The 71574-nt window shown below is 46.0% G+C and overlaps 1 protein-coding gene and 1 long non-coding RNA gene across 3 annotated transcripts; one reads left to right on the top strand and one right to left on the bottom strand.

Annotated features, from left to right (window-relative positions):
- The first annotated feature begins 22546 nt into the window (after positions 1-22546).
- Positions 22547-64984, top strand: KCNA6 (potassium voltage-gated channel subfamily A member 6). 2 transcript variants are annotated; one of them, XM_030804874.1, is made up of 2 exons: positions 22547-28137; positions 63808-64984. In XM_030804874.1, exon 1 carries the CDS (start codon positions 23407-23409, stop codon positions 24994-24996), a length of 1590 nt encoding a protein of 529 aa, XP_030660734.1. In that variant the 5' UTR covers positions 22547-23406; the 3' UTR covers positions 24997-28137; positions 63808-64984. The 2 variants fall into 2 exon arrangements, with proteins under 2 accessions (XP_030660734.1, XP_030660733.1); XM_030804873.1 differs by having other exon boundaries at positions 22547-28142.
- LOC115832928 lies at positions 30028-34453 on the bottom strand. Its single transcript, XR_004028340.1, has 2 exons — positions 34397-34453; positions 30028-30886 (listed from the first exon to the last, which is right to left on the bottom strand). It is a non-coding gene; the product is annotated as an uncharacterized LOC115832928 (long non-coding RNA).
- Positions 64985-71574: the final 6590 nt, after the last annotated feature.

Here is a 71574-nt window from a genome sequence, read left to right as displayed (position 1 = left end):
GTGGTATGGTGGCAAAAGCAATGGTTTTATCCAGAAAATCTGGCTGTGAATCCCAGCTCTGCCATTTAATAGCTATTTGACCTTAGGGGCAGTCATAGAAATTCTTTGAGTCTCAATTTCATAGTCTATAGAATGGGGGTTGTAAAAGTCAAGGTAGGCTGACTACTGTAACCAAAATTTTAGGAGTTTAACAAAATAAAAATGTATGTCTTGCTGATGTGACAATCCAAGGTGGGTGTCCTTGGTCAGGTGGCTCTTCTGCATAGCTCTTCTCCAACTATGGCTCAGAGACTCGGGATCCCTCCACCTGTGGCTCTCTCAAGCCCTCACCCGACGCAGTCCCCAGAGCCCTCCTCGTTTGGCCAAATGATGAGGAATGGAGAGAAAATATTAAAGTTTGTGTAGTTTTATGGGCCAGCTCAAGAATGACCCACATCCCTTTTGCTCTCAATCCACTGTGCAGAACTCACTCACATGACTGCACCTAATTAATTGCAAGGGCAGCTGGGAAATGTAGTCCAGCTATGTGTCCAGGAAGAAAAGGAAATGGTTTACAGAAAAACTGGTCAGTCTGGCCAACTCTCCAACTATAAAAATAAAATTGTTTTTAGAATTAAATTAGATAAGTTGGTGCTAACTGAGAGCAGCACCTAGTATGCCGTAAGTATTCCATGTGTTGTGTGTGTGCGCTTTGCAAAGAGTGCCTCAGAGAACAACAAATGCTTCAGGGAGGAAACGGAAATTGTGGGTTGTGAGAGCAGTTCTCTTCAATGTTTTCTTTTAGAGTGTATCAGGAAAAAGTACTCAGTAAGAAATAGCCCATTAGTATCAGTAAAAAATACTTCAAAAGAAAATATAGTCCATTAGCCCTTGGCACCCTTGGAAAAAGCTCTGTCTGACAGATGCATCGCGGCCTCCCAGCTCTGCCGGCGGGTCCTCTGCCTTGCTTATCCTCCTCTGCTGCTGCTTTTCCTAATTGCTTCCCTCCTCCCTCTGCCATCCCCAACTTGTGCACACTAATTCCCCCTTGCATTGAGGATTATAATGGGAGTGGAATCAGGACTGATAAAAGGAGAAGAGGGGTGAATTAAATCAGACAAGATAATTTAGAGAAATAAGTAGGGCGAGATAGGTCCCCTAAAAGAGCATTAAGTAGAATTTGGCCTTAGAGAAAGGCCCAGACTAATTCACATGCTTGTGTAACTGAGTATGCAAATCAATAGAACAGAGAGTAGGGGGACTGCTAATGCCAATGTTTTATAATCAAGTAAGTTTTTGCCTACCCCAAATGTTTGGGTCCTCAGGCTTCTCAATCTACTTGGCCTTCCCTGTCCCCATCCATACCCCAGGTGATGAGATCATAAATAGGAATGGAGAAAATTCCGCCTCCCTTCCTGCGTGTTCCAGGGATGATGATTTTATTTTATTTGAACAAGTATTTACTTTCCAAAGACATATTAAGGAGATGATTTCTTTTCCCTTTCACCAGTTCAATCCCTGCCTTGGAAAAAACAGCAGGAAGAAACTATTAACTGATGTGTGCTGCTTTTAGAGTCATCCCGGGGGACAGATCCATCTCCATTAAGTGCCCAGTTGTTGAGAGCTGCAATAGGCTTTGTAATGAACTCTGCGATTAGAAGGCTGGGGGCTGGCGGGGAGGGGGCTCTAATGGTGGCCTAGGAGGCAGGTCCTTCTCTGAAGATGTCCAAGAATGGTTCAGAGGAGAGCCGCTCCCACATGTGTGCAGGCTGAGGGGCAGGCTGCGGAGAGTGATGAATAGGGATCATTTGGAAGAAGGGACATGACAAGTTAAAGTAAAATAATGACTGCGGCTCACGACTCAGAGCTTTTATCCAGCCACAGGCTAGTCTGGCTCTACTTGGGGAAGGGAAGGCTGCAGATTTTCTCTGATTCAGAAAGAGAACATAAAAACAAAAAGGGGCCTGGTCTTGGGGTGGGTGGGAGGGGAAGGGGAGGTTGGAGATTGGGGCCTGGTGCAGGAGCTAGAGGAAAGCGGGAGGAGGAATAGGTTGAAGAAGGGAGGCATGCAGGTGAGTGCAGAAGACTCAGGACTCAGGACTCAGTACCTGGAGCTGCTTAGGGTCCCTGTTTCAGAAACGAGGAGGATAAGGACCAGTGCAGAGCCATCTTCACCATTAGGGGCAAAGAAGAACTCTGTAGATGTTTTTTTCTTTTACCTAGTTTTGCTTTTCCTTGTGTAAAATGGAACCTATTAAGGTGAATCTCCTTATGGGAGGGAGTTGTAATGTTTGGTTGTTAAAAACCTGGGCTTGAATTCCAACTTTGCCATTTGCTAGCTGCATGACTTTTTAGAAGTTCATTAGCTTCTCTGAACTTCGGAGATCAGTGAGGATTAGAAGAATAATGTATGTAAAACAGCACAGGATCCGGCACACAGCAATCATTTGTTAAAAGTTAACTGGTGTTGTAAAAAAAAAAAATGCTTATTTTGACCAAGGAGATGACTAGAAATTTGGGAAGGCATTTCAGAGAGTCTGGTAGAGTTGTCCTCATGCAAGCAAAAATCCCTTTGCTCATAGGAGTTGTCCTGATCTGGAGTCAGAAGACCTGGGTCCTAGGCATAATGCTACCTCTAACAAACTGTGGGACCTGCAAGAAGCCTGAGCAAGCCCTTCGGGACTCAGGCTCTCATTTGTAAGATAGGGAGAACACTGACTGCTTGATTGCCTCATAGGGGTCTCACAGGGCTCTCTAAGGCAAACCTGAGAACACCTTGTGGAAGTGAGACTCTAGGCAAACACTAAGGGCTTACTAAGAAGAGTGACTGTTCATTGAGCAGGATGGGTGGTCCCTGGAGGGCAGAGGCTAGAATGGCTAGGGGGTGAGAAGCTCCAGAAAGAGAAGAGGAAACTGGGAGGGAACAGAGAGCTTGGAAGGCTCACATAGGAGGTGGGAGGACTGAGTGGACCTTTTGGTTGGTTGGAGGATCAGAGTTAGAACCAGAAAGAACCAAACGCCAGGACCAAGGGTGGCAGTAGGAGGCATTGGAGAGAATGGTTAGTCCTAGGAATTTTTTTTTTTTTTTTTTTTGAGATAGAGTCTCGCTCTGTTGCCCAGGCTGCAATGCAGTGGCATGATCTTGGCTCACTGCAACCTTTGCCTCCTGGGTTCAAGCGATTCTCCTGCCTCAGCCTCCCGAGTAGCCACCACACTTGGCTAATTTTTTTGTATTTTTAGTAGAGATGGAGTTTCACCATGTTGACCAGGCTACTCTTGAACTCCTGACCTCAGGTGATCAGCCTGCTTCGGCCTCCCAAATTGCTGGGATTATAGGCGTGAGCCACTGCACCAGGCCTAGTCATAGGAATTGTAAGCTGCAGGGTTGAAGCCCAGAGGGGTTGGAAGAATAAAATAATGAGCCGGGCATGGTGGCTCATGCCTATAGTAATCCCAGCATTTTGAGAGGCCGAGGTGGGAGAATCACTTGAGCCCAGAGTGCAAGACCAGCCTGGGCAACACGGCGAAACTCCGTCTCTACAAAAAAATGCAAAAATTAGCCAGATGTGTTGTGCACGCCTGTAGTCCCAGCTACTCAGGAGGATTGCCTGAGCCTGGGAGGCTGAGGCTGCAGTGATCTGAGATTGCACCACTGCACTCCAGCCTGGACAACAGATAGAGACTCTGTCTCAAAAAAAAGAAAGAAAGAAAGAAAGAAAAGAAAGCAAGGGTAAACTAATGATAATCATAATAAATAACATTTATTGAGTTAATTATTCCTCCTTCATTCAACAAATATGGAGTGCCCCCATGTGCCGATGTTTTAGGTGCTAAGGATAGATACGTCAGTGAATAAAACAGAAAAGAATTTCTGTCCTCATGGAGCTTACAGCCTAAGCAGGAAAATATGTACATTAAAAAATAAATACATATGCTGGGGCAACAGGATATCCACAGTTAGACCCATACATCATACCATATATAAAAATAAACTCAAGCTAAACCAAGACCTAGATGTAAAGGCTGAAACTATAAAACTCTTAAAAGAAACATAGGCATGACTGGGCAAGGTTGCTCATGCCTGTAATCCCAGCACTTTGGGAGGCCTAGGCAGGTGGATCACTTGAGGTCAGGAGCTCAAGAGCAGCCTGGCCAACATGATGAAACCCCATCTCTACTAAAAAAAATACAAAAATTAGCCAGGTGTAGTGGCACATGCCTGTAGTCCCAGCTACTTGGGAGGCTGAGGCAGGGGAATCACTTGAATCTAGGAGGTGGAGATTGCCATGAGATGAGATTGTGCCACTACACTCCAGCATGGGCAACAGAGTGAGACTCCATCTCAAAAACAAAACAAAACAAAACAAAACAATACAACAAACAAAAACAAACAAACGAAATAAACATAGGCATTATCTTTGGGACCTTGGACTTGGCAATGGATTCTTATCTATGACACCAGAAAAAATAGATAAATTAGACTTCATCAAATTAAAAACTTTTGTGCTTCAAATGACACTATCAAGAAAGTAAAAAGACAACTCACAATTTTTCTGTAAACCCAAAATTGCTCTAAAAAATAAAGTCTATTAATTAAAAAAAAAAAAAACCACAAATGGGAGAAAATACAGCAAATCATATACCTGATTAGGGACTCATATCTAGAATGTATAAATAACTCTTTAAAAATGAGCAAAGGATCTCAATAGACATTTTTCAAAAGAAGATATCCAAATGGCCAACAGACATATGAAAAAATGCTCAACATTCATTAATCATCAGGGAAATGCAAGTCAAAACCACAATAGGATACTACTTCATACTCACTAGGATGGCTATGTAGTAATTTTTTTGAAAAGTAAAATAACAATTATTGGTGAGGATTTAGAGAAATTAGAATCCTAATACATTGCTGGTGGGAATGTAAAAACAGTTCTTCAGAAAGTTAAAGACAGGGTTACCATACGACTGAGAAATTCCACTCCTAGGTAGATACCCAAGAGATATAAGAACATGTCCACACAAAAACTTGTACGTGAATGCTCATAGCAACATTATTCATAAAGGCCAAATGGTAGAAACAATTCAACTTTCTATCAAGTGATGAAAAGGTAAATAAAATGTGGCATATCCATACAATGGAATATTATTTGACAGTGAAAAGGAATGAAATATTGATACATGCTATAGTAGGCACGACACTTGAAAACATCATAGTAAGTGAAAAAAGCCAGTCACAAAAGACCACATGTGGTGTAATTCCATTTATATGAAACATCCAGAATAGGCAAATCTATAGAGACAGAAAGTAGTTATTGCTTAGAGCTGGTGGGAAATGGGGAGGGTGGTTTGGGGGAGCATTTGGGGGTGAGGGCTAAAGGGATTTCTTTTGGAGGTGATGAAAATGTTCTAAGACTGTGATGGTGGTTGCACAACTCTTCACATACATTGAAAAACATTGAACTTCATACTTTAAATGGGCAAATTGTATGGTATGTGAATTGCATCTCAGTAAAGTTGTTAGCAAATAAATATACATTATAGCATGGTGATAAGTGCTGGGAGGAAGAATAAAACAGCAGCAGAGGATAGGTGGGGTATGCTATTTAGATAGAGTGATCAGGGAGGGTTTCTCCAAAGACACGACATGTAAGTGGAGACCAGAAAGAAGTGAGGGAGCAAGTGATGCAAGTATATTGGGGGAAGAGTGCTCCAGGCTGAAGACACAAGTATAAAAGGGGTTGAAGCCATAGAGAGCTTTTCATGTCCAGGAACTCCCCAAAGGTCAGCATGGTTGAAGCTGAGGAGGGGAGAGAAGTGTCAGCCAATGAGGACTCAGAGGGAGGTACTAGCCCAATTCCATGGGGCTGGTATGGACCCAGGCTGGGAGTTTAGACTTGATACTTAGTACAATGAGGTGTCTTTGACGCAGGCAAATGACACACGTGGATTTGTGTGGTTTTTTTTGTTGTTGTTGTTGTTTAAATCACTCTGCCTGTGCATGAAGAATTGTCTGCTGGGGGCAAAGTGAGTGGTATGCAGGTAAACCAGCTCTCTAGGTGGGGAAAAAGGCCTTGGTTTGTAACGCCTGCTAGTTCCTGTGGTGTAAATGCTCCCACTATGGCCAATTTCAAACTACCAACAATTCGACAATGGACTCTTCAAAGCCCTGAAAATATAAGCAGTCAGCTCTTGTGAGCCACCATGAGTCAGCTGCAGCACGCTGCTGGCAGGAGACTAATCAAGAGACTTCCAGAGCGGCAGTAACGTGGTGAGAAAAAGTAATCAGATTTGGGGTATATTTTTAAAACTTCCTCCTATTATGCATGAGGATAAGTGATGTTCTTGCTTTATCCCACTTCATTCTCATACTATTCCAGAGCCACCTTTTGCCTATAGAATACCTTCATGCAAATCAGAACAAAGCACCCCTTCCTCCGGGAGCAAAGAGCCTTGAACTGGGACACAACGGTGTAGGGTGTGCAGCATGGGCCCCATTGCAGCCTCATGCTCACCAGCTGCCCTATGCAGGGCACAGCCTGGCAGATCCTAAGTTGGCAGCCCTGCAATAATGGTGGTGAAGATGCTACTGTAACTCCCTTTTTTAATGGATGAGAAATTGGAAGCCCGTATTAGTTAAGTAACCTGTCTATAGTGAAGGAGATATGATTTAAATCCAAGCTGCTCTATCTCAAAGTCATTGATAGTTTTCCTTACAACCCCTTTGAGGTATTTCTGGTCAGTACCTCAGATGCACTCCAGTGGAGGCTCAGGTCCCAAAGTATATCTGCAAGCCTGAGCCGTCAAGTATGCCAGACTGCAAGGGCAAGAGGGTGGAAAGGAAGAGAAGGACCGGAGAGATGTAGAGTCAAAGACTTTTATACCTGGAGAGGCGGCAAGCCAAGATGAAGAGAAAGGAACAAAACACTTTTGAAGTACATGCTTAGTGAGAAATATTTCAAATATTTTCACGTTAATTTGGAAAAAAATTAACTTCATTGTAAAATGAGGCTCAGAGAGGTTAAGGAGCATGCTCAGGGTAACGCGCTGATAGGTGGCATCTGGGGCAATAGCCTATGCTCTTTCCACGTAATCTTCCAGCAGCTTGAGCTCTACCTATGGGCAAGGGAGCCCCACTCTTTTAGTGTCCACTCTTCCTCAGAAGATCGTGGTCATGATTCTGGGAGCAATCCGGCCACTTCCTGAAGTATTTCAGGAACTTGACATCGAGGTGGTTGTATGGGGGTAATTTTTTTCATTAATTCAACAAACGTAGATCATCTATTATCTACCAGGCACCCCAGTTAGGTAATGGGGCTGTTGTGATGAATATGACATTGTCTCTGACCTAATAAATTACTCAACATTCCTCTTTATGTTTCCTTTTACAATCTGGGGCTCAAGTCCCCTTTGCTCGCTCCCAGTCTATCCATGGCTTGAAGGGAATCCAGGATGCTCACGTGGTTTGACCTTTCCCTAAGCAGCTGTGGGAAATGGAATCTGAACACACAGAAGGGGTTAAAAATGGCAACTTCCCTTTCCTGTGCCCAAAATGTGGCTTTGCTCCTTCTTCTGCCTGTCTCTGAGCTGACAAACTTGGGACTGCCAACTGCAGAATTTCTGGACAGCACTGGGTCAGCCCTCCACTTGCACTCACTTATCCATTCCTGGTCTCCCTGTTTCTGACCAGAGAGTAAGCACCCGTCTTACTGGGATGTGAGCGCTTCCGTAGAGCAGGGCCCCGTCTTGGCTTTGGGAAGGACCAGAGGATTAGGCTGGAAGTTTTTTTGTCATGGAAATGGAATTCGAATTGGAACCTTATGTTTGTTCTCTGGGCGTCAGAGCACGGCTATAGCATGACCTACATGCACCAGACCTGGCCTCTTGAAGGTCTGCTGACCCTTTGAGTTGACAAGCACATGCTTTCTCCCCCAAGGGAGAGGCTGCATGCACATCCTTTTCCTGTGAGGACGCCCATCGGGTGAGGAGATAGTGTAATACAATGCCCATGTACATCTGCATGAATATGCATGCACATGTATGTGTGTACGCATGTATGTGTGTGTACATTTGTGTGTGTGTGTCTGTGTGTGTGTGTGTGTGTGTGTGTGTGTGTGTGTTTAAAGAAAAAGGAAGCCACAGAAGGTTAGTTCTGCATTCAGGAAAGCAGATGGATAGGATGAGCATTGGGCTGCTCTGAGCTCTCACATTGTATTCACTCCCTGGGAGGCTGCTCGTTATAGCTGCTCGGCTGGGTTTGAATCTCCACTCCGTAACTTATTATTTGAATGACTTTCTGCAAGTTGTTGACTTCTCTGAGGGGACCAGTTATCTATTGCCGCATAACAAGATACCCAACACATAGTGGCTTAAAACAACAATTTATTATTATTATATTCACAAATCTGTGATTCAGGAATTAAGTCATAGTGGGAACGTTCTGTATCACTTTATGATGTCTGAAGCCTCAGCTGGGATGGCTTGAATGGCTGAACACTGAAACAGCTGGGGGCTGTTTGGGGACTCTCTCTCTCTCTCTCTCTCCCCATATATATATGTACCTGTATATCAGTTAGAGTTCTCTAGAGGGACAGAAATAATAGTATATATATATATATATATATATGGGAGTTTATTAAGTAGTATTAACTCACATGATCACAAGGTCCCACAATAGGCTGTCTGCAAGCTGAGGAACAAGGAAGCCAGTCCGAATCCCAAAGCTAAAGAACCTGGAGTCCAATATTCGAGGGCAGGAAGCATCCAGCATGGAAGAAAGATGTAGGCTGGGAGGCTAAGCCACTCTAGTCTTTTCACATTTTTTTCTGCCTGCTTTATATTCTAGCTGCGCTGGCAGCTGATTGGATGGTGCCCACCCAGGTTGAGGGTGGGTCTGCCTTTCCCAGTTTACTGACTCAAATGTTAATCCCCTTTGGCAACATCCTCACAGACACACCCAGGATCAATACTTTGCATCCTTCAGTCCAATCAAGTTGACACTTGGTATTAACCATCACAACGTGGAAGGAGTGATAGGAATGTGTGTGTGTGTGTGTGTGTGTGTGTGTGTGTGTGTGTGTGTGTGTACATATGACTAGATAGACAATCCTTGAGGGCAGAGGCCATGACTCTTTTGTTCCCCACTCTATACCCAGTGCCTAACGCTGTACCTGGTACACAGAAGATGCTTAATACATATTTATCAAATAAATGAACAGGTTGTTCTCAAGTCTGCCACATGTATGGTCAAAAGAAAGAAGGCAATTATGACAAGAAAGAGTGAGGGTAGGAGAGGCAGTCCTCTCAAGGAGCCTTCTTTTTATTCTCTCCACATGCGTAAATATTGCTCAAGTCGTCTCTGAAATGGGCAGAGAATTCTGTGTATTTTGCAGTTAATAAAGCCTGAGGTGCTCAGGGCTCCCAGATTCTTACCTGCATACTAGGATAATATAAAAGGCCTGCATGAATTGATACAGGCTTTTCTGATTAATAGGTTCCGGGAATAAATGGTAGATACAGAGTACTTTGAGATTTTTCGATGACAAATCAGTTGGAAATGTCCTCACTGTAATTTTTACCTCTCCATATTTTGGCTGTTAGTATAAGATCCTTCAGCTTCTGCCATCCTTCATCTTATCCTCAGAAATGGCACTTCCCAATATAGAATGGTACAGGAATACTTTAGAATAGAGGGAAATGAGGGGAAATAGCACCGAAATGATGAGTGTGTTTGCGTCCTCCCTCTCTATGCCTCTGTGCTGTGTAGAATGCAGCTGGTAGCACTTTTCCTCCCCCGCGTCCCCTCTGAGAATCAGGCCCGGCTCAGCGGGGAGGGGTGCATAAAGCCCACTCCTGCCCGGAGGAAGAGCCTGGTTGTGAGGTCTGCTGTTGCAGTATCAGGCCAGACAGGAATTAGGGGAAAACTGCTGTCATCAGGGAGTTGCTGCCACTGTTGTCCTTCGTAAAATGTGGTTCTTTCTACCAATCAGTAGGCAGATGCCCAGAGACCTTCAGAAATGGTATAAGCCTAGAATTTGCAGCACACATCCAGGCTCTGAGGCTTATAGAACTAGGATTAAAACTTACATTGGACCTCAGTCCTCTGGTCTAAGCCCCTCTCTGTGCAAGAGGGGAAACTGAGGCCCAGGAAAACAAGGTGACATAGGTGAATCAGCAGCCTGGCCAGGCCTGCAAGTCAGGCTTTTGACTCCAACGTTAGTGTTCAAGGCTCCAGATGTGGACATTCCTTGTAAACTGTAAAACACCCAAAAAGGAAGATCATTATTCATGTGTCCCTTGGTCATTTGGATGGGAAATGTAAATGAACAGGAAGTGGGAGTACACTTGAGAATCTCCCTTCTCTTCAGAACAGCCATCACCTCATCCTCTTCTCCCTGAAACCTCTCCCACTCCACCCTCCACAAACTGATCCTCCCCTTCCCTGGACTCTGGCTACTGCGCTGTTGCCTAAACCTGGGTTTGGCTGGAAGCAACACCCAAATATCAGAGAGGAGGATGCATGGGAGAAGGTGGACTGTGAAGAGCTTGGGCCAGGCTTTCACCTGCAAGAAGAAATGGATGAAATGGACATGCTCCAAAAAAGGGCAAGACAGGTCCCCTTCACTTGCTTACTTGCCTCGCATCGCTCCTGGCCCCGATCCCCAAACGTCCCGGGAGGTCTATGCGGAGTCCTTGCTCTCAGCCTATTGCAGCAGCATCACCCCTCTCTGTTATCAGGAGCCTGGCAGCCTCTGTAAATTGTGTCTGCGAGGAAATGAGATCCTCCCTACACAGGGCCATTTCCAGGCTTCCTGAACCACTGAGAATGCTGGAAGAGGAGGGGATGAATATTTTATAAAAGGCCATAAAACATAATTTGTTCCTTTGAGTGAATTAGAGACTGTAGTTAAAAAAAGAGAGAAGTTACCATGAGTGGACCAGGAGTTTTGCATTATTTAGCTCCAGCTATTTCATTACATCTGTAAAGCAGGAGAACCAGAACATTAAAATCACACCCTTTGCTCCTCAGGAAGGGAAACAGAATCTTAGAGGCCCAAATACATACAACATAGACTCACTAGGCAAGGAGCAGCGGCTCCCTGCCTGGAATGTGCTCACAGGGGTGACGCGAATGCTTTGGATGAAAACAGGCAACCAGCCTGTCCAGCTCACCACACTGCTCCCATCTAATTGCATCAAAGGGGGAACGGTGAGCCAGTAGACCTAGCGGGGTCTTCTTTTTCTGTTAGGATCTTCCCTAACCTCCCCTTTCCTCCTTTCCTGAAGCAATTTCCTTTCCTTCTCCCAGACTGGAAGGGGAATTTGAGCCCAGAATAGAGAACAGCCTAAAAGTGGACATCAGACATCCCTGTTCCAGTCTCTGCATCCCACCAGGAATAGTGCCTTACAAGTAATGTCTTTGAGACCTTGCCTTCCCATCTTCTTTTGGGGACCTGTCCTATTCAACAGATATTTAGTCTTCTCTAATTTCTTCTCTTTTTCAACCATAGGCTTTTCCAAATTTCTGACTCTGGGAGAAAACTGAGAATCTTTTTTTTGATGCAAAACAATTTAACTTCCTTTGCCTTAAGGTCTCCATCACAAACCATATCCTAGTCTTGACCATTCTTCACCATAAAGTCCTTTAGTTTGTTTTCAGAACTAAAAATACCTTTTTACCCCATGGATTCCACATCTACCAAAATAAGCAATAGATATGAACTTTAAAACTATAATTTCGTTAACTGTGCCAAAGGTTTAAGATCAATCTCTTGGGGATCATATTCAAAGAACTTATGCTTCCTTCTAGTGGTAGAAGAGGCAGGAAAATATTTTCCCCATTTTTACAGAACATGCCCTGAAAGTCATGGCTTTTTAATTCTTCCATGGACTGGCATTTGGTATTCCTTCCCTTTGTGCCTGCTATTTGGGGCAATTCCTGCAATTGAACGTGGCTTTGTGTGTCTTGTCCAGCTCTCCTTCCGTTACCCCACTCCTCCCCTTTACACACATACACACACACACATTCTCTCTCTCTCTTTCTTCCTCTCGCTTTCCCCTCTCTCTCTCTCATGCACACATGCGCAGCTGCATAGAATTTGCTTTTACTCCACCAGTGCCTTGAGAGGGATGGTGTCGCAGCTGAAGAGAGATCCTTTTGGACCTGTGTCATTCCTTATATCACCTGCTTATTAACAAGTGCTCTCTGCGCATAAGCCGCCTGGTCCTTTGCCTCTTCTTCTTGGTTGCTTGATCCTCCTTCTGTCCCTCATTGTTACTCATTAACTTACATTTATGGAGCACCTGCTTCGTGAAGGACATTGTGCTAGGCCAGGGGGAGAAGGTAAAATAACAGGGTCTTTGTCCTCAGAATCCTTGGAGTCTATGAGAAACTTGCGATTCTCTCTGACCTGCCGCTTTGTCCTGGGAGAATTTGCTATTTATAACCTTTTGGGGTAGAGTAATCCTGCTGAATAGAGAATTAAGAGGTCTAGATTTCAGTCATTGTAGCCATTAAGACTATGGAAAAGTCATTTGCTCACTTTATACTCTGATTCTGGCATCAGCAAAATCATGCAGTTGTTTGAGATGATGTTCACCATCCCTCCTAGTGCTTGATTTCTATGATTTTATGTTCTTATGTTCTATAATACACAAGTGCCTCCCAATGTGAGGCTTCGTGAGAAATAGGGTTTTGTGGTTAAATACATTTGGGAAACATCGGGTTATGTAATGTTAAGGGATGTATCAGAGGCTTTACTATTCTAATGTCTATTGTGAGGCTCTCTGAGACAAAGTGTAAGATTCCTAAACTCCTTTAATTGGGGTGGGTGTTTATAAATATCAAATCAATTTTTTATCAGACTAATTTCTTTTTCTTCTGAGTTAAAGAATTTACATCTCTAGGTGGCTGGTTCTTTGATCGGGAGTGGAACCCAGATCGTGGCAGTTTGGTATCCTAACCACAAGGCTACAGGGTTGAGTGCCTTGTCTGTGTAAATATCTATTAACATGGTGAGAACTAGAATTATGTAGAACACAGTTTGGGAACATGAAGAAAGAGAGCTCCCCACATGGGCTCTGGACTCAAGACTGAGCGCATTTTTTGAAGGGTCTTACTGTATCACCCAGGCTAGAGTATAGTGGCATGATCATAGCCCCACTGCAGCTTCCAACTTCTCTGTTCAAGTCATCCTCCTGCCTCAGTTTCCCAGGGTGGGACTACAGGCATGTGCCACCATGCCTGGATAACTTAAAACAATTTTTTTTTTTTTTTTGTAGAATGGCTGCATTTGAAGCCTCCTCAGGTACCCCCTGGCTCTGTGAGCTGGTAAATTAAACTTCCTGTCCTTCTGTTTTTTCATTTTTAAAAGGAGGCTAGGAAAAGCTTCTACCTCATACCTCTTAGCAAAGTGCTTGGAATGCAGTATGCATTCACAAAATGCTTATCATTAGCTATTACTATCTTTAGTCAATATTTATTGAAAAGTTAGTAAACAGAAGAAAGTTACAACATTTTATCATAAAGACTTAGCCACTGTCCATGACCCCATTGGAGATGCAGATAGGACACCAGAGTTAGACAACAGGTTGCTGTCATTTCAGTGGTAGAGTTAGGTCAGAAAATGGACAAGGAAGAGCAAAAATTCAGAACAGTTTAATATAAACAAAGTGATGATCTCTGTAGAAAGCTGTGGTAGGAGGAGAAGTAAGCAGTAGTAAGAATGAAAAAGTTGGCCAAAGTTAGGCTTTTGAAATTAATTTCATGACCCATGTTCAATTCTCTTCTTATAGGCATAGAAAATAGAATATTAATGATCTCTGTATTGTATTTATCTTCCAAGCAGGAATGCAAGTAGGCATGTTGGTCAGGAGAGACAGGGTTATGCTGCAGTAACAAACAGCCCACAAAGCTTAGTGGGTTACAGCAAAGGACTATTTATTGCTCAGACTACATAGCCATCCCTGGCATTCCTAGGGTTCTGCTCTGTCTTTCAGTCTGGGTTGTAGGCTGATAGGGTTGCTACCTTCTCAAGTGCTATGGATCATTATGGCAGAGGAAGAGAGCATTGGCAAGTAAGTGCTGCAGGCCAGGTGTGACACATGGCACAACTCATCAGCTAGAACTAGTCACGTGACTCTCACCTAACCACATGAAAACCAAGAAAGACACAATCTTACCATGTACCCAGGAGGTGAACAAGCTGGAAATGTTTGTCAAAAAGCAGCAATGACTACCATTGCCTGCCATTAGGGTCACAAAATGTTTGTCTCCCCCAGGCAAAATACACTTACTTACTACCTAAGGAAGACAGCCTCAAAGTCCTACCCAGTCCTGGTATCAAGCTGAGATGCTAGGCTCTCTTGTGGTGTGTAACAGGGCAGTTTTCACATTAGGGAGTGGCATGTTCTAGTCTCCACATCAGTTGTGAATGTGGATCCTTTCCTTTCTGAGACTTAGGCTCCAAAAAGATAAGTAATCGTTTCTTTCCCACAAGACAAGCAATGATTCATTTGAAGTAGGATAACTGCAGTCGATATTCCCATTCAGAAAGGGGGAAGACTGGGGAAGCACAGCAGTCACTGGTCCATAACAACTCTGAAATCCTGTGAAACAGAATTCGACCCTCACTTAGCTGCCTGGGAGGAGATCCCAGCCCACTGTTCTCTGCCTATGGATTCTCCCTCTGGAGGGTCTTCTTTCTGTTGCCCTCCTTGCTCCTATCAGAGATGGGAATTGCAGATGATATTGAGCAGCTTTCTTGGCCGGCTTCTTGTCCATGATAATTTAGGAGCCCAACGGTACTTTACATTTTGAAGAGTCATGAATGGTTTTGTTCAGGTCATGGTTCCTTTGGCAGGATGACTGTCTGAAAATCTTCTTAGGCTTTTTCCTATGTGTTTCAGGCAAATCTAGGTACCAAGAGCCACTAACCACACCTATGGTTACAGTTGTTATCCTATTCTAAATGAGACATTGTATGTCGTGCTATGGGATAGAGGCAGATAATTTGTCTTTTGGGTTTCTAAGTCTCCGAATTGCAGAAATCCATATTCAAAACTGATGTAGGGACTAGGACATGTCACTCCTTAATGTAAAAACTACGACGCACTGCTAGAGAACCTAGCATTTCAGCTTGATACCAGGACTGGGTAGGACTTTGGGGTTATCTTCCTTAGGGAATAGGTAAGTGTATTTTGCCTGCGGAAGCCATGGTTCTTCTCAGCGTGAACCTAACAGCAATAATTTGGGTATATATATTATTTGTGGGATGTCACAGCTTTAGTCTTGTTTTTCCTCTCGCTCTTACCTGAGCCAGTTTGCCCAGTTTGAATGATTTTTTGAAGCCATAACTTCAGTTAAACTTTTGCCCTAAAATGACTTATTCCATTCAGAGGAACTGACAATGGACATGACTGCCCTGTGCTTGATTTGTTCCATGGCACGAGCTGAAGTACTCGTCAGTCTTTCTTGTATAAAGGTCTTTTAAGTTTTGTTTACTTCTTTGGGGAATGAGAAGCAGCTGTCTCTGTCTACACTGAAAATCCCCACATTTCTGGACTCTCTCCTGTCCATTTCATCTCTGCTCACTAACTGGCCAAATCTTTTCTGAACTCATCAATATCTTGCACTACATTGTCAGACACAGCCAACAGTGGCCACCATACAATATAACAAGCTGTTTTTCAACCATCTTCCTAGATACACGGGTTTTTATGGATATAATCTGCTTTCTAAGTTATCACAGGTGACAGTTTTCAGAATATTTTTCCATTTGTAACATGGATTGCCTGCAATGGCCTCCTATAAAGTTTCTTCAATACCTGTCATCCGGCCACAGAACCAATGTCACAAATTTATTTTTTAATTTTTAAAATTTTATTTATTTATTTTTTTGAGACGGAGTCTCACTCTGTTGCTAGGCTGGAGTGCAGTGGTACAATCTCAGCTCACTGCAACCTCCGCCTCCCAGGTTCAAGCGATTCTCCTGCCTCAGCCTCCTGAGTAGCTGGGACTACAAGTGTGTACCACCACACCCAGCTCATTTTTGTATTTTTAGAAATGGGGTTTCACCATGTTGGCTGGGATGGTCTTGATCTCTTGACCTTGTGATCCGCCCACCACGGCCTCCCAAAGTGCTGGGATTACAGGTGTGAGCCACCACGCCTGGCCATGCCACAGGTTTTAACTTTTTACTTTTGGCAGCTTCTTACTTCAGTTTGGATAGACTTGATTCTGTTATGGGAACAAATCAATCCCTGAATACCAGAGGATTAGAGCAATAAGGGTTTATTTCTCACTCATGCTACTATTGCTTCAGCTGGGGGCCAAGCTTCCTGCCACCTCACCCTGTAATGCAGCTCACTCTGACAGAGCAGCCACCATCTTGAACAAAGCTGGTCATTGTGGCTGGCATGAAGAAAGCTCTGGGGGCTTTCCCATGAGGAATTAAATATTTTGGTTCAGAAGTGACACACATCACTTCTGCTTATAACGCACTGTCCAAAACTACTTGCCTGGTACCACACAGCCACAAGTGAGTGAGACAGTAAAATTCTCCATGTTCCTGAAAAGTGGAGAGCTGGAGACATTTGGAAAAGAGCATTAATGACTATCACAGGCGGAGAATCGGATGAAGATGCAGGCTGCAAACTTAGGATACTAACAAGCTCTCTTGGGATCCTCCCCGAAGGATAAGGAGTTCATTATAGATTTATTTCTTGCATGGACAGTAATTTCCTGAGGCTGTTGATTGGTGTGGCACAGATGTCTAATGCATTTCTTTTCTAATATACAGCTTCACTCAAGTGAAAGCTGTTAGATTTTTCTCTACTGAATTATGGAACATCATCATCACCATCACCACTTTGTAATTGACATCATCATCCTCATTAAAAATTGGACTAAGCAGCTAATTATAAATAGTGCTTTTGTATAGCACATGTGTTTTCATTTGTCCCCCTGACTCCATCCACTTGGCCACAGGGGAAGCCCAGGAGGAGGGAAATGGCCACAGTGCATCCAGAGACTAAATGAATAGAAGGGAACTTCAGGTCAAAGCATCGTGCTATCAAGTGTTGGCAGGGCACATCAATTAGTTTGTGGAACCAGTGGGTGCTACTGCAGGAAATTAACCCTCGAAGTTCAAGATATCTGACTTCTTTTTAATGTAACTCTCAGATGACCAAATTTTTGGTGCGTGTGTGTGTGTGTGTGTGTGTGTGTGTAGAAGGAGGGGAATAAAAGGAAAATAGCAAAAATTGACTGCAAAGTATCGAATTACCCAGTCATCCATTTTTCTCCCTTTCTTCCCCAGGATTTAATGCTGTCTTCTCTTTCCAGCAGAAAAAGTAGGAGAAGGTTAAGAGAAGGAGTAAACATGACCCAGGCCCTGGGGAAAGGGGTGAACGAGGGAACCAGAAGAAGGGGGTTAGGCCAGGCAGAACGCTGTGTTTGGACAGAGGGGCTTCCACTTGGAACACCCTGAAGAACCGAAGCTTGAGGGCAGAGCCTTGCCCAGAGTGAGATGGTGAGACGAGGGACACGGGCTCAGACTCATCACCCCTGCTTCTTGCTGGCTCTGAGTGGTTTGGATTCCGCAGTGGAAAGCTCAAGAGTGGGGTGGGTCATTCTAGGGAGGGTGTGTCTGTGCTTGTGCACAAGTGTTGTGTTCTCTCAGTAAGAGGTAAGGGAGCTGATGACTCGTCACCCTGTCCTCACAGCAGGGGCCTGTGGGTGACAGGACCATGAGGAGAACCATTCTCAGAGGTTACACAGAGAAAGAGGAAAACTTCAGGGATCCTATTACCAGAGTGATGACAAGTGCACACACACACACACACACAGCAAAATAAAAATGTAAGGAAGCCTGGAAGACAGATCATTTATGTCATTTATGTACCTGGAATAGGTACATTTGAGAACCTAGGGCAGAGGTCAGAATATAAATGGTTATCACACGATGCTTCACATTATCTGTGCTTGTCTTGTGGGCACATACATCCATTCTTAGGTGGTTCTTCCCATGGATGCCCCCCACGTACTCCTGACCTGTTGCAGATCGTGTGTTCCACTGGAAGGCCAGCATGGGCCCAGGAGGATGGGGCCCCTGGGGTCTAGTCCCGGTTGTTGGTTTCTGGGACCTCTCCATCTCTTGGCTTTCCTTTGACCTCACTGACAACCCCTCAGCCTCCTTTGCTGGCTGCCCTTCCTCCTGACCTTGACCGGTAGATTGAAGACTGCTGTGAAGGACTTGGTCCTGGTCATTTCTCTTCATTGTCCATATTCTGTTTTTGCAGAAGACCTTAGTGCCATGAATGTATATATTTCTAGATGTTTTAAATTCATAAATTGTAAGTTTCTTTTCATATTCCAGACCTAAATAAATAACCGCCTCCTTGATGTCTTCATTTGCATGTATAATTTCCCTCTCCAATTTAATACATCTAAAGGTGAGGTCTTGACACATCCCAACTTGTTTAACCCCTTGTCTTCTCTTTCTCAGTAAAGGGCGACACCTACCTGCCTAGTTGCTTGAGCTTGGCATTGGCTGCTTATTTCTCATGTTTTATTGATGACCAATTCCTGCTGATTCTATCATCTAAACATACCTCCTCAGTTCCCCTTACCTCCTTCCCACTCTATCTCTACCGACTCTACCTTTCTCTGGCCCAAGTCACCATCATCTTTTCCCCAGATGACTGCAATTTCCTGGTCTTTCTATTTCTTCTTCTACCCCTTCATAATTCATTCCCCTCACAGCCTCTAAGTAAATCACATCACGTCTCTCCTCTGCTTGAAAACCATCATTGGCTTCATACCGCCCTTAAGATAAAACCTGAACACCTCACCCTGTAAGATGGTACCCTTGCTAATTCTTCAGTCTTATCTTGCACCTCCCTTTCCCTTGCCCATTCTCCTCCCAACACACGGCCTTCTTTTTGACCTTGAACACCCGTGACCTTTCTAGCTCAGGGCTTTTGCACTTGTCAGTCCAGAATGCTCTTCCCTGCTTTTGGCACTGTGGCCCCCTTCTCTTATTTATTTATTTTTGAGACAGAGTCTCCCTCTGTCATCCAGGCTGGAGTGCAGTGGTGCCATCTCGGTTCACTGCAACCTCCACCTCCCAGGTTAAAGTGATTCTCCTGCCTCAACCTCCCGAGTAGCTGGGACTACAGGTGCCCTCCACCACGCCCAGATAATTTTTGTATTTTTAGTAGAGACAGAGTTTCATCATGTTGGTCAGGCTGGTCTTGAATTCCTAACCTCAGGTGATCCACCTGCCTCAGCCTCCCAGAGTGCTGGGATTACAGGCGTGAGCCACCGTGCCAGGCTCCATTCTCCTCTTTGGATTGTCAGTTGAAATACTACCTCTTCACAGGGAACTTTTCCAGCTACCCTTGCAAAGTCGAGTCCCCAAGTTCATTTCTGACATAGCATCCCATTTATCCTCCTCAAGGCATTTACTGCAGTATGGAAATATCTTCCTTATTGTCTACTGTTAAAATTTTCTGTCTATAATATAATTTATTTATTATATGAAAATGTATGCTTATCAAAGCGATATTTTGTATAGATCACTGCTAAATCCTCAGCACCTGGCACGATGCTGGCATCCAGTAGGTGTTCAATAAATACTTTTTAAATAAATGAATGATCGCTATGACCATGGCAAACATCTGAATCTGGATACAACAACACAAAATAACAACAAAATCTGTGCTGGCGTGAAATTGGTGCTTTGTGAATGCTGGGGAGACAATCACCTGCCACTGGAAGCCACTTGGCAGTGTCTATGGATGGAGTTGTGTCTTCCTTCACCTGGGAACTGGCACTTCTGAAGGTGTGATTGTACTCATCCTTAACATACACTTTGGGGGAATGATCTAGGCGTAGGGTTTTTCTTAAGCTAAGAAATGAGTTGTCTATTTCGCAAAAGAACTAAAAACAGAACTCTGATTCATGAATTTGCCAATGGCTTTTCCTTCTTGGGGAACCTCCCTGGGCACAGTGAAACCCCTCTTGGGGCACAACCTCATGCTTGATGTGAAGGTAATCACGGAACATCAGCTCCGCCCGTAGGGTGGCCGGCAGCCCAGCCAGGCTTAACCCGAGGGGTACTCAAACGGAGGTTCTTGACACCTTATCAGGGTGTGTACGCTTCTGCAGAATGAAGCTTCCTTCCCATGCTTTGCCAGGATTGGTTTTGAAGAATTACTGACCTAGTTGATAGTCTCGTGAATTTGGCAACGATGAAAACAAACCTGCAAATGAATTATTCATTGTAAATTGGAAAACAAAAACAAGAAGAATCATGGGTTAGTCAATTTATGACTCAGAAAATAATGACAGATAACTGGATGAGGGTAAAGTGACAGATAACTGGATGAGGGTAAAGAGTATCTTCTATACTGTATTTGCTGTTGGTTTCCTTTTCTTTTCTTTCAAAAAGTTTTTTAAACAGAGCAACTTTTGTGTGGAGTCTAAATGGCTTAATTACATAGGCTGTAAGTGAGAAAACTCCGCTGGATGACTCCGTGTACTTGCTTTCTCTCCTTTCACTGAGACATGCAAGGTGAGAGAAGGGAGTGGAAATGGACAGGCAAGCATGAGATGGGCAAGCTGGCTGCTTTCCTGTTGTGAAGTGGTTTGGAGAAAAAAGAACAAAAGCCCCTTACTCAAGCTGTAACTCCCAGCCAGCCAGCATCAAAGGCCCAAGAAGCTATTAACCACAAATTAATTAACCCCTTGCTTTAGAGAACTAAGGACCTTCCCGAGGCCCTAGGTGCCTAGCTAGGCTTAACTTTCACCTCATCGTGAACTTTTCCTTATTTTAGTACTAAAAATCATGCCCACAGGTGGAGATTTAAGATGTTAATGAGACATATGTTGTATGAAGCAGCATCTTAAGCCATTGTACATGTGCCAGAAAAACCTCACCTCTACATGTCCTGACTCCCCTTACTGCAGACCCCAACAAAGGGAACCCACACCTTGACTTTGGAGAGCAACCCACTTCCTTTCTTGGTGTTTGGTCCCTTATGTCCATAAGCTTTCATAAAAGTCTTTCTCTTTGCTATTGTCTGCTGTGATCTCTTTTGATTTCTATCCTGGGGGATCAGAAAAGCCCACAGGGTATTGGTGCCAGAAATCAGCTGTGCAAGCACAGAAAGGGAGCAGAGGCTGTTGCCTGGCTCAACTGGTGAGGAGCAAGACTGGAGAATGAGCATGCAGTGAGTTCTAATACTAGCATCTTTCTTACCACTAAACACCTGACCCCTTCCCGACACATCCAGGAGCCTTGGTTCTCTCCTTCCTCCAACTCTCTGAGAGTGAATGCTGCTGAGAACCACTGTGGTTTTAAAATACTCCGTGCACTACAAAGAACTCTCAGATGCATCCTGTGGTTGAGAGCAACTTTGTGTGTCATGTTCATCATTAACCTCAATGAATGCATACTAATGATCTAATATGCACCAGAAGCTACACAAAAACACTTTATAGTTGTTAGCCAATTCATTTTGGCTACAGCCAGCCAGAAAAGAGGAAATCGAGGCACAGAGAAGCAAATGTCAACCCTACCTGGAAGTGTCCGTCTGAAAAGATCAGTTGAGTCTTCCTCTACCAGACCCCAACTTGTCTGGTCTCGTGAAGAAAGACAGAAATGGATGGAAATTCTTATCACCTTCTTGCTGGAGAGTTAGGAAGAGTCAACTGGTCCCTCACAACAAACTTTGCCCCACTCAAATACTGCCAAAGGGGTCTTTGTTGTAACATGGCCTACAAGGAGAGGACATCTTTCTGGGAAAGCACCTAGAATGTGGCTGGTACATATTCAATGCCCAGTAAATGTAGCTATTATTTTTTCAATCAACACTCTTACATACCCCTTTTCCACTCACCCTCTTCTCCCTTTTCTTTGGCCACCCAATAAGCAGAAATTCCAGAGGCATCCTCCGGGGTGGCTGGGAGCAAAGGATCCCCAGGGTGCAGTGTGCCCTGGGCTGAGGTATCTCTGAGGTGCTTCCATCTTCTGGGTCCTTCCTCACTGGGGTTGTTGCCTCAGGCTCTCAGGACTCCCCTGGAAGTCTTCTGGTGGGAAAGGCATTGATCGACTTGCCACCCTTTCTCTCCCATCCCTTTGCAATTCTAGGAGAGTTGCAGCCTCGCCCTCCCAGGCTTGCAAAGGTAGAGGGAGAATTATATTGGAATTTAAATTGGAAGCTCTCAAGGCATCTCAAAAATACTTTCTCTATTTTTTTTTTTCCTGTAGATATTGGAGAGGTTGGCAAACGGGTCTTCCTAAAGACAGAAAAATGTATGATTTAATGTTTTCTTTAGATTTCTGTTTGAGTGGATGCACAGTGCTCCGTATTGTGTGGTGGGGCGGGGTGTGTCTTCTTATTGATGAAATACACTGCGCAGGTCAACTCGGTAAATCGAAATGAGAAAAGCCGATTGCGGGAGTGGAGGGGGTGTGGTATCAGGGTGCCGGCGCTTGTGGAGGGGGGCGCGAATGTGAACGTGTGAAAGCGAGAGGCGTGCCAGGAGAGCGCGGGAAAGCTTACTGGTGAGGCAAGTGTGCGTCTATTTCCATGGCGCCCTGGCTCGCGGCAGCCCCTGGCTGGGCGAGGGGTGTGATGTGGGAGTGGGGTGGGAGGGGGCAGCAGGCGGGGCCTGCCACGTCACTTGGAGAGTGTGTGTTGGGAAGGAAGGGCAGACAGGAGAGCCGAGCCGCTGCAGCTGCGGCGGCGGCAGCGAAGCCTTGAGCCGTGGGGAGGTGGGTCCCCGCGCTCGGGCGCCGGGGCAGCCCAGGGCCCTCTGCGAGGCCTGCGGCGCGGCTCCTAGGGAGGAGGTGGCGGCTGTGGCGGCCGGAACCGCGACCTTGGCCGGACCCAGCCCCGCGGTGGACGCAGGGCGGAGGCCGAGCCCCGCCAGGAGTCTTTGCCGAGCCGGAGGGAGGCGCATCTGGCGCTTCGGTACCAGCGGCAGCCGGGGGTCCGGAGCAGCTGGAGGAGCGCAGTGGGAACTGGGAAGAGCTAGCCCGGCTGGAGGGCGGACCTCTGCGTCCGGGAGCCGGGTCTCAGGCACCGCTGGGGGCGAAGCCACGCGTCTTTTCGGGCAGCCAGTTTCACACGCGCCTGTGTGCGGTTCCGGGCATCCCAGTAAGCTCTAGCACCGGGGCGCGGGTAACGGGAAGCGCAGAGCCAAATCCCCAGCGCCCAGGTCACCTCCCCAGACCCAGCCCTGCAGGGACCAGGGCTTTAGGGCTCACGGACCCAACGGCCAGGTCAGACCGCGAACCGGGAGGAGCGCGAGCCCCACCCTAAAGAGGGCGCAGCCGGGAGCTGGGGAGCGGGTGCCGCGCTCCAGAGATTGTGTCGTGGGCGCCGTCCTAGTGGCGGGGAGCGCACCTCCGAGGGGGCATGAGATCGGAGAAATCCCTTACGCTGGCGGCGCCGGGGGAGGTCCGTGGGCCGGAGGGGGAGCAACAGGATGCGGGAGACTTCCCGGAGGCCGGCGGGGGCGGGGGCTGCTGTAGTAGCGAGCGGCTGGTGATCAATATCTCCGGGCTGCGCTTTGAGACACAACTGCGCACCCTGTCGCTGTTTCCGGACACGCTGCTCGGAGACCCTGGCCGCCGCGTCCGCTTCTTCGACCCCCTGAGGAACGAGTACTTCTTCGACCGCAACCGGCCCAGCTTCGACGCCATCCTCTACTACTACCAGTCTGGGGGCCGCCTGCGGAGGCCGGTCAACGTGCCCCTGGACATTTTCCTGGAGGAGATCCGCTTCTACCAGCTGGGGGACGAGGCCCTGGCGGCCTTCCGGGAGGACGAGGGCTGCCTGCCCGAAGGTGGCGAGGACGAGAAGCCGCTGCCCTCCCAGCCCTTCCAGCGCCAGGTGTGGCTGCTCTTCGAGTACCCAGAGAGCTCGGGGCCGGCCAGGGGCATCGCCATCGTCTCCGTGTTGGTCATTCTCATCTCCATCGTTATCTTTTGCCTGGAGACCTTACCCCAGTTCCGTGTAGATGGTCGAGGTGGAAACAATGGTGGTGTGAGTCGAGTCTCCCCAGTTTCCAGGGGGAGTCAGGAGGAAGAGGAGGATGAAGACGATTCCTACACATTTCATCATGGCATCACCCCTGGGGAAATGGGGACCGGGGGCTCGTCCTCACTCAGTACTCTTGGGGGCTCCTTCTTTACAGACCCCTTCTTTCTGGTGGAGACCCTTTGCATTGTCTGGTTCACTTTTGAGCTCCTGGTGCGCTTCTCCGCCTGCCCTAGCAAGCCGGCCTTCTTCCGGAACATCATGAACATCATTGACTTGGTGGCTATCTTCCCCTACTTCATCACCCTGGGCACTGAGCTGGTGCAGCAGCAGGAGCAGCAACCAGCCAGTGGAGGAGGCAGCCAGAATGGGCAGCAGGCCATGTCCCTGGCCATCCTCAGAGTCATCCGCCTGGTCCGGGTGTTCCGCATCTTCAAGCTCTCCCGCCACTCCAAGGGGCTGCAGATCCTGGGCAAGACCTTGCAGGCCTCCATGAGGGAGCTGGGGCTGCTCATCTTCTTCCTCTTCATCGGGGTCATCCTCTTCTCCAGTGCCGTCTACTTCGCAGAGGCTGACGATGACGATTCGCTTTTCCCCAGCATCCCGGATGCCTTCTGGTGGGCAGTGGTTACAATGACCACGGTAGGTTACGGGGACATGTACCCCATGACAGTGGGGGGCAAGATCGTGGGCTCGCTGTGTGCCATCGCTGGGGTCCTCACCATTGCCCTGCCTGTGCCCGTCATCGTCTCCAACTTCAACTACTTCTACCACCGGGAGACGGAGCAGGAGGAGCAAGGCCAGTATACCCACGTCACTTGTGGGCAGCCTGCGCCGGACCTGAGGGCAACTGACAACGGACTTGGCAAGCCTGACTTCCCCGAGGCTAACCGGGAACGGAGACCCAGCTACCTTCCTACGCCACATCGGGCCTATGCAGAGAAAAGAATGCTCACGGAGGTCTGACCCATGGAGGCAGGGCCTGCAGGAGGGGAGCACTGAGCTGACAGTCTCTTAGGCTTCCCTCTCGTTTCCACTACTCACTCTAGCTTCAGTTGACTTCTTGACTCTCTCCCCTACACCCACTACCTGGCATCCAGGACCAAATACCTGGACTATCAACCTTGTTGCTTAATCCCTGCAGCATTCAAGGTTAATCCATCTAAGTGACATTTTTGAAATTCCAGCGGTGCCACCCAATCATGCCCAGCTTCTGTCATATGGATGAGATATACATTTATGTCTGACCTTCCCTCAAGACTGATTTTTCATGTCTGGGACTTATAATATCTCGAGGAACAGCAATGTCAACAGGATGGAAACCAGCCATATCTGAGTCTTCGCTCCCTCCTTAGTGTTCTTTGCTTTGGGTCATGTGCGTTTCCTAGCTTCAGGTCACTTGGTAACTGGAAGAAGCTGGAGGACAGAAGCAGTACTCAACTTGCTGTTATTCCAGTGCCCTGTAACACCCACTGGTCATCCTGCAGATGACCCTTGGTAGAGTCTTTATTTGCACAGCCTCAGAATACGTTATTCGTTTCTAAACTTGGATGGAATTAGAGAAAATACAATCAAAACTTTACCACTTGGAGGACACAGGGGTTAGTCCAGGACCAAAGGGGCCAATGGATTTTTCAAGGTGTGCCCCAGCACAAGAGGCACTGGTGTTTGGTCTACATTTAGCCCTCCCCACTCTGATCCCCTGACTCTCTAGCTTCCAGGAAGGTTGCTTCTCAGAGCCAAATACTCTGTGCAAGTGCCTTCCTGAGCAGAAGAATTGGAGAGAGGGAACCACAGAGCCAGGAGGAATGTCTGAGTAGAGTCAAGCAACTGGCTTGATCACAGTCTGAAGCAAGGTGCCACTTAAACAGATACTGTTTTCTCAAAGGGGCAGAGGAATCGTGTTGCAGATGGCAGCCTTTTCTCCTTCATTTTCCCCAAATTTTCTCTAGCCCTCTACCTTGCTTCCTGGGAATTTGATTTAGGATTGCTGTTGAAGGCTTCCTCAAGCAAACGCCAGCTTAAAGCCCTAGACAGGTAAAAGCACACATTGGATGGCAGCATGGGTTTCTTCCCATTTTATGGGCGTGAAATATGTGGTTTAGAATAAGGAACAAGCATTGTTTCTTTGCCAACAGCCTCAGTCTAAGAGGCTTTTTTGCTGAGTCAAGCAAACACTTGCCTGCTCTCCCCTTGGAGCTGCATTTGACCTGCTCTCACTGGTAAGGTGACGTAGTGGCGTTCCCACTCGATCTAAGCCATTTTCTTCCATTGTGAGACCACTGCCATCTATCCACCTGCCCACCTCCTCTCTTTTATCTCTCAGTAACATTGCCATTTGTTTTTTGCCTTTGATAAACTGTGATGTACTGTTCTGAGATCTTTTGGGTGCAGTTCTGAAACTGAAAGGACTATTAACTTGTTTTTAATTTTATATCTATGTTTTCAGACTCTTTGATGATAATTTTTTTTAAAAATTATTCTCTCGAAGAGCAACTTACAAGAGGACAGCCTTATGAGGGTTTGCTTGAGAGGCAGTGTGGCTTCTGTGACTGCCAGATCTAAATCTCGATCTTGCCATAACTTTACAGGGTAACTTGGGTCCACAGTCCCTCTTTGTGCCTCAGTTTACCCACCCATTAAATGGGAACATTACTGTCTTCCCTTCCCTACCTCATGGGGAATGTCTGGGAAGCTGGGGACATTGCTATGCAAATGTGTGAATCTTAGTCATGGATTTGATTTTTAGTTCTCCCCATACCCCCATAGGCAAGGCCTTCCCCCAGAGTTCCTGCTTTGGATCCAAAGCCTAAGAATAGGCCATTATGGACCATTGGCTCCCTAAATCCCTCCTTGGCCTCTTGGACTGAGCCCCTCAGCCTTTCTTCTTACCCTTCAGAAAGGAGGGTTCTCTTTAGATATGTTCAGGGGGATCCTTCCATGGCTGGAGGTCACCTTGACTGGGAGCTTGGCTTCTCCAAACCTGAAACACAGTAGAAGATAGAGATGTTTATGATGCAAAAACCTGCTCTGAGGTCAGAAAGTGCTAGTTTTCCAAATCTCTCCCGTTGCTGCTGGCTCTCTGGGCAAAGAAGAGAAAAGCCTATTCCAGAGGCAGAAGGGAAGCTCCCAGCCGAGGGTAAAAGTTGAGACCTGTATGCATGTATCTCTGTATATGTGTATGTAATCACCCTCATCACCATCCCTGAGAAAACGTTTCCTTTTCAAGTCAGAGCACGCCTGAAAGGGTTTGTGGAGAGCCCAGACTCTGGTTGCCGTAGCAACCTTCCAGACTGTTCTCTCTATCTTCTGCTTTGGGCATCAAGGGAGACCAGGGGACTACATCTTCCCAGCTTCTCAAATGGGAGCACCTCCCACATCGTGGCTTAGGGGCTGGAGGAGCCAGGGCACAGATGTGGGACTTTTGGAAAATGTGGAGGAAGCAGGGCCTGAAAGCTTCCTGTCTGGACTGTTCTTCCTAGTTTCCCCACCCAGTCATTGAAGCTGCTTCATCTTACTCCTGATTCTTCAGAAATTTGAATGTTAAGCAACCGGTTAAACCAACGTCAGTATTAATTTTTTCAAGCTGTCGAGGGGAGCCCTTAGAGGGGACAACTTCTCCTTGGAGTGACGGCCAGGCTGGGCCTCACCAGGTGTGATCATAGTCTTAGATATCTTGGAGTTTCCCTCTCCGCAGAGGCAGGCTCTTCCCAGCTCCACGAGAGGCGGAGAATTGCAACTTATTCCTCCCCGGGAACAGTCTATCTAGCTCCTGGGAGGAATCTCAAAGATCTTTCTTCTTAAGACATCGAAGAAAAACTGAGAGGCTGTAGCTCGACCTAGTTTCTGTGAAGAATTTTGTCAAGTGATCCCTCTCTGACCCTGAGCCTCTTTATTTGGATTTTGTGCCTTGAGCACCAAGAGAATATGCACTCTGTGTTGCCTGGACAGCTGGGGTGGTGATTCACAGGAAGGGTCCAAGCCGTCATTACACCTGACTCAAGCCGGAAAGAGCTCGCAGAGGACTTCTGGAACTGCCAGCCTCAGCCTGAGATGCGGGATATTTGTCCCCAAGGAGTGAGGAGGGACAGCTCGCCGTCTTTGCAGGTGAGGTAGGTTCTGCTGGAGGGGAGTTTCATTGTTGGCTCAGTCCTGCAGGCTAAATTAGAACGGGGTGGGGAGAGAGAGAAGGTGGGGAAGCGCGTGCATCTGGAGAGATGCAGGGTTTTCATTCCCCTTCCCTCAGGGGCTACCTCGCTTTTTCTGTTTATTTCTCTTTGACTCCATTGACTTCAGTGTCCTTTTTCTCTGTTTCTGTCCCCTTGATGCTGCTGGCCCCTTTAAAAAATTATCTCTTTTTCTGTGCATTTTTCCCTTTCCTTCTTTTCATTCTTACTGTCTCTGCCTTTTTTTCCCCTTTCTCTAGTTTTTTTCCTTCTGGTTTTCCCCCCTGTTGTTTTACCATCTTCTTCCTTCTGTGTGTCTTCCTTCTATGTGTGTCTTCCTGCCTATCTTCCTCCCTCTCTCCACCTTTTCAGTGGCTGGGAGCACCTAGAGTGTTGACGTCGAGGTCGCACATTGAACTCTAGGACAGCTGTGCTTGCTAAGGTCTGTCTGCAGCCGGAGTATTCCACTTTTTCCTGACTTCTCACTCTGCCATTCTTTCCTACCATGCTCACCTCTGTGGGGGCAAGTCCTGAACCTGCCAAGCAAGATGAGACTGCCATGGGCTCAGAAAAATGTCTCCCAGAAATTTCCTGAACCTGCAAGCATAAATGAGAGAAGGCAGGCTGGGAGGGAGAGAATGACCCTGAGAAGTCGCAGACAAATCCTCTGCTGAGTAGCCCTGGACCACCTGAGGGCTTCCAGGCTTAGGAGGCTGGCAGAGAGGTCAAAGACAGAGGAACAGTAGAAATGTCAAATAAACAGAGAAAAGAGGGCTTAGGAGGCAGGCATAAGGTTGGAGTTAGCCTGGAAAAAGCCTTCAATCGGGTATGGCCTTAGAACTGCCCTTAATTCACTTGAAGGTTTTGTTAGTATCTGGCTGTCTGTCTCGGGTACTGAAGGCAAAACAAAAGGAAAGGACATAAATCTCAGTGGTGCAAGGTGCAGGGAACACTCCTTGACAAGGAGGATTAAGATTCACTGGGCAGTCCGCAAGGAGAATTGATGGACTCCTTGCCAGAAGTCTTAGAGCACGGGCTAAGTCCCACCTGCAGCAGGACATCAGGACAACCTGGGGGGCCCCCAGGGGGTTGAAGGTTGTGCTATTACAATTGGCCCCAGATAAGTTTTGGGGTGTAATAGAAATGCTCTAAAGCAGGACTGTGGTAATAATCATACAACTCTAAAAATCGCACCCCAAAATCATTGAATTGTGAAAAAAAAAAAAAAAAGAAAGCAACGAGTCTAATAATCTGGGAGTTTTCCATCTGAGCTGGGAGAACGGTTTGGTCCTATAAATCTAGAAGCTTAGCATGTCTAAAAATGGACCAGACAATATCTAGAATAGAATGGCAGTTTTTTTCTTCTGCCACATGGGGACACTTTAGAGTTTATATGCAGTTGATCGTTGCTATTCATGCACAATACCACGAACTGGTGTGTGTGTGTGTGTGTGCGTGTGTGTCTGTGTGTGCTTCATTTTGACATCAAATTGTTGTAAGAGTTCCGTGGTTTTTTCTTTTTTCTTTTTTTTCCTCTAAAGATATGTCATGCCGTTTTTTGGGTAAGCGCAGGGCATAATTAGCATGCATTGAACTATGATATATATGTTGAACATTATTCATTATATAGGACTGTGGCCTTGAGCTTGCCCAGGGAACTTACACTTTGCTGGCAAAAAGAAAAAAATTCCAGGAAAAGTTCCCACAAACCAAAAACCCCACCAAATCCCTGCACCTGTAAGCTCAGAATTCCTTAAGAGATTGCATGGGGCCCAAGGTTTTATTTACTTATCTACTATGGTTATTATTTTATTTTCAAATTTTTTGAAAATTTTTTTTTTGTGCATACATAAAGGTTTTATTTTCCCTGGCTCCCTCCCTACACTCCCTCTACAGTCGTTACTGATGCTTAACAGCCCTATGATGAGGTCCCAGCAGTCTTTGGTGCTTCCGGTAAACAAAAGAAGTGGGCGGTAACGGCCTTCATTTGTCTTACTGAGCCTTTCAATGATTCTCTCCCAGACTCTGATCTCCTCTTGGCCCGCTTTGCCTTGTGCCCACTGGACCCTCCCTTCCCTCCCCTTGGTGCTTTCCTCAGATGCACCAGCCAGTCCTGTGGCTTGTCATTTCTCCTCTCCACTGGCTGAGCCCTTGCTTGCAGCGGCATTTCTATCTGCCTGCAACTCAACATACATTCCAAGATAGATTCCCAGAGAGCGTGGTCCTTCCAGGACAATCTGGCTGGAGCTGCCGTCCTGGCTCACGTGGGTTTTGACTGTGTGTTATTGCCATGGGAAGGAAGTGGGGAGGAAAATGTGCTCCAGTCCTACCTTGTCACAGTCACTTAGGGGAGGAAAAGAATTCCATTTACTAGGTGGTAGGAGTTCCTTTCTCCGTCCCACTTCATATTTTGCCTTGGGTTGCACAGATAGCTCATGGCAGAATAAGGTCTGGAGCTTGGCAGTTGGCAGAGGGAGGGATCTTCCCAGACATAGGCCGTGGGGAAGAAAGACAGACGGGCTCTTAGCCTCTCATCTTGCCAGGTCTCCTGATGAACCACTTTTCTGTGCTGGCCTTGAGGTCTCTGTGGGGTGAGAGATGGTCGTGGTTTTCATGTTCTGGACTTGAGAAAGTAGTTCACCCTGCCTCTTGGTGCTCTTGGTTCTCATCCTCTGGCTTCACCTGGTACCCTAAAGGGGGAGTGGAAATCTATCAGCCACGGCCTTTGAGGGGTTATCAAAGCAGCTGCTGTGTTTGAAGGTGCACAGTAACACCAGGAGAGAAACTTCCTAGTTTTCAGAACACAAGAGGCAAGGTTCCTACCCGACAGGAAGTATCGTTCACACTGGTCTGACCTTGGCTATCACTTGACCTGTTTGGGGACTAGCCCTGATGGGATTTATTACAATTTTTTTTTTTTTTTTAAAATCCAACTCCAACCTCATCATTGTTACTCTAAAGAGAATTCCTCATTCCTCGGTCACGAGCCTCAGCCGATACACTTTACCTCCTCCTAGAAAACATTTTGGAATCTTAAGCAGCTTCTGCTGCAGGCTGCAAGGAGCGCAGACAGACCCTGGCTCTTTGGTGAGAGCAAAGCCGACATTTCAAAAGGAAATTGCAGCCACGCAGTCTGCTGGCGCTGCTATTTTTGACATGCTTGCTGTTCTCTCAGGGCTTGACAACCGCTGTCTCCAGGAGACAGACAAACCTGCTCTTGGCAGCAGAGACACTGCTTTGAAAAAGAACATAGGAAGACAGTCCTGCAGCTGGGAGGGGCGGGGAGGACTTGCCACTGGAAGCGTGGTACCTGGCTAGTGGGGCTGCAGATCTGAGGCTGCAGGATTTATCCTCACCCAGGGAATCCTGACCTTGCGTTGCATCCTTCCCAGTGGGAATAGTCCTAGCAAGAATAAGAATGGCACCATTCATTTACAGAACATTTTCAAACACGTTCAGTGCTTTCAGACATCGTGCTATTTAACAAAGGGGTTAACAGCGTAGTTGCTGGAGCCAGATCGTCGCGGCTCAAATCCCTCCTTTGCTGGGTAACATTGGGCAAGTTATGAAACAGTTCTGTGGCCTCAGTTTCTTTCTCTGTCAAATGGAGGATAATAATAGTACCAATCTGATACGGTTGTTTTGAGGATTAAATAAATTAATGTATGTATAGTGTTTAAATGTACAATGTCACCTGTTATTATCATCCTTCAGCAATGAAATGAGGTAGGTAGGCTAGGCTTTGTTTTTTTCTTTGGCAGATAAGAAAACTGAAGCTCGCAGGGGTTGTGATGTATTTAAGGGCACACGGTAATGTGTGTTTCATCCTCTTCAGGGGAGATGGAACAGAATGGAAGGCAGTGAGGGTCTAACTGTTATTGGGCAAGAAGAGAGAATGAAGCCATAGCTCCTAAATGTGTATATAGACTTCTGTTTACATGCCAGCTTGTCTCTGATGGAGCAGCAGCAGGTGTCCTGTGCTTTTGTTCCCTATGGGTCTCTGAAAGTGCACACACACACACACACATATGCATATACACACATACATATATACACACATAAATATATATACATACATACACACATATACACATACATACACAAATACACATACACATATATACACACATACGCACACAAAGCCACATATACACACACGTATATATACACAAACATAAATATACACATGCACATGTATACACACATATATGCACACACAAACACATATATACACACATGTATGTACAGGCACATATATACACACTTATACATATACTCATATACACACACACTGTGCTATATATTCTCTATGTGTGTAGCGTATATACGTGGAATGTCTTTCCATGGAGCCCTTCCTCAGTACTGCCACTGATCTCCCTCTCCCATTTCAACATTCTCAGTGATTGACACTCCACTTGAGTTTTCCTCATGCACCTGCTCATGCCTTCTTCCTTGGGACGAATGCAGGGTCTTCTATTTAGCAGAAGGGACAGAAATCACAAGCCAGACCCTGGCCTAGAGTTTTCCTACACTGTTCCAATGGCTTTCAAACTTCCACCGTCCTGGTCCTCATCCTCAGCATGCATTCTGTTCCCCAGTCACCTTCACGGCCCCCTTTGCAGGTGGGGGTACCTTTTAATCTCCCATGGGTGTGTTTCTGCTTTCCTGTCCTTCTTTAAGGTAGAGGAGACAGGAGGCCTTGTAGTTGGAAGAAGCCAGCTCCCCTGCCCTTGTGGGTCTCCATTGGCTTTCACTCCACCTAAAGAGCATTTATGACATGTCTTGTTAGGGGTTTTGGCACGGGCCAGATTGCTGTCTTCACCCTCAGCTCGCTGCCATAGCCACTGTGGCTTCTTATAAAGGTCCCATCCCAGGGCAATGTGACGTGGCTGCCCTCATGTTTGAGGATTCTGAGCTTGCTGGCTTGCCTGCCTTGGGAGTTGGAGAATTGGTCTGAATCACTGTTTATTAGCTGTACCTCATTTAACCTCACCAAGCTTCAGTTTCGTCATCTGCAAAATAAGGAAGCTAACATCACTTGCCTTACACAGTTGCTGTGAGATTCAGAAGAGGCAGCCAGTTAAAGAGTTTAGCAGGAAATAAACTCTTAGGAAAGCATGGCTCTTCCCACTGCCAATCAGCAGAGAGACCCTTAGAAACACCAAACACCCGTCTGAGAGTGGGGCCGAAACGACCTGCATGTCAGAGAAAGGCAGGGTCCCTGCCGACTGCAGTTTTGTTCTCAGAAATAAACATTTAAATGAAATATGACATAAAAAATAGACTCAGGATAGCTAGCTATTTTTACCAGAAGGCTCTTTGCCTAGAGGATTCACAGCAGAATTTCTTTAAATAATTGCACTTACGGTGTGATTTAATATACAGAAATATAATCTGAATATATCTTGGAAGAATAGGATGGATATGTAATAATGTATAATACATATGTATAATATGTATGTAGTTTAACAAAGTTTGTTTCCAGCCAAACTAGAATGAGAATTCTCACTTAACCCTTCCCTCAAGCCCTGGAGCATTGCAGAGGGTGGTGTTGAGGGTCACAGATGGAGGGGGCAGTGAATGCCTCTTTATGAAGAAGGAGACTGATGCAGAGAAGTGAAATAATTTGCCCAAGATCACACAGGAAATTAGGGGCAGAGCTGTGCCTGGGACCCAAATTTTCTAACTCCAACTGCAGCATATTTTCCCATGGGAAATGGAACTGTAAGGATTACCTAAACACACACACACACACACACACACACACTTAAAAATAACTATTCATTTTCTACCCAACCAAACTCCTTAGCAGAGCTGCCCATAGAAAATGGAATTAAGTGATTTTAAATTTTATCTTTCCCTCCCCTGAGTTTCCAGGGCACAGAGGCAGTGAGCCTAGCTAGAGAAGCCCAGAACCAGATGACCAGTTTCTGGATTTTTAAGGAAGGACTAATGACTGAGGACTAGTGCAGACCAAAGGTATTTAGCACTGGACAAAGAGAGGCTCATGTACAGGCTCTGGGCTTCTAATCTCACTGATTAAGGGATTCTTTAACCTCTTAAGGCTTTATTTTTTCTGTTAAATTTAGTGACTGGGCAGAAGGAAACTGTCATAGATTGGAAATCAGGAAGTCAAGGGGTTATCTGAGCCTTCTGAATTTTATGGCGGAAGGAAGGGATGCAGAAGGTCAGCATCTTACCCAGGAGTGCTGACTTCTGATGCCTTGGGAGGCAGAAACCAGCTTCTAGACTCTTCCCTGCACTTTGCTGCCCTGATAGAGAAAGAGAAGTTACTGTCAGTTACAGAGCTCTTTTACAAATCACGGGACCGGGGTCAGGAGGAAGAACGTGTCCAGAAGCCCTGGCAGTTGAGCCATCAATCAGCCAGGCACTCCCCAGCTGCTTTAAGGCAATTTGGCATTGGTGGAAAGAGAAAAAAGGTCTGGTATGATGGGGAAAATAGCTGTGTTCCCTGCAGAAGACTGCTTTCTGTGCTTCAGGGGAAGGATCACGTTCACCCAGGAGAGCATACGTGTGCACATGCAGGTGCCCAGGCACACCTTCCCCAACCAGACCCTCTATTCACGTGGACGTGTGTGTGTGTGTGTGTGTGTGTGTGTGTGTGTGTGTGTTTTGTTTTTCTTTTTTCTGCATCTGCAATCTCCTGGTTTATGGTTTTACATGCCTCCAGCAATTCCAAATTGCAATCACAGAGCACCTTCCCTAAAACTGGGCAGATTACCTTATAAGAGGTCCTCAACTGTCACTTGTGGCTTGTGAGCCACATGGGACACAACATTAAGAAATACTGGAATATTTCACACACACACATCTGAAGTTTTGGTTTCTCTTAAAAGCAAAGGTCTGGGCTTGTTGATCCTGCACGTTTGCTTTCCACCCACCATCAGCAAAAGCTGAGGGACAGCGGCCCCCTGCAGAAGGACGTCGGTTCTCTTTGCCCACTGCCCATCACTTCTTAGTCCCTGCCACTGAGGCTGGGCCGTCTGTCATTTTTTTTTTTTTTTAAATGGAGTTTCGCTCTTGTTTCCCAGGCTGGAGTGCAATGGCACGGTCTCGGCTCACTGCAACCTCCGCCTCCCAGGTTCAAGCGATTCTCCTGCCTTAGTCTCCTGAGTAGCTGGAATTAGTGCCCGCCACCAGGCCCGACTAATTTTTTGCATTTTTAGTAGAGAGGGGGTTTCACCATGTTGGCCAGGCTGGTCTCAAACTCCTGACCTCAAGTGATCCGCCCGCCTTGGCCTGCCAAAGTGTTGAGATTACAGGTGTGAGCCACCGCGCCCGGCCCGTCTGTCAGTTTTAATTGTGCCCCAGCCATGTTTTTTCATAGGTAGGAGATATTTCTCTCTACGTACATTTCTACCAAAGCTTAGAAAAGGAAAGATGGAAAGAGTATCATGTTTAGGGAAAACGGTACCTGGCTTATGTCACCTAGTAACCCCTGGGGACACTGGTGCTTGCGGCCATACTCAGAGCCTTCCTGTGTGATTTCATCTAAGTGGCTCAGAATCAACTATCTGACTTAGAAGTGGCAGGTCAGATGGAGATGGGAGTATGTGTGTTTGCTGGAAAAAACAGAAATGAGAGCAGAAATGAAGGCTGCTTGCCGGAAGGAGCCGGTTCCAGCTACCCACGAGAGACGGAACTGTGAGGCTGCACAGAGAAGAAGGCACTGGAGAGTAACGAGAGCATGCCATGTTCTGTGTCCAGTTAAGCAGGCAGGGGAATGTGTGATGTAATTCAGAACTCCCAACCGAAATGATCAAAATGAGAAATCAGGCAAACTTCTGCGTTCAGAGATGTATCCAATTAGAGAACCACCTCCTGTTTCTGTGATGTCAGACTGTGGAGCACTACTCCACTCCCGCTGGCTAGGACTGAGTGGGCGTCAGAGTGGGGATTCATGAGTGGCATCATGTGGCTTTCCTGATAACGACTGGCCACCCAGCCACTGGCTATGCATCTGTCTGGTTGCTTCTGTGATGTCACGAGGCCCATGGCCATCCCCGGATTCGATCTTGCCTCTCTTGGGTTATTCCCAGTTGGTTTCAGCTCTCAGGTGGAATCTTCTGTCTTTGAAACTTATTGGCCAAAAGCTAAATGGCCATAGATTTGGAACCATGTACAACATTATTTCCTTGGGAGGGAGATAAGAAACGTTTTAAGCTTTATATTTGCCCTTTCCAGGAGGGCAGGAAATGTTCAATCAGGTTGGGATTAAATAAAATCCATCATGAGCCTTACATTTGAATGCTTGTAGGCCTCGCTTTTTCCAACAGATGCATTTCCAAAAAGTTGTTGTTGTTTTGTGTATATATAATTATTTTCCTATCAGAGGTGCTTTTTTAATAGAAGTGGGCCGTTTCACATTTAAAAAACTACATAATATAGTTAAAAGAGAGCATGTAGTCAGTAGAAAAATGAATTTAAACTAGCTTATAGTGCACTTCATGCAGTCATAATTCCTTCCTCCAGTGGAAGGAAGAGGAATGCTATGGCACTGGAAATGATGGAAATGATGAGGATTGCTGATCAGACTTGAAACGAAAAAAAAGCTTTTTTTTTTCATTGTGGGAACTAGGAGATACTTTTCAAAATGTATGTTCAAAAACAGGAACTCTGGCTGGGTGCAGTGGCTCACGCCTGTAATCCCAGCACTTTGAGAGGCCGAGGCGGGCGAATCACTTGACATCAGGAGTTCGAGATGAGCCTGGCCAACATGGTGAATCTCCATCTCTACTAAAAATACAAAAATTAGCCGGGTGTGGTGGCGGATTTCTGTAATCTCGGCTACTCGGGAGGTAGAGGCACGTAAATTGCTTGAACCAGGGAGGTGGAGCTTGCAGTGAGCTGAGACTGTGCCACTGCACTCCTGCCTGGGCAACAGAGGGAGACTCTGTCTCAAAAATAAATAAATAAATAAATAAATAAATAAATAAAATAAAATGGGGAATTCCAAGAAAATCTATCATAGTCTCTCTTTTTCTTACTGCATGCAGACTGTAAGTGATGCATTTGCAGGTGGGCAGCACTGCCTTTCCCACACCTGTAGCTGTGTCAGGTGAGGCAGGACAGGAGACATGAGGACGTGGTTCTGAGCATCTTGGTCTATCTGCGAACAGCATAGGCAGAGGGTGATATCTGTCCACCCTGAGGAAGTCAGCTCCCGGTGCTGTTCCCCACTGGTGTCTGCCTGTGTGACCTGGGGAGAGTTCAGAACCTCACTGAGCCTTGGTTTTCTCCTCTGTAAAACTGGGCCATTAATAGACATCCCTCATGGTGGCCAGTGAATCGGTGTAATTAAAGCAGGTAGTGCTAACAGGCCTGGTATGTGGCAAGCATTCAGTAAAAGTTATTATTTCATGGTCTGTTTCTTATTTGCCCACCTTGACAGAGTACTGAGGCATAAGCAAGGCCTCTTGTCCAAACGTTAGGTACAGTTAAAACCACTCAAAGCTCTCATAAATCAGTCTTTTGGGAATTATGTCCATCTATGTAATAGTTTCTCTTGTTTTGTAGATTTGGACTTTCTGATCAAATAGTAACCGTGATTCAGCTATTAAATCATCAAACACTTGGTCATAGCAGAGGCGACTCATGTAAAGGGGCTTACTACCTTCTTAGAGTGAAACTGTTTCCTTGCTAAAAAAAGCCAGCAGCAGAGAGTATCCAGGGATTTTGTTAAATTCCTAAAGAAAGAACACAAGCAATGAGGTGACTTACCCATTGAGAATCCCTGAGATCAGCAAGAACTTCCAGAAAGCTTGGGAATTCACAGAGAGGTTGAATAACTGAGTGTGGAAGGATCGCATGACTCAGCGATTCACTTGGCTGACCTGTGGGCTGCCGTAAGCGGGAGAATAAGCGGGAAGAAATGCACAAGGGTGCAGGTAGGATGCTTCCTCCCCGATGCATAAGGTCAACACTTTTCTTTGCAATTATCATACAAATCAGTGGAAAACAGACTCAACTTACAGAGGATGTATTGGCTTTACCTTCAACATTTCAGGGATGTATTTAATTTGCAAGCCAGTCAGCTGAACTCACTTAATATATCAATAGAGAATAAGGACAGATGACAGGGAATAATTGAGCAGGAAGAGAATTCTAAAAGTCATGGAATTAATTGCCTTGCTGTGTATTAGAAAAATGTCTAGATTATTCCAGGCTTATTCTGAAAAATGCCCAGAGAAAGAGAATATAGACTCCTTAAAGCTACTTGTGTTTGAGCACGCTTTGTCAGGATGTTTTCCTCATTTCTCAGTTACACATCTCCTGCTGCACTTTAAACTTCCTTCATCCTGTTTTGTCTTCTGCTGAAATGGATACTCAAGTGACCATGTTACCTAGAATAACTCATGCCAGAGTTCCTCAAATGTGATCTGCAGAACATCAATCCTACGCAACTTTCCATGGAGAAGGAATCCCCAGGCACTATGTTTCAGAAATGCTGCCTCTTGGAGATGCACAATGCATATGAACATAAAATTAAAGGCTCTGAGAAGTCCTGCAGCAGTAAACCTATTTCACTTCTTTAACCCAGTGTTTTTCAACTTCTTACATTTTTAAAAAATTTTACCACAGAATCTCCATCCCCTTTTTATAGTAATGTCTGCTTACATACCCCCAAAACTCATCCAAAAAATACATTTTCAAAAACTCGAAGAGATCTGAAGCTTGTTGCAATGGATTTGAGTGCATGGACCCTCAGCCATTAAAGGTTTTTTCAGTTGGACCATTTTGTGGCTTCTTATCAACCTTCTTAAAGTTCTTCACACCCCTCTTGAGTTGTGCAGAAACAGAAATGGTTTTGATAAGCCTCTGAATAATGTGATAAAAGACATTCTCTTCCCTGTAGTCCTTATAAGTCTTCTTAAATAGAAGTCTTTGAGAAAATAACAGTAAGAGTTGGTCTTATTTGTTGCGTTTAGAGCTGCCTTGCTAGGAAATGTCCACAGATCTGATGCACTCTGCCAGGCAAATGAGGTCGTCCGCATGGCTTTCGCCTTACAGTGTTAACAGCCAATTTCTATGCGCGTTGTTAACCAAATCAAAAATTGTAACATGGATTTTTTTACAATCACTTTTCTAACTAAAACCTTTTGATGAAAACATTCATGATAACCTTTACTAACTATCCTATTTATGAAATCTTACTCACAATCTGAGAAAGATGCAAATACCAGCAGTGAGTTGTATGTAACCACGTTTCCTCAGTATTCTTTTCCATCTTCCTAAACACTGTTTTCAAGTGTGACATTTGTCCTTTCTCCCAAAGTATTTTTGGTGCTGACACACCACAGTTGGACCTGGTTCCTCTGGTGCTTGGATTTCAGTCCCGTGGAAAGCTGTTTTCTGCTAGGTGTTTTTTGTTTGTTCGTTTTGTTTCGTTTTGTGTTTTTGGTGCTGCTTAGGGCTCTTACCTCTGACCCTCCTCTGCTCATCCAGCAAGGCCTGAGGTTTGCTGTCTGCTCCTCACCAACTGGCCCAGGCTGAACTTCCTTCTTCCATGGTGTCCCTTCTGTGCTCAGAGGCAAAAGCAGAAAGGAGGGAGTTGCTCTTGTCCTGTTGTTGCCTTTGTACCGATTCCTTTTCTGTACATGTTGAGCCATGAGGAAAAGTTTCTGGTATTAAAGCCACTAAAAGTCAGAAGAAGTGGACTGCGGGGTGGATGAGGATTGCATCCAATTCTGGGTCTGTCACTAACCTGCTGTGTGACCCTACACATGTCACCTGCCTGGCCCTCAGCAAATGGTAGCCGTTAGTATTGTTCTCCCACCAGAGTCTTCAGTGTAAAGTGAGGTCATTGGATTCGACGACTGGGTTCCTGCTTGAAAATTCCGTGGATACCCAAGTGTATTAATCAGATGTGCAGCTGGCTTCCTGAAAACTTGACAGACTTTATTGCTTGGCTTTTGCCACTGGAGTGATGTTTGAAAGAGAGAGTTGGAGTTACTAGATTTTCAACTTTATGTAGAATCACTGAATTTCAGAGCTGATATACGCCAGTCTATTATTTTACAAAGATCAGAACTTACATTTAAAAATATACTCAGCAGGTTGTAGCAAAGTTTTGAAAGAGATACAATAATTTTTATCTACTATCAAGCAGTGATAAACGTCTTCCTTCTCCTTCCTTTCTGCCTCTATTCTTTCCCCCCTCCTTCCTTTCCTCCTCTCCTCCATCCTCCCTCTCTCTTTCCCTCCTTCCCTACCTTTTTTACTCCCTCCTCCCCTCCATCCTCCCTCTCTCTTTCCCTCCTTCCCTACCTTTTTTACTCCCTCCTCCCCTCCATCCTCCCCTCTCTCTTCCCTCCTTCCTCCTTCTTTCCTTCCTTCCTTCTTTTCCTCCCTCCCTGCCTCCCTCATTTGTCCCTTCCTTCCTTCCTTCCTTCCTTCCTTCCTTCCTTCCTTCCTTCCTTCCTTCCCTCCTTCCCTCCTTCCTTCTTTCCTTTCTCTTGCCCTTCCCTCCTCCTTCCCTCCCTCCTTTTTTTCTATTTTTCTTAGATGAAGTCTATCCTAGTTATTAAGTGATTCCAGATCCTTCTTTATTTCGGTGTTGCAAAATAAACATTCCTTGGTTTTGGCCGTTTCAAGCACCTTGGCATTATGATGGGAAAAATGCTGGGCAAGAAAAGACATTTCTATATTAAGGAGAAGCAGGGGAGTGCGGCCCAGCAGGGATGTGAACCAGTATTCCCTGAGTCTCAGACTCCACACTAGAGGAAGAAGTCTGTAGAAAGGACAAAGGAAAGCAAGGTTGGTGTTACTCTTTGGTATCCTTAGACAAAGTAGAAGCTGGCTTCTTCTATTTCTGGGAGAGAGCAGTAAGCAGCCTCAAGGGCAGGCATTGGATTGTAGTGCCTGGGTCACCTCACTGTGCCACAAAGTGGCTCTGGGATAGAAAAGTCCCTGGAAAAGTGTCTAGCTCTGACCTCACAGCTCTGCCCTGGGAAGCTTCCGAGCTGGGCCTAGCCCTGCACAGCTCCACCAAGGTCCTGCTGCTTTTTGGTGTGTGTTCATCATTCTCATCCCTCTCAGCTTTCCTTCCTACTCTTAGTGCAGCCTCATGAAGCCTCACAGTCCCTGGACAGGGATAGGAAGCCTGTGTGGGCTCCTAATGTGATGTTTGACCTTGAACAAGTTGCTTCAATTGAACGCTTTATTTTCAGACTCTAAAAGGAATATCTGCTCATCATAGAAAATTACCCCAACTTAGAAAAGTATAAGGAAGAAAATAAAAATCCCATAACCCCACCACCAGAGACACTCAGTGTTGGAACTTGGTTGTATTTTTCCCCCAGACAAACTTTGTCTATGTCTGTATCTGTATATCTATAGAGATCATTCAGCATTTCACTTGAAAGCTTCATATTATATCTCTAGTTTTCTCATGCAATTACTACATAGCCGTAATAGAGATGCAGCATTCTTTTGGTAACCCACTTCCTATTGGACACTCAGGTTGCTTCTAATGAATGGTGCTACAACGAACACTTGTAGTGTAGGTATTTGTTCACATTTATGACTCCCTCCTTGGCTATACTCCTAAAAGAGTCAAGAGATGTGAACAAAGTGAGCAATTAATTTTCTAGGTATCACCTTTCTCACCTATAGTAAAACCACAACAGAAACAACAATCACTGATAGCAGCAGACACTCACGTAGCATCTTGTGTGCCAGGCATGTCTCTAAGGACTTATATGTACCAACGCGTTTATTCATCCCAGTTGCCCCGTTATTATCTCCCATTTCATAGAAGTAGCTTGCCCAGAGTCACACACAGCCAGTAAGTGGGGTGGTAGGATTTCAGCCTGGGCAGTCTGGCTCCAGAGTCATGCTCTTATCTGCTAAGCTAGTATTGCCCTTGTGGGATGAAAGAGCTAAAATGAAGAATCCCTGGGGTCCTATTACCTGGGAACATCGCTAATGTAGCATGGAATCCTGCAAATAATGCTAGAACGGAGTAAGGCAGTTGCCTGATAAGAGTTCACTGGCTCCTGTCATCCTCTTCGTCCTCCCATTTGTGTGTTTGACGAGCTTGGGGTCTCTGTGTTTGTGAGTGCATGTGCATGGATATGCATGTGTTTGTGTAATTTTATGAATGGAACAGAGTCAGCAGAGTGTGAAGCAAGAAAGCCTGAACAATCTATTGACACAACGATAAAGCATTCATAATTGATGCTGTTAGTTATAGACCACTCCTCATCATTTCCTTTTTATCTTAAGGTTCCCAGGCACTTTGGTTGGGAAATGTGTCATTTGATAATTGGAGTTTCACCCTGGTGGAGCGGGAATAGGATGGGATTTGGCAGTCTACTATAACCCCATCCCCCCAAAGCATGTCTGTACTTATCGTCTGAGGAGGGTGCTTCCCCTCCTTGAGCTGATTTGCCTGTGCTGTCGAGAAGCATTGCTGGATATGATTATCCAGTAGAAAAGGAGCTAATCGACAAACTTTTCACTGGCATAACGTGTCCACATTGCTCTTATTGCTTGCTAAATATAGAAGTTGCCAGGACCCCTTGAAATTTTGATTCAGAAGATCTGGGAGAAGCCTGAAAATATGCTTTTTTAAAAAACACGTGCTCTGAGTGATCATCTTCAGGGAGTTTGGGGAAGTCTTAGGTAGCAGGTCTCAACCTTCCTAGGATATCAGCATCACCAGATTCTTTTGAATAAAGTACCACTTCCTGTCCTTCTGCTGACTGCCTGCCCTAATTTGAATAACTGATCTAGGGTGGTTTCCAAGTGCAGGATTAAAAAAAAAAAAAAAAAGTCTCTAGAGGTTCTTGTGTGCAGCCATAGTTGGGTACCTCCAGCCTAAGAAGTTCTGGTGATAATATCGCACCTATACATTTCATTGCACTTCACATTTTACAACTCTCTTTCACCATTGAACATCACAACAATTCACTAAGGTCAGTGAAGCAGGCATTATTATATTGTCCTTGGCTGAGAGAGGTTGATTAAATTGCCCAAGGCTGCACAGCTTCTCCCTAGTCAGCAGCAGCTGTTCTCTCCTTGGCTCATGGCCAGTCCTGCTAGTTCTTTTGAGAAGGGGCAGCCTGGTCTCCCTTGAGACTCTCAGGATGAAATCAGCTGCCTCTCCTAGTGCTGATGCTCGCGAGGCTCTCCCCTTCTCAGCCACATCTTTTCTACTGCAGCCACTCCTCCTGCTCAGAGGGCCTCTCTCTGAAAGGTGCACTTGCATTTCCCTCCCATGCTCCATCCCACTTAACAGTTAGGTCATGGCACTGAGGGATGGACAGCTTGGAGCCTGGACAGTCCACATCCTCCACCGTGGTCTGAGGACAGAGACATGCTGCTCCCAGCTCCAGCCCCTTCGGTGCCATCCTGCAGAAAGCACTGTGCAAGGTGCATGGCAGGAGCCGGGCAAGTCCCATCCCAAACCCTGCTGCCCCCAGCTACAGCCTCACACCCCCATCCCAAATTCTCACATCCACCACCAAAGCTTCCTTCACCCCTGCATCCCACCCCGGATAACCTGAAAGCCCACCTGAGTCCTTCCTGGGAGGCGGCTGTGTGGGGCTGGAGCCCCCTGCAGTGGTGAGTCCCACTCCGGACACCTGGCCAATGGGAGCTTAACAAGGTGGCCAGCGAAAGAGAAACAGAACCAGGTAATGGCATCCGCCCCTTCCGCCATCCTCCACCCCGCAACCAACTGCGGGCTCAAAATCTCTCCCGATTCAAACCGAGGACTTTTGTTTCTCTTTACTGTTCCTCTCCTTGTCCAGACCTTTTCCTTCACACAGGCTGTATCTTGGAGAGGCTCCCAGTGACTGCAGACTTCCTGTGTCAGAATCCTGCAGCGTCTGTCTCTGGGCTGCTTGGGTGGAGTGGGAGGCTGCGGGAGAAGGCGGGGTTTGCCTTGCAGGCAATGCAGGCAGTGGCGCTGCACCCCGGGAAGAGTTCCAAATGCTGATTCTCTCCATTCCCTTTACCTGCCTACCTATTCAGCAGCCTTGCAACTGAGACGAAGCCACTCCCTAGCAGACTCTTGCGGGATATCGTTCACTTTCCTATCTCAGGCCCTGCCCACCATGGGTTGTTGGTTTTGTGAGTTGGCGTGGGGGAGTCAGCAGGGTCCTCAGTGACTTTTGATCGTTCAACACTGACTTTCAGGAAAGCTGGTCCCCACTGTGCCTCCTCGTCTTATACAACAACCCTAGGTGGCTTTCCTGCCAGGTGAGAGGATTTGGAAGGACTGCGAAGGGATATGGGACCGACGAGCTCTCCTTTCTCAAAACAGAGGGAGCCTTGGTGCAGATGCACAAAGTGGTCCTTGAAGTTGCATGTGGCCCAGAACGGCTGGCTTGGTGGATCTTTACTGTTCTGGCTGGACATTGTCAGGCAGCTATCAGAGGGTCCAAGAGTCCTTCACAATAACCCCTTATCACCCACAAGCAGCCAGCCAAGTTGGTACTGCTTGATCCCGTCATGCTGACGGTGGATTGGACCAGGGTTGAGCCTGAGAGCCAGCCAGCATGAGCCTCTTTCCTAGAAACCGTTAGTCAGGAAAACAAGGTTCTGGCTCAGTCTGGGCTAGCTTCTCTGTGGAGGAGATGGAAAACCTCCCAGCCATGGGAGCTGGGAAGGGGTCGGATCCATCCTCCAGCTCCACTTTCTCCTTTTATAAATGCCAAAAAGAATTGGGGTCCTGAGTGACGACTTGATGGGCCCAAGGCCACATGGCTACTATGACTACTTTCTAACAGAGCTGGATTTTGGAGTCCAGTGTGTTAATTCACTTACTGCCTTGGCTAAGACACAAAGCTTCTGAAAATAATCTCTTAGGAGAGCTTCCATTCAGCTCAGACTTTGAAGAAATGATAGTTGTTACGTACTATACACGGAGAGAGCACAGGTCTCAGTATCAGACTGATCTGGGCTCAAACCCTGGCTCTCCTAGTCACTAGTGTTGAGATCTTGGGCACATTTCTCATACACCTTGTGTTCCTCCAGTATAAAATGGGGATCACTCTGGTTTGCTCACAGAAACATGGTGAGGGTGTTCTATTGAGTAGAAGATATGCTTAGCAAATACTCATTGCTAAATAAAACAAGGCTTCCTGGTCAAAATGAGTAATACCTCCGTGCCTCCTAGTGCTCTGATTCTGAAGCTGGTGTAGTTGTGGAATTATTTAGTGCCCTCATGTTTGTGGTTGGTACCAGAGAACAGGGGCCTTTCTTTTGCTTTTCTTCAGACCCCGAGAGCCTGGGTGTCATCATTCAGCCCATGACCATCCCTTGTGGGCTTGGGAAAACTCAGAGAGAGAGAGAAATGTGAGACTCTGGCAGTGTGAAAAAACAAGTATCTCTCTATTACTTTTTTTCTAGCCTTGTGAAGTTGGTTCAGCCTACAACCCAGCATTGATTAAAGGCCTGCTCTGTGACCCCACCCCAGTGGCAGTGCACCCACTGGGTAAGATTAAAGTGAGAGGTGCAGGGACACACAGGTAGAAGGAGATCCTTCAGGCCTGGTCACATCTGAGTTTATGGGGCAGTGACCTGATACTCCTGAGACGATATGCTTTTTGATACTCTTTTGAGGGTGGCTGCAGAGGACACTGGCTTGTACCTCTGGCCCCTCTGTTCACCTCATAGAATGAACATTTGCAGGCCTGCATTGAGACACTGTTTTGTCCTTGTTATGTGCTTCATGCCCTAAGTCACCACATCTGAATTCAATTCCTAGTCACTCACCTGTCTCCAGAACAAATCCCTACGGAATATCCATCTTTCTAGACCCAGAGAGGGTCCTGCCTCTCTCAACCTTCCCTCTGTCCTCATCACTCGAAATCCTAAATCTCCTTCAAAGACCACCTAGCTCATATCCAGCTTTCTTCATGAAGTCTTCATGTGGACTGGACCACTCCTTTTGCACTCAGCAGAGGTTACCTTGTGTTGCTGTACATTTTTAGACTGTAAGAGTCCTTTCTAGAGATACATGTGCCACCAAGCCCTCACCTCAGGGGGTCAACAACCTAGTTGAAAATATGTCTTAAGTACAGTTGGGCTGCCATTTTCTTGAAGGCAGGGCCGTGTCTCATCTTTTTTATTCCTCAGAGCACAATAACAGGGAACTACAGGCTGCATGTAACAGTGGCATTAAAAAAAGAGAACTTTTTTTTTATCTCATATGAAATGGAGTCTTGAGGAAGGACAGCTTCAGGACTGGTAATGCATCAGTTAACTATTGCTATGTAGCTAACCAATTCAAAACTGAAGAGTTTGAAACACCACCATTACTTTATAGCTCCCAATTCAAGCAGATCAGCAATTTTGGCTGGGCTCAGCTGGACAGCTCTTCTGGTCTCACCTGTGCTTCCTCATGCGTCTGTGGTCATCTCTAGGTTGATCAGGTGGTGCTGCTGGGGGTTGTGTGGCTGTTGGCCATGGAGTCTCAGTATCCTGCCCATGTTGCTCCCATGTCTCTAGCAGGGCAGCCTGGAGTATCCCTCTTGAGACGAGATTTGGAGTTGGTGCAGTCACTTCTGCTGCAATGCTGTTGACTAAGACTCAGTGATGAGGAAATAGACACTGCCTCTTGATGGGAGGAGCTTCAAGATCACATTGCCAAGGGCAGGTGGAGCATTGGAAGCATTTTTTGTAGTGGGTCTGCCATAGCCAATGATGTTAGGGCTTGAAGAAGTCTGTTCTTAGGACTTGCTTGGCTTTTTGCCTCATGCTCACGGATGGCAGCAGCAGTTCCAAGCATCATGTCCTCACACAACAGTGTGTGAAGGCAGGAAGGGTTGAGCCTAAGGAGGAGGAAATCTTCCTCAGCTGTCTCCTATGAGCCTTTCCTTAGGCTGTGGTTAGGGCAGGGCTGTCCTAACCAGAATAGACCAACAACTAGGGTTACCATGATTAACTTAGAGTCATCCCTAGGCTGGGAGGGACTTGTCGTTTTCTTCTTTCTTCTTCTTCTTCTTCTTCTTCTTCTTCTTCCTTCTCCTTCTCTTCTTCTTCCTTCTCCTTCTTCTTCTCCTTCTCCTTCCTTCTTTCTTCTTTCTTCTTTTTCTTCTTCTTTCTTCTTCTTCCTCTTCCTCCTCTCCTTCTTCTTTTTCTTCTTCTTCTTTTCCTTCTCCTTCTTCATCTTCTTCTTTTTAAAATTATTATTATTATTATTATTTTATTTTTTAGATAGGGTCTTGCTCTGTCTGTCACCCAGGCTGGAGTGCAGTGGCATGATCATGACTCTCTGTAGCCTTGATGTCTCAGGCCCAAGTGATCCTCTCACCTCGGTCTCCTGAATAGCTGGGACTACAGGCACACCGACCATGTCTGGCTAATAAATTTTTATTTTTATTTTTTGTAGAGACAGGGTCTTGCGATGTTTCCCAGGTTGGTCTGAAATTCCTGGGCTCAAGCAATCCTCCCACTTTGGCCTCTCAAAGTGCTGAGATTACAGGCGTGAGCCACCATGCCCAGCCAGCCTGTCTTCTTTGAAGTGTTGGCTTCCAGAAACTTGAACAAAATTGGGGTTCTGAGAGCACAAAGGCAGTAGTGGGGGGTGACAGCTGGGTTGGGAATCGGTAGGGTGTGGAAGAAGAAACTTACGTGGTGTCTTGTACCCACTTATTTTTTTAAATAGACATTTATATTAAGCCTATAGGTGTGAGGCACTAGAGAATTAAAGGTGAGCAAAACTTTAATCTTCTAAGAAGGTCACATCTAGATGGCAGATACGAGTAAACAGCTGACTGTAGTACAACGGTGGTAAGTGGTAGAAGCGGGGGCTTGGGGATTTAGGGCAGACTTTCAGGGCTTATGTGAGGGCCCAGATCCTGCCCTGCTGTTCATGCCTTATCACCAGTGGGTTCTGACAGTAAAGACCAATGCAGGCAGCAAGGCACCACTTTATTAGTATCCAAAGCAGGACCCAGTTACCTGCAATTCAGGGCTCTCCAGTAAAAGACTGAGTTGAAACCCACAACTGGGACTACAGGCCAAAGTGGGGTCTCCTTCACTCATCTACCTTGGAGCCAAAATCTGTGACAAGCTCTTTTAGAGGTGACTTTCAGGAGGGTGAGAGAACAAGACCCAAAAGTGGTTCTAAGCCCTCTTACCCAGCTGATTTCATGGAGTGAGAATCATACGGACAGAAAGGAAAGGTGCTTGGTCTGACCCAAGGGGCCAGGGACTGAAAAGCAAGCTGGTTATGAGGACTGACTTAAGGCACAATAACTCCATTAACTAGTAAAATGTAGCCTAACCAATGTATTGGGTTCAACTATTGAGATTAGGAATTTAGCATTCTTGGAGTCTATATAGGAGGGAAGCTAATAAATGCAAAATGTAACTGAGTACTCCCATTTTTCTAAGAAAAAGAATTTTTTTTAATTTTTATTTATTTATTTATTTATTTTTGAGACAGAGTCTCGCTCTGTCGCCCAGGCTGGAGTGCAGTGGCGCGATCTCAGCTCACTGAAGCTCTGCCTCCCAGGTTCATGCCATTCTCCTGCCTCAGCCTCCTGAGTAGCTGGGACTACAGGCACCCGCCACCATGCCCGGCTAATTTTTTGTATTTTTAGTAGAGATGGGGTTTCACCGTGTTAGCCAGGATGGTCTTGATCTCCTGACCTCTTGATCCATCTGCCTCGGCCTCCCAAAGTGCTGGGATTACAGGCATGAGCCACCACACCAGGCCAAGAATGATTTTTTTAAAATTACTTTTTTCTTTCCTTTTTTTTTCCATTTCCCCCAGTTCCCACTTCCTACTTAGCCCTTTATAAATGTAATTCTAACCTTTACCTTCCCTTCAGGAGACACTCCCTACAGGGCAATTTCATCTAACTATGCACTTAGAAGCTCCAGAGTGGAACTCTCCCACCATGAGACTTCCTCATGGGACAACAGTCAATCTCCAACCCAAAGTTGCGTGTTATGAAACTGTCTCCCACCTGGAGAGTTTTGGCTACCTTTAACAACCTAGTTCTGCCTGCAAAGACATCAACTCAGCTGCCTGATAGATAAGGCACCAAGGCCAATATGTGTACCCCGACCTGCTGGCTTCCTCTCCTGCACATCATTCATGCTAGGCCCCCTTTAAAAAGAACCTTCTTTCTGTTCCAAAAGCAAAGTGGTGCCCTTAAGGCAGGAAGCCTGTACTTCTTTCCCTAAGGTAGCTATGGAATAAAAAGTCACTTTTTTTTTTTTTGGACGGAGTTTTGCTCCTGTTGCCCAGGCTGGAGTGCAATGGCACAACCTTGGCTCACTACAACCTCCACTTCCTTGGTTCAAGTGATTCTCCTGCCTCAGCCTCCCAAGTAGCTGGGATTATAGGCACCTGCCACCATGCTTGGCTATTTTTTTTTTTTTTTTTTTTTTTTTTTTTAGTAGAGATGGGCTTTCACCATGTTGGCCAGGCTGGTCATGATGAACTCTGACCTCAGGTGATCCACCTGCCTTGGCCTCCCAAAGTGCTGGGATTATAGGCATAAGCCAGCACGCCTGGCCAAAAGTCACTGTCTTTATACCAGACCTCACTCTTGTTAATCAGACTCTGCCAGCAGTGAGTAGATCAGGTGGACTCTGTAGTAAGTGATACTGGGGAGGCAGGTAATGGGTGGTCTGGGTAAGTGAGGAAGAGCAACAAATTCTTCCTTGGCACTGGAGGGGGTCAGGGAGGGTTTCTCAGGGGAATTAACACTTCAGCAGGGCCTTGGAAGATGACTTGGAATTTTCATTGTTGAAAATAAAATTCTTAATAAAAGAAATGGCTTGAACAAAAGCATGGGGCTCAAGAATGGGATGCTGTGTTCAAGGACCTAGGAGCTTGGGATATATGCAGTGAGAGAAAGGGTGCAGGAAAGGCTAGAAAAATAAGTTGGACTCGAGATTGTGAAGAGTCATGAAGCTGCTTAGAAGTGGGATTCATTCTGAAGGCCATGGGAGCAAGCAGGAGTTTTAGATCAAAGTGACGTACTCAAGTCACATTTAGGAATGATGCCTCTGGCTGAAGCAAGATGGGAGTGGGACAGACTAGCATTGAGGGCACCCAGTGGGAGTAGTGTCTGATATAGCCAGTTGCAGGGAGACATGCGCGGGCGGCTCACCCAGGAGAAATATTTTATCATTGACATTGCTTATAATTGCCAACTGTGATATTGTGGAATATATATTTGATCTTCATCCTGTTTCCTGGCAGAGGGATCTCCAAAGTGATGTCTTTTTGTATGTCAATGAGTTTACTGATGGCTGGCAGCCCCTGGATAGCTTCAGGACAGTGGCTGGTCACTGAAAATACCAAGGCAGGATTATAGGGCTGGAACTTTCAATCCTGTCCCCGACAAGGGGTGAGGGGCTGAAGGTCAAGGCAATCATCAATGGCCAGTGGTTAAATCAATCATGCCTACGTAATGAAGCCTCCATGAAAACTCCAAAAAGGACTGGTTTCAAAGAGCTTCTGGATAGCTGAACACATTGAGCTTCCTAGAAGGTGGCACACCCCGAGAGGGCATAGAAGCTCTGTGCCCCTTCTCCATACCTTGCATCTCTTCATCACTATCCTTTGTAATAAACCCATAAATATAAGTAAGTTTCCTGAGTTCTGTGAGCCACTCTAGCAAATTAAGCAAACCCAAGGAGGGGGTCATGGCAACTCCAGTGTATAAAACCAGTCCCTCAGAAGCACAGGCAAAACAATCTGAGGCTTGTGACTGGCACTGGAAGCTGTCTCCAGGTAGACAGCATCAGAATGGAACTGGAGGACACTGGCTGGTGTCTGCTGCAATTGCTTGCATGTTGGTGGGGAGGAATCGCCAGAGATTTTATCACAGAAATCTGTGCTGATTGTTGTGGTGTGAGAGCAGAGGAAGAAGTTCGTGTTTTTTCTACTCACAGACACATATGGAAATAAAAAGCAATCAACTTGTGGCCAGTATTACTGTTTTAATGTCGTCTGTGGACAATGCAACCCTTTATTGCCTGTGTGGGTACAGAGTGCTCTCCACGCACTCCTCATTGCTCCCCCTTTGGGAGGCTTTTATGGAAACCCAAGCAGAAGAGGCTACAGTCACTTACTGAGCATTTGCTGGGAGTGCATGGATAGGCTGCCTGAGTGTGGGCTCTGCAGCTCACAGGCGGTTTGAAGAGAGGCTTTGTATGTGGGTGCTGCTGCGCTAGGCTGCGGAGACCGCTCTCCAAGTGTTCCACTCTGACAGAGTAGAAAATAAGCACACTCACTAAGAGGGCATAAGGTGGGGAGGGATGGGGTGGTTATCATCATCTGACTGTCCTTGGCTGCAGGGTCTCATAAGTTCCACCTCCTGTGGCCATGGCCACAGTGGCATCCCCTTGACCCTCTCCCGGAGCCTAAGAATCCCTTCCTCAGACTGCTTGGAGGGGGTGGTAAGGAACAGTGTCTCTTTTGTTCTTGGGATGTCCTCCATAAAAATTTCAGAGCTGCCTGGGAATCAAGTTGAGTGGAGATGTTTGACGAATAGGTTTATTCAGAAGCAAACCGAAAGCTTTGCCTGCAGCGTCTGTGGCTCCTGGCTTGTCTAGGAGCCCTGCTCCCTGCCTTTGATACTGGGAGGTGGTAGCATGGCACCTTACACACACTGGGGGCTACCAGTGAATTTACAGGGTGATACTATTTGCAGAGCAGTGACTGAAGACAGCTGCCTTTCTTGACCTCTTATTGCTTTTCAAGTGTAGCCTACATGAAATGGGATATGATGGTCCAGTTTACTCCGTCGCCTCTGAAAAATGAGAAACTTTGTTATGTCTATTTGCTGTTTACCTGCTGCCTGATTTTGAACAGAGCACATAACCTATCTGCCATAACTAAATACCATACACTTGCAGGCTTCAATAACAGAGACTTATTTTTTAACTGCTGTGGTGGCTAGAAATCCATCATCAAGATGTCGGCAAGTTGGTTCCTGGTGAGGGCTCTCTTCCTGGCTTGCAGATGGCTGCCTTCTCACTGAGGGTGCACATGGCCTTTCCTCTGTGCACAGAGTGAGAAAGAGCTCCAGCGTCTGTCCCTTTTTTATGAGGTCACCAATCCCATGGGACTAGGGCCCCACCCTTATGACCTCATGTAACCTTAACTACTTCCTTAGAGGTCCATCTTCAAATACAGGCATCCTGAGGTGTAGGGCTTCAGCATGTGAGTTTTGGGGAAACACAAACATTGGTCCATAATACATGTCCTTAAAGATATTCTCCTGCTCTGATTGCTTTCAAAGGCTCTCAGGAGTTCAGGCATAATATGCATAAAAAAGCAGGCAAACTCGGCTTATGCATAGAATAATAAAGTTTGTACATTGAACTCAAAAGCTTAAGGAAGACTTGGTTTAAAGATTTATAATCTTAATAAATTGAATGTAGTTGACCTGTAAACAACATAGATTTAAACTACATGAGCCCACTTACGCATGGATTTTCTTCTGCTTCTGCCACCCCTGGAACAGCAAGACCGACCCTTCCTCTTCCTCCTTCTCCTCAGCCTACTCCGTGTGAAGACAATGAGGATGAAGACCTTTACGATGATACACTTCCACTTAATAACCAGTAACTATATTTTCTCTTCCTTATTATTTTCCTAACATTTTCTTTTCTCTAGCTTACTTTATTGTAAGAATATACTACATAATACATATGACATACAAAATATGTGTTAAATGACTTTTTATGTCATCAGCAAGGCTTCTGGTCGACAGTAGGTTATTAGCAGTTAAGTTTTGGGAGAGTCAAAAGTTATATGCAAATTTTCAACTGCTCAGGGGTCGGCACCCCTAATCCCAAGTTGTTCAAAGTCAACCGTATTTATTTATCAAAGCAATGTATTTTCTAACTATTCAGGAAACAAAAGCCACCTTGTGGAAACATAAAAAGTGCCCATTGACCTGTATGTATACATGCGTAGAAAAAAGACTGGAAGTATGTTAATAATAATAGTCATAGCTAGCAGTTACAGAACACTGTGCCTTATATCAACATGATCTTAAATGCTCCCATTGTGGAGTAGCTTCAATTATAGTTCCCATTTATCAGAGGCCACCGAGCAACTGGCCTAAGACCAAGTCTGTGTGGCTCCAAAGGCAAAGTGCTTCTTTTCTGGGTAGAAGGGACATTCACAATTTTTTGTTTCTTTTTTATAGTTTTCTGAAGTCAGTGAATTATTTATAATGACTGTGTACTTTTTCTTTTGGAAGAGAAAAAGCTTCCATCATGAAAAGTTACAATGGATGGCTATGGTAAGAGGCAAACAGGGAAAAGAAATCATAAGCTCTGTATGAAAGGGTTTATGTCACTCCTGAATATTCTAGTTGGAGAAAGAAGCAGTGGATTTGGGCATAAAATGGCATTTTGTTTGCATTTCATTGATGATTATGATATATATATCATATATATCATATAATTGGATGTATATATATATATACATCCTCTTAAAGTGACGCTTGAGAGTGTCTGGACTATTTTCCTGTAAGTAACAACCCCATTAAAAAGTGGGCAAAAGACCTGAACAGACACTTTTCCAAAGAAGGCATGCACGTGATCAATAAGCATATGAAAAAAGCTCAATATCACTCATCATTAGAGAAATGGAAATCAAACCCACAATGAGATACCATCTCACACCAGCCAGACTGGCTATTACGAAAAAGCATAAACTGTAGCCCTAACTCGTTGCATGCCACTTCTTTACCTCCTGGGAATGAATGCACAGGGCTCTGGTGACAAATCTGAGGGAAGTAGAAAATTTTACCAAGCTCAAGGTTTTAAGGGATGACACGTTCCACATCAATCACAGAAATGGCAGAATGCTTGGGAAACATCTGTTGAGCCGAACTCCCATGAGACTGAGATGGTCAGTGGTACACACTGGGTCAGCAAGAAGGATGGTTCAGATTCTGGTCCCAGAATTCCCTGCTGATGTGGCATAGCCCAAGCTCTGGGGAGTGGAGCCCATTTAGGGATGTGTCCCCCAATAGCTAGCTGTTGCCGGAGACTGATTGGAGGCAGAGGATAGGATGTTTTTAAAGTGCACATAAGGAAGATTCTCAATTGTATTATATTGTGAACATAAAAATTTAGGACGCCCCGTGTTGATTGCAGCTTGTGTCTGAGGGGGTCCTATTTAAGGAAGACAACCTGATAGTCTTACTCCTTAGAAGGAACTTTAAAGAATATTTGGTTGATCATATAGTCCTGATAAGCAGGAAGAAAAAGAAAGGATGAATTTAAACTCATTTTACTCTCGCAAAGGGTGACATCAATATTGGATTATCAGGCAGTACCTAATTGCACAAGGAGTATAAACAAGTGGTGCTCAACATTCCATGTTCAAATTAGAATCCCCCAATGCCCCCATCTTGTGCTGAATTTGGAATCGTGTGCGTTAGCTGACAGATGAGCAACGTTATGGTGGCCCCATCAGCCAGCCAGTATCAGCATCTTTTCTGTATAATAATCTGGCAATTTATTAAGATTATGAAATAAATAATAAAGATTAATAAGATTGATTTAATCTTATTTTTGGCATTTTTTGTCCTTATTTTATAAAACTGAGAAGAAAATAGAGACATCTACAGCACAAAGCATAGGTGTTAAAACTTAATAGACTTGAGGCAAGATGAAAATCATTAGATTTGCCTAAAGCGCTCTATCAGATGATCAGTGGAATTCAGCCAATTGAATATGTATTGAAGTGCAGAGGAAGGTAACGTACTTAAAGAGGAAGGTAAAGTGCTGGAAATGTACCGTCGACGATTATGTCTAAAAGGTGAACTGTGAAGGAGGGTTCTGTACCATGTTAGCTTGCCGGCAGAGAAACTCATACAACACATGATCTTTTGCACACTTTCTGTCAGACAGTTTCCATTTCCAGACATTTAAATTTTATATCTAAAAATGGGGACTGGTAATATAGAGAGGAGAGAGGGAAACAGGGCATTCAAAGAAAAAAAATGTGATCTCCAAGTTGTAGAATTTTAGGGTAGAGATGAGACAGATGAATAAAATGTTATTTAAACCAAAGCAATACATACTGGTTATTGCCATAGTAAAGAATAGTGTTTCACACCAATTTTTCAGCATATAGATATTCAGGTCTTCCTGTCTTCTAGGCACTGGGGATATAGTGATAAATGAAACAAAAGATTTCTTCCTTTTATGGAGCTTATGTGTGTGTGTGTGTGTGTGTGTGTGTGTGTGTGCTGATGAGGAGGAGGAGTGGAAGGAGATGTTAATCCATTAAGCCCAAATGTAAAATTGCAACTGTGCACATGTTACTAGGAACTGATACCCACAAAACTGCTATGAAAGTCCAAATTAGGGACATTTAACTCAATGACATTTTAGCTGATATTTGAATGACTAGCAGGAGTTAAATAGTCAAAGGAGGTAGAAACCACATTGCAGGGAGAGGGGACAGTATATCCAAGGCCCCATGATTAGAGAAACATGGTAAGTATAAGCACGGTGAGCTTGGAGCTAGGTCCACAGCTTAAGAGTTTTATCTTCAGCCTTGGAGCCATGGGATGAATGCCTTAGGTGGATTTCAAGTGGTGGGGTGGTGAAAAGGTTTGTTAGTTCTCACACTGCTATAAAGAGCTACCTGAGACTTGGTAATTTATGAAGAAAAGAGGTTTAATAGACTCACAGTTCCACAGGCAATACAGGAAACATGACTGGAGGGGCTTCAGGAAACTTACAGTCATGGTGGAAGGGTGAATGAGAAGGAACCATGTCTTCACGTGGTGGCAGGAGAGAGAGCAAAAGGGGAAATGCTGCACACTTTCAAACAATCAGATCTCATGAGAACTCACTCACTATCATGAGAACAGCAAGGGGGAAATCCACCCCCATGATCCAATCACCTCCCACCAGGTCCCGCCCCCAACATTGGGGATTACAATTCAACATGAGATTTGAGTAGGGACACAGCCTAACCATATCAGATGGAGTAATATGATCGGATTTGTGAGTGAAAGTATCAGTCTGGCCACAGTGTAATGGACTGGAGGGACTGGATGGATGCAGGTGGACCAATTATAAAACTTGTGTCCATCGCCAGATGAAAGGTGGGACTAGGGCAATGGTGATGGAGATGGAAAGAGGTGAATGGGGTTGAGAGCTTTGGGAAGGTGAAAGCTTTGGTACTTGGGAATCAATTGGAGGTGGTGGGATAGACAGAAAGGGAAGAAGAGGATGACTTCTAGGCATTAATAATACAAAATAGTAGATAATTCAATAGTCACTTCATTTTGGTATTAGAATGAAATATGATTTGGGTGGAGGGCAAAACAATGATCATGTTTTTAAAAATTCTTTACTTTTTATTAAAATAATATATGCACACAGTTTGAAAAGTGAAACAATAGTTATATTAGGCCATTCTCGCATTGCTATAAGGAAATACCTGAGAGTGGATAATTTATAAGAAAAGAGGTTTAATTGGCTCATGGTTCTGTAGGTTGTACAGGAAGCGTGGAGGCATCTGCTTCTGGGGAGGCTTCAGGGAGCTTTTACTCATGGTAGAAGTCAAAGAGGGAGCAGGCAATTCACAGGGCGAAACCAGAAGCAAGAGAGCGAGGTGCGCAGTGCCACATACTTTTAAACAACCAGATATCATGAGAACTCACTCGCTATCTCAAGGACAGCACCAAGGACATGGTGCTAAACCATTCATGAGAACTCCACCCCCATTCCCCAGTCACCTCCCACCAGAACCTACCTCTAATATTGGAGATTACATTTGACATAAGGTTTGGGTGGAGACACAGATCCAAAACCATATCAATAGTATAAGGCTTCCAAGGAAAACCAGCTTGCCTATGTCTCTCTCGTCCTTACCATGAAGCCAATCCATAGGGGGACCACTTTCAATTATTTTAAGTTCATTTTCTGGGATTGACCTCTATTTTTTCCCAGTAAATGCAGATGTTGCTATTTCTTGATTTACTTTTTCATTTTCTAAAGCACCTACTATGTGCCAGTCACTCTGTTCTAACCATGGATGCATCAGCAAACAAATTATGGATACATGTAGCAAACAGAATTCCCTGTCCTCATGGTGCTTTCCTTCCAGTAGGGAGAATAAGCAAATATTTAAATAAAATATTACTATAACCATCTCATTATAATGAGGTGGTGCCCTGTATAGAGATGATTATAAATAATATGGAGAGAAGTAAACAACAGCAGAGGTAATGTAGGGAATGTCAGGGAAGAAGTACAGTGTTAAAAAACGGAGTGGGAGAAGGGGGTGACCTTACTGAGAAGATGGCATCTGAGCACAGAACCTGTAGGATGGGAGGACTGGACCCTGTGGATATTAGGGGAAGGGCATGCTAAGCAAAGGGAACAGCATGTGCAAAGGCCCTGAGGTGGGAGGATGTGGGGTAACTGAGGAACAGAACAGCAAAGGGGCCTTTACTGCTGGAGGAAAGTGAATGAGGAGGAGAGTAATTTGGGTGGGGTAAGCCAGGGCGACACAGATTGCATAGGGCCTTTGGGCTACCATAAGGACTGTGACTCTGCGTGATGGGCATTACCTCTTGCCTTTGTACATGAAGCCGTATGTCGTCTACCACTTTCTCTGCCTCCCCCATAATTTTTTGGTTAAATCAGTGTTCAGTGTATCTGTCATTATCACTATCAAAGACTATTTTCTGCATTGCCAAGCAGTATATTATAATGTTCATTTAATCTTTTGTAAACATTTTGTTAATAATTGCCTCATTTTCTTCACCTGTTTAATTTTCAGTGTTCCTGTTTATAATTCTTTCCAGATTTGCCAACGGAGTTGGAAAAAAACCCTCTAAACATGGTTTTCCATGGGGTCAGATGCATCAGGCTCTGAGCCATTTGGTTCCTTTCCCCTTGCAGCCTTCCATTCCGGAGGCTTCCCTCCCCCACTGTGTTGCCTGCTTGCCCTCTGCCCTGTACAGCTGGTGTCCTGGGAATTCTTTTCCTTCCCTTCTACATTGGATCTTCGTTTTCCTAGACTATATGTTTCTTCTTTCTTGGTTTATTTCTTCTCTGGATGGGACAAACCCTTCAGTAGGGTAAGAAAGGGTAAATGGAAAGTACAGTTTTGAGCTTTCATGCCTAAAAATGCCTTTATCCGGTTCTCAAACTTTGTTCTCAAACTTTATTAATTACTGGATGGATGGTAAATTCCAGAATGGGTATCGTGGTTTCTTAGAATTTTGAAAGCATTGCTCTGCTGCTTCCTAACTTCCACCCTTGCTGCAAGAAGTCAACGCTTTTCTGATTTCTTTGTACATGCACTTCTGTCCTTCCGCAGGTTGTTAAGCTTTTCTCTTTATGGATACTCTGCAATCATGGTTACGGGCATTGCTGTGGATGTGCTGGACATCAGGCATAGGGTTCCTAGAACAAACAGAGGATACCTGTTAAATTTGAATTTTAGATAAACTAGGAGTAATTTGTGCAATGTTTGGGACGTACTTGGACTAAAAGATTTAAATGTAAAATTTAAATGTACCTGGTGTCCTTTTTTGTTTGTTTTTGCTAAATCTGGCAACCTCAGAACTCGGCTCTTAGTCTAGAGACTCGGTTTGGGGCCATTTTCATGTGTCATTTCTTTTCTTTTAAATTAAAATATTAGTCTAAGGGTAAAAAGGTAAAATATTTCAATAAGGCTTATAACAACAGTAACAATCCCCTGCCCTACACTTCCTCATCCCTATCTTGCATCCTTCAGAAGCAATTTCTTGGAACTCGTTAGCTGTTTCTTCTACATTTGTCACTGGATTTCTTAGTACAGGTTGCAGATCCTTTATCTCACATACCTGGACCAGACGTGTTTCAAATTTTAGAGTTTTTTTTTTTGATTTTGGAATATTTGCATATACATAATGAGGTATCTTGGGGATGGTACCCAAGTCTAAACCAGAATTCACTTATGTTTCATATACACTTTGTACACATAGTCTGAAGGTAATTTTTAAATAACTCTGTGCACGAAACAAAGTTTGCGTACATCGAACCACCAGAAAGCAAAGGTGTCACTATTTCATGTTGGTGCCCAACAAGTTTCAGACTTTGGAGCATTTTGGATTTTGGATTTTGGGATTAGGGATGATAGACCTGTAACATACTTACATTGCTTTTTAATTTTTACTTTTTAAGTCTTAGGAAATTTGACTTCCAACTATGGAAGATAAGGATTTAGCTTTCTTACACTACCCACCGTTACTCTCCACAATATAGACACACACCTATCTCAACCCACTGTAATATAAATGACATATTTATTAGTTCAGTGTTCATCCTACTTCATTATGATGGTGTCAGTAGTATTCCTCCTCGAGCCACATAATGTGCAGGGTTGTAATTCTGTTTCCTTTCTTGCACTACTTTTTGCTTTCTTCTGGAGTTGCTGAACATCTTCTTTTTCCTTGTTTAGTTTTCTATATACCTATCACTGATACCCAAATGGAGAGTGGGGTTCAGTAAACTTCCCACCAGAAACGTAAATCTCCTCCTACATGCAAATGCACCAGGCTCTCTCTCACCTTCATCTTGACTTCTGGGGCCACTCTGTTTCCCTGCTCCAGGATGGTCTAGGCCTGTTGCTTCACCACGGTCCTGGAACACCTCTTTTTTTTTTTTTTTTTTTTTTTTTTTTTTTTTTTTTTTTTTTTTTTTTTTGTGATGGAGTCTCACTCTGTTGCCCAGGCTGGAGTGCTGTGGTGCGATCTCAGCTCACTGCAAGCTCTGCCTCCCGGGTTCACGCCATTCTCCTGCCTCAGGCTCCCGAGTAACTGGGACTACAGGCGCCCGCCGCCACGCCTAGCTTTTTTTTTTTTTTTTTTTGTATTTTTAGTGGAGTTTCACCGTGTTAGCCAGGATGGTCTCGATCTCCTAACCTCGTGATCCATCCACCTCAGCCTCTCAAAGTGCTGGGATTACAGACGTGAGCCACCGTGCCCAGCCGGAACACCTCTTTACTATTGTCCAAAGATTTCCTTCTGCCTCTCTGCTGCAAGTAGTTGCTTTAATGAGGATAGCATTTGAGATTGAAAACCACCCTCATTGTCTTCTAGTTTCTAATGATGCTTTTGGTAAAATGTGATATCCTAATTTCTAAATTTCATGATGCTTTACCTTGATGTGGGTCTATCTTTATCCATTTTCTTGAGTGTTCATTGGGCACTACTGGGTCTGGAAATGCATGTTTTCAATTCTTGAACATTTAAAAAACGATTTCTTTAATAATGTTCTTTCATTCTTTTTGCCTGTTCTCTTTTTCTGTAACTCTGGATCCCCTGGGCTGGTTCTCAAATTTCCTTATTTTTTCTCTATTCTTTTCCATTCTACTTTCTGGGAGAGGTCCTCAACTTTCGTTTCTAGCTCTTCTATTGAAGTTTTGATTTTGGCTGTCATATTTTTAATTTCCAAAGAATTATTTTCTTCTTCTAGGGTGGGTCCTTTTTTAATAGCAGCCTGTTCTTGTTTCATGGATAAAATAGTCCATCGTATTTATCTGAGGATTTTTAATATATCTGAAGTTTTTTTCTTGCTTCTGGAATTTTCTGTTTCCTCTGAGTTTCTGTCTTTGGTTTTGACCTTTCAGAGGCTTTCCTGAGATGTCTGTAATTTGATGATCTCTGTTCATTTTCATGAGTAAAGTACTAAGAAGCTTACTGGAACCTCCGTGTCTTTGGAGCTTGTGGAGTGGTGAGCTTACTGCAGAGTGATGAAGCTGGGGTCAGGCTGTCTCACTGGCAGCCTCCAGTGTCTACAGGCCTTTTTTTCTTGGAATCCTTTGGTTTTTCCAGGAAAATATTCTCCAACTGCCTGTTTGATATTACCTTGGGAGCAGAGCAGGGGAAGTGGCCAACTGTCTCACCGTTCAGCATGTGGACTTTCCCCTCACACTTAACTCCTTGCTTTCAGTACGGTTCCTCCAGAGCCTCACATGGTGCCAGCTTTCCTTGAGTCTAGGCCTTTCTGGTCTAGTTTCTCCAGAATAAATTTTACATCTTTTGACAAGGTGGTGGGATGAGTAGGTGCTTGGCTTTGTGAGGTTGCAAAGGAGACCTGAAAAGGCGTGTCTACCTGCAACCAGTTTTTAGCTCTGCCCCTCAACCCTGCCTCTGTTCACCTGACACCCTCAACTCCTGAGCCTTTATAGGTTCCTGGGGGCAAATCAGGTTGTATCTCATTGGTCTCAGCAGGGACTCAGGCTTTAAATCTTGCCCCCTCCCAAGTAAAATGCTATTTCTCCAGGGGCTTTCCATCACCTGCAAATTGGCTTTTAATATTTTCATCCACTATTCTGATTTATTTGTCTATGTAATTTACCTCCTCTCTCCTCTGTAAAATTTTCCTACACTGTTATTTTCGTAGGGTTTCAGGAGGGAGCAAAAAAAAAAAAAAAAAAACCAACTTTTTTTTTTTTTTTTTTTGAGACGGAGTTTTGCTCTTGTCGCCCAGGCTGGAGTGCAGTGGCGCAATCTCGGCTCACCACAACCTCTGCCTTCCGGGTTCAAGCGATTCTCCTGCCTCAGCCTCCCGAGTAGCTGGGATTACAGGCATGCGCCACCATGCCTGGCTAATTTTGTATTTTTAGTAGAGACGGGGTTTCTCCATGTTGGTCGAGCTGATCCCAACTTTTTAATCAGCCATTTTAAACTCTAGATCACATGGACGTCCTCAGTGATGTATTCTTTGGACTCACATAAAAATTATGGTGCATTCAGTGGCTCCCGCCTGGAGTCCCAGCACTTTGGGAGGCCGAGGCGGGCGGATCACGAAGTCAGGAGATCGAGATCGAGACCATCCTGCCCAACACGGTGAAACCCCGTCTCTACTAAAAATACAAAAATTAACCGGGCATGGTGGCACGTGCCTGTAATCCCAGCTACTCGGGAGGCTGAGGCAGGAGAATCGTTTGAACCCTGGGAGTCTGAGGTTGCAGTGAGCCGAGATCGCCACTGCACCCAGCCTGGCGACAGAAGGAGACCCCGTCTCAAAAAATAAAAATAAAAAAAATAAATATAAAAAATAAAATAAAAAATTACGGTGCATTCCCTAAGAACATGCTGTAGGTGGAGCCATAGAACAGTCCAGGGAGAAAGCTTGTGATGTTTAATTTACATCCATAGCAGGAGAATTGAGTCTAATGACCCTTGGCATTTGGAACTTGTGTTCAGGCACCTGACACAACTCCACATTTATGAACGCAGAAGTGCTTGTACAGTCTTTTCCTTAATCACATGTGTGTGGGAAGAGCAATGAGTTTTCTGTTCATTTCCCTTTGAAACAACCAAAGAAAACTTTGACCATTTGCTAAGGTGTTACCTTTCACCTGATGGCCACTGGACTTTCACACAGAGATTTTTGCTCTTTTTTTTTTTTTCAACACTTTCCAAGAGCTACTGCACCCTCATGAAGCCAGTAGGAAGCCCCTGGCAATGACCTTGTGAGTCTGACGCCAGAGAGTCAGTGACAGTCACCAGGCAAACTGCTGTCCTGAACACCAGGCTTTACAGTTAAATTTGTGCTTGAGTAAGATTACAAGTTACTCCATGTTATGGACTTTAGGGCTTGCTCCCAAATGATTTAAATCACAAATATGAAGTCTTTTCCTTCTGCAGAAGTCTACTGCGTGGGCACAATCATGATAGCGACTGGAGTTTATGGAAACCTTATTTACCTTTTCCAAAGCGGTTTCACAAACACCTTGTTATTGTTGCTTCCGTTTCACGTGCAGAAACAGAAATGACAATGATTGCTCGTTTGTTTGGCTATGCTGGCTTGCCCTTGGAGTGCTTTATGATAGTCACAGAGACACATGCATTGTGTCAGAGATGACAAGCAAGGAGTTTAACTTTGCCCAGGCCACGGTAGAGGCGGATGTTAAACACAGGACTTCGGGCAGCACATCTCACAGGCTTTGCAACAGAGTGTGGGCCAGATGGTAAAGGCAGCAGAGAGATCAGTCATGCAGGGGACAGCCAAAGGGGTTCTTGGAGGTGGGGGTTCAGCCGGGCCTAGAGGGACTGGATTCAGCATTGTGGAAAGGAACTCGAGAACATTCCAGCAGGGTAGGGGTGGGGTAAGGAGGAGCCAGGTGGTGGCAGGAGCTCTTTCAGGAGAGAGGAACGCGCCTGACGCTGGTGCAGGCTGAGGGTCCGAGAGGGGACCCTTCGACCATGTGGATGGTGGGAGGTGTCAGGGAGCAGCGAGAGCAGCTGGATAGATCAGATGAGACTGTGCCTTCTGGGGCCTGGAAGTCAGGCACACGGCGTGGACTTGACTCTAGAGGGACTCAGGGGCCATTAAAGGTGGAGTATTAATGACAGCAGTATTAAGGACAACACGGGCAGAAATGGCTTCAGGTTATACAAGTTCATAGTCACTGATTAGTTGCTGGAGTTCACTGGGTGGCAGTGGGAGGTACAGTTTGAACAGACCAGAGCACCTAAGGATGGGGACCCGGTAGGAGATCACTAGGCAAATGCCAGCGGGGTGAGGAAGGACACTGGTGTGCCCAGGTTTCCCAGTCCCATCCCTCATGCGACACACCCTCATATCGCTAACTACACGTCCTTTTGTTCTGGTTCCTCCCTGGCAGGAAAATTGCTGGCAGGTGGTGCAAGCAAGGACATCTACGCATAGAATTCTGACAGCAGCTGGACCCTCAACTTCTTCAGAAGACGAGACCCCCTGCCTGGGCGATCGGGCCTGACACCCCTCTGGAGGTCCCCCACAAGCAGCAACCAAGCCAGAAAAAGCTGAGACCAGACCTGCTGTCCCTAAAGATGGGGCCCAGAATGTCGGGGTGAAGCTGTAGGAACAGGGTGAAAGCTGGTGGTGTGGGCGAAGAGACCAGCTGTGGGGTGGTCAGGGGATTCCGGGAGGTGCATGGTTATGTTGCAGACCCCCCCAGGACAAGGGTGGCTGTGGAAGAATGGCAAATAAACAGATGGCAAAGTCTTGAAGGCTGTGCATGATGCCGTGAGAAAACATCGACGGCCAAGTTAGGCAGACAAGCCAAGTGCTCTCCACAGCAGTAGGCAGGGATCTGAAATTCAGAGCACCTGCAGCTTTCTGGGTATCCTCACTACTCAGGAGGATGTGATGGCCACACATAGATCACCAGGAAGAGGGCTTGATCACCCTCTGCCATGACCCGGCCCACAGATGGGGGACATTCTACAAGAAAGTAAGATGCGTAACCCATGATGTAAGAGTTATCTGCCTCTGATAGACACGTGACTGGGCAAATATCAAGGGCAGAGTTATTTTTGTATGTGGATTCTCCAGAGGCCAGATGATGCTGTGTGCGGGGTCTCCCAGGTACAGTAAGGATGTTCTTTCTAGTCACCCGCATTGTTCTTATAACTGACAGCCGTTCTCTCTTGGCCTGTCCTCAGTGGAAGGGGTAACATTACTTCTCAACAATCAAACAAGCCCTGTCCCGTTCCAGGATCTCTGGTGGGGGACATTCCCACCGCTAGTCACTCATTCAGGTATCTTTTCCTCTTCCTGACAAAATGAAGGATCAGGATGATTTTCTTGCATGGAATTTTCTTTCCTAGCGAGGTGTTGCTGGGGCTCCAGGTTGCTTTAATGCCCACACCCTCCCAGATTGTCCTGAGTGCTGGGGCTTCATGACCATGCTGCAGAATTCTGGACAGCAGGGACTGTAGCCTTCGCCATGTGTCTAGCAGAGCACCTGATACAGAATTGTCACTCATACAATGTGTGGTGAATGAATGAGTGAGGAAATAAATGAAAAAAGTATTGGATCTGGTTAATACATACAGTTAAAACACTTACATACAAATAATCCGGGGCCCACACATTGTTTACTACAAGTGAAGGTGGCTGTCAAACATCCCTGAAAAACACACACACACACACACACACAAACATGTACACACCCCTTTTCTCTGCCAGGCTTCTCTAAATAAACCCAGTAACTCTACTACATGAACTCTACCCAATTTCCAACTACATAAACCCAACAATTCTGACATCTCCTGTGAGGGTCTGTTTCCCAAACCGTGTCTAACATTGATTTGTTCATCATTCAGCAAGTGTTCATTGAGTGCCTACTATGTACTGAGCACTTTTCTAGGTGAATGAAATGAATAAAAGCAACGAGAGCCCATGCCCCTATGAAGGCTGGGTTCTGGCTGGGGAGAAGGGCACACAATACAATAAATAACTAAAATATGTTGTATGCTGGTGAGTATAGGCAACAGAGGAAAATCAAGCAAGCGGGCTAGAGAATATAGCAGGAGTGTGTGTGTATGTGATCACGCACATGTGCGCGTGTGTGTGTGTCAGGGTGGGGGGCGAACAGCAGCTTAAAGCAGGGGAGACAAGGAAAGTATGACTTACAAGGTAATGTTTGCTTAGAGAGCAGAATGGGGCCAAAGGGAGCCAGGTAGATGTGCGGTGCGGGGGAGGGTTAGAAATTAGAAACACTCTCAGAGGAGGAGCAAGTGCAAAGGCCCTGAGGTGGGTGTGTGGCTGGCGTGTTCCAGGAACGGCAAGGAGGGCACTGTGGCATGTGGGGGGCAGTGAGCCAGCAGGAGAGCAGGAGGTGGGGCCAGGGACAGTTGAGTGGTGGAGAGTGGGGCCCATCAGCCGGGGCCTTGCAGGTCTTTGCTTGTACTCTGAGTTGCAGGGGAAGCCATTCCTCCAGGGTTTTGAGCAGAGATGGGATATGACTGGACTTAAATTGTAACAGAATTACTAGTTAGGAGGCTGTTTGAATAATCCAGCAGAGAGCTGAGGATGGTTTGGACTAGGCTGTCGCAATGAGATGCGGACAGATCTGGATCATTTTGCAGAGTGTGCCAACAGGAGGAACTGGACGTGGAGTGGGCGTGAGAGAAAGCGAAGGCCAGGAGGACTCCAAGGTGGTGAACTTGAGTGGTGGGTGGAAGAAGCGAAAGGCAGTTGAGCCAGCAACTGGGCCCTGGAGGCTGGACCCCCATCCCTGGCTGCTGCTTGGGGCTGGTTGCCACCCCTCTGAGAAGCTCCCAGAGGCTGGCCTGCGGGGCCACCCTAGCCAGCGAGGCAGGCTCTGATGCCAGCCGACTCTCCTCCATGTTTCAGAGCAGGTCTAGCAGGGCCTGACTCCATGTCCCAGCCTCCACCTTTCTCTCCAGGAAGCCAGTGGGAGGAAGCACTGTCATTGCCCTCCCTGCCTGTCTTCCTGACCGCGTGTCGGGGTGGGAGGCATCTGAGCGTCTGTGATTCATTCTTAGTCTCTCACCCTTCCTGCCCTTCACACACCCACCCCCCCAATTTTATTCACTACCTTCTTCACATGCCCATTCTCCACACTCACACTAGAGCAGGCCAGATCTGCTCCTTGGCTGGCCACGTGACAGAGCACCCACAAGAAAGTAGCGAGAGAACCCTAAAGTGCCCTTGGGCCAGGGAAATGCCACCAAGTGTACGGTGACAGAGCGGTAGAGACAGACTCTCTGGAAGGTGCTCCTTCCACATAGACACTCACTCCTAGGAAAGTTGGGGATATGACTGGCACTGATTCCAGCTGGCAAGTGACATCTGCTGGAAGCTAGTCCAAAATGGGAAGCAGGACACCGAACACTCTGGGGTGGAGGTGGCGGGGAAGGGAAAGCTGCGTGTGTGGAGTGCCTCAGCAGAAGGACCTGAAGCCATCCTGGAGAAGAGAAGGAAAACCAGTCGGAGGCTGACAACAGCTCCATCATAGCTCCTGAGGAGGGGCCAGGGTGGTCTCTTCCAGAGTGGACAGATAATGGAGGACGGCCAGCCACCATGATGCGAGCAGGAGGGCTGATGGCCCAGGCTGCCCTCCAGCTGTCCCTGCTCTCTGCTGCCTGCTTGTCTTTGGAATGTGTCTCTCCAGGGGTGACTCGTGTCTTTATTTTCAGGGTGAGGTAACAGAGAACCAACTTGCCAGGGCACTCTCGGGTGCTGTAGGCTGATATTCGAAAGATTCTGCTTCCAGAGCTCAGTTGGGCTGGCTGATGACCATGGAGCTTCCTGGGCCGTCAAAGGGGAGACCTCAGGGCTGTTCGTTCACTCAAGTACATGGTGGCCACAGCATGGGAGAGTGGAAAAGCTTTGGGCTGAAGCATAGAGACCTGGGGGCCAGCCGCAGCCCTGCCACTACCTCACTGTGGATTCACACCAGCACTCCACATCTTCATTCCCTAGTTAGCTCACCTGGGAAATGGGGAAAGGGACCAGATCATCTCCAGTGTCTCTTCCCACTTAGTAATTCTGAGATTAGTAACTGTCACGAGAATAACCAAGGGTCAATGGATTTCTAAGTCCATGCTGGAAAATGGAAGCCCTCTCCTCTTGGCTAGGGAGATCCATGTAAATTCCACACCTGTTAAGCATCCATACTCTGTGGCAGGAAGTTTTAGTAACCAGGTGACTCTGGGTCTTATTATAGTGATTCTGGGTCCAGACAAGAATGGCAGGTTTTGGGATGACCTGTGACATAGGGTTGCTGTGATGATTAAATGACTTGCTATAAGCATAGTGCTTCCTGTGCCTGCCCGGCAGGAAGCAGGCCTAAGTGTTAACCATCATCATTATTATCATCACTATTATGGGACGGGTCACATAGACTTTCTCTTTCTGCTAAGGAAGCCTGGAATTCCTCAGCTTCAGTTTCATGGGGCTCCTAGGCCAAGCCAACAGCCCTGATTGAACCCTGGGCCTGCTTTGGCTTTGTGGGCTGCAGAGAAGGACCTATCTCTCTTAGCTCAGTCTCAGAACAGAAGCCAACCTGGTGGCTGGGGCGAAGTGGGAGAGGTGAGGATAAGGTGAATCTGATGGTCATTGCGACAGCAAAGTGCGGTGATGTTGGTGAAAGTGCGTGTGGCTGCTGGGCTCCCTCCAAGTGTAGAAGGCCATGAACAGTCCTGCTGGCTGCCTCTTAGATGAACAACGAACCCTGAACTCATTCAGTCATCTCTATGGAGTCCTCGTGTGTCAGAGCATTTTAGAGACGGGAGGTCAGCTGGTGGACCTGCACACTACACTCCCTAGCAAACGGAGGAAAGCAAGCTTCAGGGAAGGGAGAGTGGTTGGTTCACGGCGAGGCGGGGCTGAAAGAGGCTTCCAAGGTAGGGGAGCAGCACTCGGGGAGCTCTGGCTTCAAGCCCTCCTGTAGCTGACGGTGAGGCTACAGTCAGAGATGAAGAGTGATTGTCTTTATGAGGCCTCCACGTGCTGGACATGATGAAACAAACACACACACACAGAGACACACACACACACACACACACACACACACACACACACACACACACACACACACACACACACACACACACACACACACACACACACCCCTTCCTCTAGAGGCTGCGTGTGTGACCTGAAGGCCGTGCATGAGAATCTACATCAGCCCTGTAGCTTCCAGCAGAGCCCTTCCTGCTTTCCTTGAAGATTCAGAGCCACATTCGCATTCTGACGACTCTCCACTAGAGGGAGACATCACCACTTGTATTTCATATTTCTCCCTAGACGCTCAGTGCTGCCCACAGGTAAGCCATGCTTGTTGGAAGAGCTCTCAGCGAAGGACCAACCCAGCCGGCGGTGTGAATCTGCTCAGGGCTGGGATTCAGCACTGCCTTCCTAAGGGGCTGCCGGATTCTCTTCCCCTTTGACAGAGGCGCGGCCAGCCGTCCAGATGTGGCTGGATGACCAGTTAAGGGGCAATCACCTGCCCTTCTGCCCCACTCCCCCGGAGGTATTGGGTGCAGAAGTAAACGTGGCTGCTCGGGGATTCCAAGTAGATGTACGGGAGCCGCCTCGAAGGCTCCCGATCTCCTGGCCTGTGAAAGCAAGTGGGCATCTTAGGGAGTCCTTGCTTATTGGTGCCTGCAACTTCCAGGAAGAGGTCGTAGAGGAAGCAGAAGGATGTGTTCCTGGAAACTCCACGCAGAGGCTGGACGCCCTGGGAACTTTGGCTCAGTTTGCTCTGTGGAGGGAAATTATCTGTAGGGACCAGGATATAACACAACAAAGAGATCAGGTGTCTTTTGGAAAAATGATTTTCCAGGTCAAGTTAAATACCACTTGCTTACAGATTTTCTGGAATCTCACCAGGCTAAGAATCAGGCTGAATTATTTTGAACGCCTACCTGATCACTGGACCCGGAGTGAGGAGGGGAGACATGGAAAGGTGAATTTGTATGCAACCCTTTTTCCTCTGGTGTCAGTCTTCCACTCAGGGCCTTGGTTTCCCCCTCTGGCAAGTGGGAAGTTGATTTAGGTGATCTCCAAGTTTCCTCCTGCAATGGACAGTGGTATGTTCAGTTTTTCCTCCTGTGTTATGAGTCATTTGTCACCAACTTGCTACTTTCCACAGTTTGAAGCATATTAAAAGTGGCCCCCATCTCCCATATAAGCAAGCATTTAAAAAAAAAATACCGGTTAAAATAAAATGAGATTGGCGTCTTAGAACCAGTCAACTCATCAAAATGATGCTGAGCCCTTCTGAGCTCAACGATGTTGACAGTAATTGATGCATTTCACAGCACTAGGCTGGAAAAGTGCAAGCACAGGGCTAAGGCTTACATTTCCTGTGTCAACAGTCACTTGCCCGCTGTCTGGTTTCTTTTTTGGTCCTGCTTACTTTGTGCCGGCCGGTGCCAGCTCAGGGGGCTCTGCGAGGCCACCTCCCCTGCTGGTGACAGAGTCCTTGCTGCTCTTAATTTCCAAGTACTGCTTCATCTCTTGGAGATGCTTCAGTGACTCCATTCCAAGGTGGGTTTAGATGACAAAGTGGATGACAATGGGAGGAGTAGGGGAATCTCGTTAGAGACAAACTTGGGAGAAGGCATTTCTCATTCCAGTCAATACATAAATGTTATTGATTGGAATCATATTGGACACATATTGCTTGGAACAAGGAAGAAGTATCTTTCCATTTTTGTTTAGCTCTTTAATAGGAAAAGTCTCCTTTTTTTTTTTTTTTTTTTTTTTCCGGAGTTTCCCTCTTGTCGCCCAGGCTGGAGTGCAATGGCGTGATCTTGGCTCACTGCAACCTCTGCCTCCCGTGTTCAAGCGATTCTCCTGCCTCAGCCTCCTGAGTAGCTGGGATTACAGGCATGACCCACCACGCCCGGCTAATTTTGTATTTTTAGTAGAGCTGGGGTTTCTCCATGTTGGTCAGGCTGGTCTCGAACTCTCGACCTCAGGTGATCTGCCTGCCTCGGCCTCCCAAAGTGCTGGGATTACAGGTGTGAGCCACCATGCCCAGCTGTTTCTGGTTAATAGGAACAAAATACCAGGGCATGCTTTGTCTAGGTCAGTCCTCATTCTTCATTGTGGATCAGAATCAGCTGAGCTGGAGAACTTGTCAAAACGCAGACTCCTGGGCTCTGAACCCCTGAGTTACGGACTCAGTAGGCCTAAGAGGCCTGAGAATTTGCATTTCTATCAAGCTCCCAGGTGATGCTGATGCATAGGTGAAGGACCACGCTTTGAGCGGCACCGGCCTGGAACACAGTGTTACCAGGTCTTGGTCTCCAGCCAATGCAGTAAACACTATGCGATAACAGCCTGGGGGCTTTTGAGCTTATAGGGAACAGTCAATGCAATAGAAGCACGCGCTGCTAGGTCTCCAAGGAAACAGGGACAATCTCTTCTCCCGCTGTTAGTTAATGAGACTGTGGTTGTAACTAAACTACTGGCTAATTACCACGATCGTGGGAAGCGTCCCAGGTCTGCGCTATGAGCTTCTGCCACTAGGGGGAACCAGGGCTATTTCTCTGCAGGCTCCAGGGTGTGAGAAGAGGAAAAGTACTGAAGAGCGAGCAAAGCCTTTCAGAAAATACTGCAACACTGCGTGCCCGAGGCCCCCGCACATCGCTGCAATCTTGATGTGCACAGACACCGTCCAGAACCAAGGCTCGGCAGGGAGGGGGGGTGATGGTTGATTTTCTAAGTTGTTTGGTTTTCCACCCTTTCCTGAAAGCACATCCACATTAAGCCCTTTATGCCATGGGTGACCTGTGGTATGAGAAGAAACACAGGTCGCTATCCTGGCTTTGCAGATAGAGTAAGCTCAGGGGAGAGGGAAAGGAGCTGGGCAAGATGCCAGCAAGGGAGGCCTGGGCTGGCGGGACCCAGATGTTCCCTGCCCAGGAGCATCATGGAGGGAAGGGGAGGCAGGCCTGGGGTTTGGACTGGCCAGCTTGCAGGTGGCTGTCAACCCTGAATGCTGTGGCATAGGTCAGGATGAGGTCTCTTGGGGTGGGGAAGGCAGAAGAATTCCTAAGGGAGAAAAAGACAGGAAAGCAGGTTTTGAGGCTAAGAAGACAAAATGACTGAGAGGGTACTTTACCTGCCTTGAACTTGCAAACAAGTA

Source organism: Nomascus leucogenys, chromosome 23 (assembly GCF_006542625.1).
Source record: "Nomascus leucogenys isolate Asia chromosome 23, Asia_NLE_v1, whole genome shotgun sequence".
Lineage (NCBI taxonomy): Eukaryota > Metazoa > Chordata > Mammalia > Primates > Hylobatidae > Nomascus > Nomascus leucogenys.
The sequence above is the reverse complement of the archived record's forward strand: the minus strand, read 5'-3'. Positions and strand labels throughout refer to the sequence as shown.

Bases quoted from the DNA above. Each gene is read 5' to 3' on its own strand.
- KCNA6 (XM_030804874.1), top strand. From the start codon at position 23,407: ATGAGATCGGAGAAATCCCTTACGCTGGCGGCGCCGGGGGAGGTCCGT.